This window comes from Candoia aspera, chromosome 1 (genome assembly GCF_035149785.1).
Source record: "Candoia aspera isolate rCanAsp1 chromosome 1, rCanAsp1.hap2, whole genome shotgun sequence".
In the NCBI taxonomy this organism is placed as follows: Eukaryota; Metazoa; Chordata; class Lepidosauria; order Squamata; family Boidae; genus Candoia; species Candoia aspera.
The window spans coordinates 331,529,547-331,601,635 of NC_086153.1; the positions used below are offsets into that span (position 1 = coordinate 331,529,547).

Genomic DNA, 72,089 nt, shown 5'->3' on the forward strand with positions numbered 1-72,089 from the left:
TCAAATATTGGTGAGTTGAAGAACTGATACCTGAAGATTTCCAAAATAAGGAACATATGGTAAAATGTTAATAAAATGACATATTATATGTACCAGAACGTGGACTTGAGAATATCTTGCAGTGCATTAGATTCATTTAATACATATAGTTATATATTGCTTTTCCAAGCAAATTGTTTCTAGAATTCCTATGTAGAGTCTGATTAAGCTAGTCACGACTACGTCCCATTGATGTGGGACTTAGGTTAGATACGATGACTTAGATTTTGAGACTGCTTAATCTGAGTAAATTTTTTTGAACGCTACCCTATGAAAAAAATGCATTCGTTTGAACTGCAAAATTAAAAGAAAGGAGCAGAACTGTGTAATAATATAATCTCAACCAAATTGTACAGGTGACAGGCAAAATAAAAGTTGCTTTTACCCATGTTTGGAGGGGACAGAGGAAAAAAACACAATGCCTTCATTATTCATTTGAAAAAGGTGTTAACTCCTAAAGAAGGAAAAAACTTCTTGAAGTCAGAACAGATGGCAACCCAAGGAACAGATTTCTGCTTTTAGAATCTATTTTGTTTAATAGAACTTGAAAATCTACCAATTATTGGATCCAAAGGCTAGAGATTTATTGGAATGATGAGCTCAGAAATAGGAATGTGCAGGACATTAAAACAATCTGATTTGCTTTACGGTCTATGTTAACAGGGCTTTTCATTACAGAACATTTCAAAAATCCAGAACAAATTTAATAACCTTTAAATCATCAAGGAAACAGTATCTTTGTATACATCTCCCTCAGATCTATTAAATTTTGTTAAGATAACATTTCTGATTTCTTTTTAAAATTCAAATTATCCTGCCCTAATTCCTGGATATCTTCAGCAGTGTTTGCAAGGGCAAGAGTGGGAGAGACTGATGAAAGCCGTGTGGTGGCATGCGAGCCCTGACCATTTTCTATATGCATCCTGATGTCACATACATGCCCAAATGGGGGGAGCTTGCAGTGTGACATTGCAACACTGCTTTTGTGACAAACACAGTGAGAAGTGGCGGATACAGCCGGCAGACTTCTTGGGTAGGCCTGCAGAGCATTTCACATTAAATCTCCAAAAGGACTTCAGTGTGCACAGGAGCATGAAAGTAGCGTTTATAGAGGAATTGGGGCTGGATTGAGCAGCAGGCATATGCCAAGGCTGCAATTTAAAGGGTGGTGCCTCCCGTAGGCCAAGAGGAAAAACAGAACAAAACTTTTAAACAGAGTAAGAGATCTGTGGGTGGATGAGGGAGGAGTGGAATTAAAAAGGCAGCAGGTAATGAAAAATAAGGAAACTGACAAGGCACTGGTCGCAGAGAACTTGGAGCTGCTCCAGGCTTTGCGGGGTTTGAGTGAAACTAGACTAAAACAGTGAATAAGAAGTTTAGTCCCTCTGTAACACTCACTGGGGAGGAGATGCACAACATGCCGAGAGCCAGATATGAAGCAAATCTCTCCACGTGTCCAGCAGTTGAAAAGTGGAGAGGCCTGAGAAATTATGTATAAACGTAACTTTGAACTTGCAGTTCTCCAAGGTCTCCACTCAGATAGTTGCTGCATCCAACTGGCTGGTTACTCTTGTATCACACCTGCATTTTTCATACAAACGTGGCTTCAACACAGCCTTTTCCCAGTTGTGTTGGGGGGTGACAACTGCTTTCCATCCTTCTTTTCATCAGTAAATCTCATGGAAACGTTCCTCCCTCCCTCCACTTTCTTTTTCATTCTTCCCACCAAACTCTTCACTAATTCTGTAGTACTGGGAAATTTTGCAATTCATCTATCAATGGAAATGTGCCCATTGTGTCTCTATGCCTGCCTGTTTACCGCTTGAGGTTAGAAATTCTGAACAACAGAGTGCAATACAATTGTGTTCTGCCAGGAGTACTGTTGTCTATTAGTTTTATTGCTGAGTTGAGACTCCATAGGTTTATGTTGCAAAGCTGGATCCTATGAAGCTTTCAAGCAAGGCCTGCAGTAGAAATGTTTCTTCCAGTCTAGGAGAAGATTGCTAGGAGAGGATCTGGGCTGAAACTTCAATTAATGTATTGATCCTCCTGGATACAAAAGAGTTGCTTTATGGAAAGCATTTTCCTTGGGGCTGAATCAGGTCTCCTGTGCAAACAGTTTTGTTATTTAATGTTTCGACTGGAGTACAGAATAGCACCTCCAAATCTGCCTTGCAATTTCTCAAAGCGGCTTCTACTTCTCAACTATTCTCAGAGTGGTTGAACATTTATTCTGAATTTCTTGGAGGAGTGTTCTTGCGTAGCTTTTCTCTTGCACATTTCCTAGCAAAACCCTCCCAATGCCCACAGCTCCCAGTCAAACTGCTTTTCGAGAGCCCACAGATCTTTCCTGAAGTCTTCTTGTGGGGCTTAATGGAAATATGGGAAACCATGAGGATTGTAGAATGTCAGAGAGATTACTGCATAATTAAAACAGGATATTCACCTCACTGACGAAGTGCGAGAGGAACATACCCTAGCCAGGAGAACTTAATCAACATTTTTTTCTTCCTTTAAAGCAATTGTTAAAAACCTAGTAGAAAAACTGCAGGATACTTTGACACAAAGCAATAGTAAGAATCACAATACAGCTATCTCTGGCCTCAAAGCTATAATTTCAGGGGTAGGGGATAGGGAAATGACCCTGTGGCCCTCCAGATATCTGAATGGCAATTCTAACCCTCTGAGCATAGCCAATGGTCCAGCTACCTCCAGGGGGAGAGGCTTCTGGTTTCTCAGCCCTACCTGAATATTTGGGATCAGATTAACATAGAAGAACTATCTGCAAATCCCAAATCTTGGGATTCTTGCTCAGTCCTTGAGGTCACCCTGCTTTTGGTCCCTTTGATAATAGATACAAGGCAGACAATGGGATGAGGCTTTGGGGGTTTATTTATTTATTTCCCATAAATAACCCCAAATGTTATTTATGGGAAATAACATTTGCGGTTATGCTCCAATAGCTGAATTCTTTCCTGCAAAAGGCTCATTTTTTGTTTTGATTATTGTGCAGTACAGACAGGTCAGTCCATCAAAAGCAGTGTTGCGATGTTGCAGTGTAGGTCCCACCCCTTTTATATAGGCATTGTGATATCACGTGCACATCCCAAAGGGGTGGAGCTTGTGGTGCAACGGCACAATGTTGCTCCAGTTGGCTTGATGAAAGCAGCAGGAGCCTGTGGACACCCATGTTAATATGCTTCTATTTTAATATTTTTTGTTCTTCAGCATAAGCCGCTCAGAACCATTTGGAATTGAGCGGCACACAAGGCACCTTAACTAAATAAATAAATGTATCCCATGAACTGTTCTTTTCTCAGAACCAGATAAAATCCTTTTACCAGAAAAATAGAAAACAGACATTTTAGTTTGGAATTTGAACTAGCTGACTATCTGACTGTCTCTCTGTTCTATTTTACGTCATTATTTGGAAATTTGTAAGCAATGCTAGTACATTTTGCTTATTAAATCTGTTAAGGAAAGAATAACAAAACGTTTATAATGACAGCATTCCCAGTAGCTGGAGGAAACACACAGTCCTTGCCCAGATCAACATAACACAGCAGAGCTGCCTTCCCCAACTTGGTGCCCCCCTTCTACTTTAGGACAACTTCGCAGGAATTCTGGGAAATGTCAAAGCATCACAGCCAGAGAAGACTGCATTACAGTACAGCAACATAAAAGGAGAAGGGTGGGAGAATGCAAGAAAGCAAAACCAGTTTGTATGTGTTAGACTTCAAAAGGGTCTGGTGCAGAGAGAATGGCTTCTGGGGGGAATTTTCAAAGGAATGGGGCTGTTTGTCTCAATAAATATTCATTCTTGATAGTGTGGAATGAAAAGCATGCAGCTGCTGGGGAAGGCCCATTTACTAAAGTGGAGGCCAGAATAAGGGGCAAAAATGTTTTGAGGAGGAAGAGGTTGTAAGAAAAAGGTCTGTGCATATCAGCAGAGGAAGAAAGCTGTTTCCAGACTTCCCAGCCTCTCCCTAAAAAGTTAATGGCTAAGCTTCTTTAAAATGTGGCCAAATAGTAAGTTCTTTCCCCTTGTTTGTCATGGACCTCTTAGCAAGGTCCAGCTACAGGTTTCAGAGTTTTCCAGAAATGACCTTCTCCTGGTCTACCCTTTATGTGTGTGTGTGCGTGTACGTGCACACGTGTATAAATATGGGGCTGCATGGGTGTGATTATGTGCCATCCAGTTGGTGTAAACCCTTACCAATCACACAGGCCTTACCTAGGATTAAAATATATGTGTGTGTATGTGTGTACACACACACACAAATATACATCCCACCCCCATATTATCATCTTTTCTAGACCTGTGGGCTTTCTTGACAGCAACAGCATTCCAGTCAAACTGCCCAGCTGATTTGCCACAATGGTGCTGCGCCATTGTCAAGCAGAACTGGGAAATTAAAACAGAAGAGCCCCTGACCATTAGCCCCAGTGCTGTCCAGAAATGATTGTGGGATTTTTTTTTAAAGACAGCTTCCCAGTGACTGCCCAACTTTGACTGAATCAGGGCCTTGGGGACAGCGGAGGCCTCTGCATGAGCTGCCTAAAGATATGGATATCAACTCACCTTTATTTGGCCACAAACCCTGCAGAATCATAGCTCTAGATTTGGTTTAGCAAATGCTTTGTTAAAATATTGTGACATATAAGTCACCAGCCTCCTTTCCCATGGGAAGGAGAAGGATGTCCTAGGCATGTAAGCTGGTGAATCCATACTGTATCCATAAATCCTAAGGCAGCCCACAAGGCAAGTCCACCACTTCATAGGATGCAGCAGGTGAAACATATTGATACTGTATAGAAGTCAAGGCCACAAAACTTAATAATGTCTCACAGCCTAACTTACCCCACAAAGCTGTTGTTGTAAGAGGAAATGGGAGGAAGGAACGTGGCCTTGAGCTAATGAAACAAAGTCAGGAGGCCCCTCTCTCTGAATCTTATAAAGGAATAATGTGCAGCATCTTAGTAATTTGAAGAAAGGTGGTTTGAATACTTCATCAATAAGAGCTGAAATGATTAATAACATCCTCTGATTTCCCACTTATGAAGAATCCAGCCTGCCTGTATGTCTATTTTTTAAAATTGATCAATTCTAAAACAGCTTTGTAGCAGAGTAAGGCAAGCAGATACCGTTCACCCTTCCCTCACAAGAAATTGAAAATCAGTTCTTCTTAAGTTTTATTCACATTGTTGGAATATATTTTATTGGGTTTATTCAAAAATTTCTGTATTGGCTATTAAGGTATGTATCTGCAGGAGGAACACAGCATTAAAAGCCATTCTATGTAATTTAAAATATAAATCAATGGAAGTATTACAATATATTAAGATGTACAAAATATAGAAACCAATGACCGAGTGTGGTAGAGCAGAACCATCACAAGATGTCATATGCCAGAATGAATAAAAATGCTTGCAGTATGCATCTCAACTGAAAATGGAAGGGGAAAAAATCAAAATTGAGCGCTCACAAATCTCTTGAGAGCTGTTAGATTTCCAATTGCCAGTCCTTGGCAAAGCTGTAATGGTGTACCTGTGCAGTAGTGTTGAAAAGCTGGCTAATTAAATGACAGATTTTCAAAGAAATCAGTAAGAGTTTAATCAGAAATGGAAGACAACATAGAGATTTTTCAAGTTTCTTAGCTCTCTCACTGATAGTGATAAACATAATCCAGGTATTATTTGCTTATCTTCCATTTAATCTCATTTATTGATGCAATCCATTTAGTAATTAGTAGCATACCGGCAACCAATATAGTGACGAACTGTTTGGATAATTTTAACTTTTTGACGTTTTATATTTTCTACATTTGCAGATAAAATGACATTTACAGATAAAATGAAATTTACCTCTGACAAATGGGTCAGAATAAAAAGGATGGCTTTTAATCTGTTCGTAGCAACTTCTGGACCCATCTATTTTGCCAGGAACTTTCCATGACATGCAGAAGGGATGAAAGAAAAGGAGGGCATTTGAGCCCTCGTGCATGAATAAATAATCCAGAAGTTGAATTATTTAGCAGTAGATCTCATGGACTGAGGAGCCACAATGCCCAGCCCCCTCCCCAACCCCATTAGCCAGCTTGTCATTTCTCTCTTCTCCAACATATCTCGATAGTAAAGCAGCAAGAATTCAATAGACTTGAAATATTTTAAGAAAGAAGTGGAACAGGGATTTTAGGTTCAGGGGAAGTTTCTATTCATAGTGGGGAAGGATAAGCTGCCCTTCATATTTATCTTGGAAGAAGGTGGGAGAGTTGCAGTGTGGGAGGTAATGACTAAAGAGTAATTACATGAAATTTTAATCACATTTAGGCAGTGCTCCCACAATAATCTTAAACCAGAAGTAAGTCCCACTGAACGGAATGAGGCTTTTATTGGAAGTATGCTGAAGATCACAGGTCAAATGCTTGCAACTGGAGAATTAGGGATTGGTGAGGGTGAAATGGCTCCTTTGCAAAGATTGCTCTATGTCATTTTACAAGGAGGCAGTCATTGCAGGGAAGTCACAAAGAAAATAATTTTGCGTCTGAAATTCAGTTCTGTCTGAGGGAAGCTGACCAAACTGGACCTTAAACACATACACACATGGACACGCCTTTCGGAAACCCAGGCTTTGTGCTTTGAAGAAAACTCCTTAGCATGGTAGGCAGGAAATGGCTGACTTTTTTTTTTATGGTTTACACAAGGAAATGAGTAATCAGAAGATTCTAGAGGAGTACAGAAAGCAGGAAAGTGTTGAAAATGCATGGAAAGGATAATGGAACAAATCTGCCCATCTACTAAAGTTTAGGAAGGTCAGAGGAAAAAAAATATAATGATTTATATCCGTTATCACATCTGGGAATTTTGCTCAAATTTATCTATTTGGTTACAGTTTCATTTTAAATAACAATACACATAATAAGAAAAGATAGATAAGAAGGGCTAGGAAATCATACAGCCAGTGACTGCATTCATAGATCCCGTTATACATTTTAGCTATGGTTATCTGAATTGGTTGGAAATTACTGCCTGAAGTAATTTCCCTTTGTTTACAATTTGCAATTGCTGAATTCACATAACACACAAAAGCCAAGCAAATAAAATTATAGTTTATCATGATCTGTGAAGTAGGACACAGTCTTTCAAAGATGCCTTTCTCCACTGTGCAATCTAGCATCTTTTCTTAAAATAATTTAATATACATTTTAAGTTCATCTCTATTTTTCCACATAACACTACTTCTTCGAGAGCTACTGTGGTTACCAGCCGGCTTTTGGACTCAGTTCAACGGACTGGTTTTCACCTGTAATGTGCTTCATGGCTCACAACCTGTGTGACTGTCTATTTTCAATAATATCTGCCTGTCTAATACAGTAAAATCTTGCTGGACTATTGCAATGTGCTCTGTACGGGGCTGCCCTTGAAGATCGTCCGGAAGCTACAGCTGGTTCAAAACGCAGCAGTGCAAGCAGTAACAGGCACTTCTCACTACACCCATTTGTCACTGCTGCTGTGTGAGCTGCATTGGCTGTCATTTGGCTTCCAGGTGCAACTTAAAGTGCTGATCGTTATAGAAAGCCCTTCATGGCATAGCGCCTGGTTAGCTCGGAGACCACTGATCTCCAATTGTTTCTGCCTGCCTGGTTCATTCAGGCAGAGTGGGTGTGCTCCAGATCTCCTCAATTAAAGGTTGCCATCTTGTGGGACTGAGGAAGCGTGCCTCCTCTGTTGCTGCTGCTGCCCTCAGGGATAGCATCCCTCCAGAGATATGGAGGGCACCGACTCTTCTGGGATTCCAGAAAGCCCTTTAGACCTAGCTTTTCCTCCCAGGCCTGGGGTTAATGCATTTATGGGGGCCCTGTTGTCTTTTTATTGTTATGGTTATTTTAAGTCTGGGCTGTCACATTCTATTTTATGTTTATCTTTTTAACTGTTTTAATTGCATATTTCAATTTGTAAGCCACCCAGAGTCTAATGGAGTGGGCAGCCATAATAAACTTAATGAAATACATACGTAATACATAAATACAACCCAACTTATGAACGGTAGAACGTATGCCACAGAAACATTTGCAAATGGAGCAGCTTTTAAGTCCAATAAACTGAAATAAAATACATAAATCTTCCTCCATATTCCTTCACTCAAGGAAGGCCATCTTCAAGGATCTCAGCCATCTTAATTGTTGCCTCCCTTTATGGAATAGCATTTCCCCAGATATTCAGACAGCTGCTACCCTGTTGGCTTTCAGAAAAGGAATTAAAATGAGGTTTTCCAGCAGGCCTTGGGGGCAGTATGTTGTAATGTTTTTCCCTCTGACAGTGGAATTTGTCAGCTAAATTGATTATGTTCCCAGTACTGTATGTGTGTGTTATAGGATGTTGTTAATATAGTTTGATGTTGTTATACTTTTATGTTTTAACCCAACTTATGAATGGTAGAATATATGCCACGGAAACATTTGCAAATGGAGCAGCTTATAAGTCCAGTAAACTGAAATAAAAATAATTAAAATGTTTCTCCTTTTAGATTGTAGGGTCACACAGTAAAATTTATGAGCAATTTGCTGCTCATGGAACTCACTGCCACAAGATGTGGTTGTATGCATTGCTTAGCATCTTTTGTAATGGACTGGATAAATTAATGGAACAGGCAAAGGTTTTCAGTACCTATTTTGTCCACATTTGACAAAAATCTCCCTCTGAATACTGGACAATGGGAAGCAGAGGGGTAAAAGGAACAGCTGTTCATTTCCCCCTCTATTCATGAATCTCCTAGAAAGATTGTTCTTACATTCTCAGCAAAATAGACAGCTTTGCAGAATTCACTTTAGTAGCAGAATCTAGATTTCTGCTTCTTGTATCAGTTTAATGCTTGAGGTATAGAGATGGATCCTGATCAAACATTTACTAGTTAACGAGGAAAAGCTATTTAATTTTATCCCAAGTGGTGAGAGTTGGACTGACAGCGAAATGAAATCGCTCAACGAAACTCAATACTGTTAAGTAATATAATAGTGTGTGCTGTTTTGCCCCCACATACAATTTATTGACGGCTGGCAAACTGGAGATAGGACAAGCAAGCTGAAATGAAAGTGCAGAAAACTAACTGCAGGTTTCATTTTCTCTTATTTTTTCCCTATTTAAGGTCACTTTTAAACAATACTGTACTGCAATCTTATTTACATTTACCTGAGAGTAAACCTTGCTCCACGCATTCAGTGGGAAAATTTAACTTTTTTCCCACTGGAATTATTGGCAGGTTCCTTTGCTGTCAATGAGCCCGTTTTGTTTACAGGGGCTGTGCATAGCTTTGCAACTTCAAGGAAGCTGCTCTTTCTTGTCTTCTCTCAGATTAACACTTGGCCCCTACATCTCTCAAGGTTTAGAAAATCTATAACTGCCCAGAGTCCCCTTTTCAGGAGAGATGGGCGGTGATAGAAATTTGAAAAACAAACAAATAAATATATAAAATATATACAGATGCATTCCTTTTGTCTGGCTTTTGACTGTTATATTGTTTAAGTATTTATTTTATTTTCTTCAGCAAAGGATCGTTACCTTGTCGTGGTGCTGGAGCTTGAGCACCTCAATGATGCCATGAGCTAAACCGTGAAGGGCCACCCAAGACGGGAAGGTCATGACAGAGAGGTCAGACTAAATGCGATCCCTGGGGAAGGTAATGGCAACCCACCCCAGTATTCTTGCCGTGAAAACTAAATGGATCAGTACAACCAGAGATATGTCGGTATACCATTGGAAGATGAGACCCCCAGGTTGGAAGATGGTCAAAATGCTACTGGGGAGGAACAGAGGATGAGCTCAACTAGCCCCAGACGTGATGACGCAGCTAGCTCAAAGCCGAAAGGACGGCTAGCGGCCGACGGTGCTGGTGGTGAACGGCGAATCCGATGTTCTAAGGATCAACACACCATTGGAACCTGGAATGTAAGATCTATGAGCCAGGGCAAATTGGATGTGGTTATTGGTGAGATGTCAAGATTAAAGATAGACATTTTGGGCAGCAGTGAACTGAAATGGACTGGAATGGGCCACTTCACATCAAATGACCACCAGATCTACTACTGTGCACAACAGGACCACAGAAGAAATGAAGTAGCCTTCATAATTAATAGTCAAGTGGCTAAAGCAGTGCTTGGATACAATCCAAAAAATGACAGAATGATCTCAATTCGAATTCAGGGCAAGCCATCTAAACATCACAGTGATCCAAATATACGCCCCAACCACAAATGCTGAAGAAGCTGAAGTAGAGCAGTTCTATGAGGGTCTGCAGCACCTACTGGACAACACACCTAAAAGAGATGTTATTTTCATCACAGGAGACTGGAATGCTAAGGTGGGCAGTCAAATGACACCTGGAATTACAGGTAAGCATGGCCTGGGAGAACAAAACAAAGCAGGACATAGGCTGATAGAATTTTGCCAAGACAATTCACTCTGCATAACAAACACTCTCTTCCAACAACCTAAGAGACGGCTTTATACATGGACTTCACCAGATGGACAACACCAAAATCAGATTGACTACATCCTTTGCAGCCAAAGGTGGCAGACATCTATACAGTCGGTAAAAACAAGGCCTGGAGCTGACTGTAGTTCAGATCACGAACTTCTTATTGCACAATTTAGGATCAGACTAAAGAGATTAGGGAAGACCCACAGATCAGCTAGATATGAGCTCACTAATATTCCTAAGGAATATGCAGTGGAGGTGAAGAATCGATTTAAGGGACTGGACTTAGTAGATAGGGTCCCGGAAGAACTCTGGACAGAAGTTCGCAGCATTGTTCAGGAGGCGGCAACAAAATACATCCCAAAGAAAGAGAAAACCAAGAAGGCAAAATGGCTGTCTGCTGAGACACTAGAAGTAGCCCAAGAAAGAAGGAAAGCAAAAGGCAACAGTGATAGGGGGAGATATGCCCAATTAAATGCAAAATTCCAGAGGTTAGCCAGAAGAGATAAGGAATTATTTTTAAACAAGCAATGCGCGGAAGTGGAGGAAGACAATAGAATAGGAAGGACAAGAGACCTCTTCCAGAAAATTAGAAACATCGGAGGTAAATTCCAGGCCAAAATGGGTATGATCAAAAACAAAGATGGCAAGGACCTAACAGAAGAAGAAGAGATCAAGAAAAGGTGGCAAGAATATACAGAAGACCTGTATAGGAAGGATAACAATATCGGGGATAGCTTTGACGGTGTGGTCAGTGAGCTAGAGCCAGACATCCTGAAGAGTGAGGTTGAGTGGGCCTTAAGAAGCATTGCTAATAAGAAGGCAGCAGGAGATGATGGCATCCCAGCTGAACTGTTCAAAATCTTGCAAGATGATGCTGTCAAGGTAATGCATGCTATATGCCAGCAAATTTGGAAAACACAAGAATGGCCATCGGATTGGAAAAAATCAACTTATATCCCCATACCAAAAAAGGGAAACACTAAAGAATGTTCAAACTATCGAACAGTGGCACTCATTTCACATGCCAGTAAGGTAATGCTCAAGATCCTGCAAGGTACACTTCAGCAGTTCATGGAGCAAGAATTGCCAGATGTACAAGCTGGGTTTAGAAAAGGCAGAGGAACTAGAGACCAAATTGCCAATATCCGCTGGATAATGGAAAAAGCCAGGCAGTTTCAGAAAAACATCTATTTCTGCTTTATTGACTATTCGAAAGCCTTTGACTGTGTGGACCATAACAAATTGTGGCAAGTTCTTAGTGGTATGGGGACACCAAGTCATCTTGTATGCCTCCTGAAGAATCTGTATAACGACCAAGTAGCAACAGTAAGGACAGACTATGGAACAACGGACTGGTTTAAGATTGGGAAAGGAGTACGGCAGGGCTGTATACTCTCACCCTACCTATTCAACTTGTATGCAGAACACATCATGTAACAAGCTGGGCTTGAGGAATCCAAGGCTGGAGTTAAAATCTCTGGAAGAAACATTAACAATCTCAGATATGCAGATGATACCACTTTGATGGCTGAAAGCGAAGAGGAACTGAGGAGCCCTATGATGAAGGTGAAAGAAGGAAGTGCAAAAGCTGGTTTGCAGCTAAACCTCAAAAAAACCAAGATTATGGCAACCAGCTTGATTGATAACTGGCAAATAGAGGGAGAAAATGTAGAAGCAGTGAAAGACTTTGTATTTCTAGGTGCGAAGATTACTGCAGATGCTGACTGCAGTCAGGAAATCAGAAGACGCTTAATCCTTGGGAGAAGAGCAATGACAAATCTCGATAAAATAGTTAAGAGCAGAGACATCACACTGACAACAAAGGTCCGCATAGTTAAAGCAATGGTGTTCCCCGTAGTAACATATGGCTGCGAGAGCTGGACCATAAGGAAGGCTGAGAGAAGGAAGATAGATGCTTTGGAGCTGTGGTGTTGGAGGAAAATTCTGAGAGTGCCTTGGACTGCAAGAAGATCAAACCAGTCCATCCTCCAGGAAATAAAGCCAGACTGCTCACTTGAGGGAACAATATTAAAGGCCAAACTGAAATACTTTGGCCACATAATGAGAAGACAGGACACCCTGGAGAAGATGCTGATGCTAGGGAGAGTGGAAGGCAAAAGGAAGAGGGGCCGACCAAGGGCAAGATGGATGGATGACATTCTAGAGGTGACGGACTCGTCCCTGGGGGAGCTGGGGGTGTTGATGACCGACAGGAAGCTTTGGCGTGGGCTGGTCCATGAAGTCACGAAGAGTCGGAAGCGACTAAACGAATAAACAACAACATTTATTTTATTTTAAGTTATATTGATAACTTATCTTCTGTTTTGTTTTTAAATATTGTTAGCCACCTTTGATGCTCACCAGAGCAGAAAGAGAGAATATGAAATAAAGAATTAAGAAAACAATGCGTGTAAAACCCTTACATGTCTAACGTGGGGGAGGGGAGCTCTGAAAAAAGTGCAAAACTGTCACAAAGGACATCTCCCCTATAAAAGAGAACCCAGAGCCTAAGGAGCTAGAACTTTTCAGAGTGGTCCACCTGAACATAGTCCGCCAATCTTTCCTCCTACACTTCTTGGCCAATTTCTCACTTTCAAAGAGTCTACAGAGGAAGGGCTTATGGTCAAGGTGGCTGCTAGGGCCTCTCCAGACTGGCTGGCTACTAAAATGCCTGTGTTCTAAGGATCACTTAATTCAAGGTAATGGAAAAGGTAGTTGTCCTAGAGAGCCCCCGAGAGCCTCAACTATTTTGATACCTTGAAGAAAGCAGAGGCAGACCCGGAAGGCACCTGATCCAGAGAGCTGCATTAGTCCCATGTTCTTGTTCTGAAGAACTCTTAGAATGAGGCATTTGAACTACCAGTGAGTTGGGAACATCCTGGATAAGGGATTGATTCCTTTCTTCACCTTTCTGGTCTGCTGGCTAAGGTATTATGTCATACATGCTGACTGACCCTTGTTGATTTTGACCCAATCACACTGTTTTTGTAGAAATTCTTAGCCGACTAATTCACTTAGGGCACTAGTGAAGAGAATCTGCCTTCTTTTCAGTTTCACTGGAAACCATCCTTTGTCTTTTTGAACAACCTCTCCCAGTACAAAGTAACAAAAAAAGTCCCCAACAGAGCTTGACTGTGCCATTATCTTATTCTACTGAAACAGTGAAGGAAATGACCAGAGTAACTGGGCATGCATGATTCAGAATCCCCCGCTCAAAAGAATTGTGCCCTTTCCAAGTTCTGCAGCTGAACAGTTGCTACAGGATGACTGGACTGTGGACCATATATGTAGGAATGCAAGCTGATGCGACAGTTTTCTTTAACTTTGGTAAGGCCTGCATGAACCAACCAACCAACCAACCAACCAACCAACCTTCCTTCCTTCCTTCCTTCCTTCCTTCCTTCCTTCCTTCCTTCCTTCCTTCCTTTTTTCTATGTACTTCACTTTTTCTGTTTTGATGCTTTGGTCCTACATCTTAACTTTGGTGCTACATCTGTAAACTAATTGTAAGAATTCCCATATTTACTGGTAGCTGGGAATTGAAATCCAACGCATCTGTGAAATCTATAGGTTTGGAGAAGGCTACTGTATATCATCTGCCAGACTTCTGCTGAAACTGGTTTGGCAATAGTAACATAAAACTTTTCTGCATCTACTTTAACCTGGTCATATCTATATATCTCTGTCTCTCTATATACTGTATACACCTGAGCCATACTTTGCTTAAGCATGAAATATTAACCAGAGTTGGCTGGATCTGAACAAATCACTAAACAAATAATGGTTTACAAACCACAATGGCTGGGTTCATAAACATCTATACTAATATTAAACAAACCAGATAATTGCTTAGCATGGCCCATGAACCCATTCACTGTGGGTTGTAAAACAATCTAGCGAAAGAAATAAAAACAAAGCATTGCTATGTTCTTTGGAGGCTATCGAGGAGGAAGAGGAGGAGGAAGGGGGAAGGGCAGGAAAAAGAAACACCCCAGGCTTAATAATTGTTGGTAAGAAAGACAAAAAGTCTGGATGGTAGACATTGCAATACTTGGAGACAGCAGAAAAGAAGAGAAAGAACTGGAGAAAATAAAAAAATATATATGAAGACCTGCAAATAGAAGTAGAATGACTATGGCAAAAGAAAGCAAAGATAGTACTAATAGTAATAGGCGCCTTGGGTGCAATTCCAAAACATCTGGAGCACCACTTGAACACCATCGGCATTGACATAATCACTATCAGTCAATTGCAAAAGGCAGCTTTACTTGGAACTGCTTACATCCTGCAACAATACCTTTAATATTAAACCACAACATTTGCCTATCCCAGGCCCTTGGAAGGACTCGATAGGTGGACAAAAATGCCAAATCCAGTCTAAACATCTGGCTGACTGTGTGATCAACCATAATAATAATGGGGGAAATTGGAAAAGCTGTGGTTCCTCATGAAGTGTTACATTCTTGATTATAAATAAATGAAACAAGGACTAAGAATAGATAGGAAAATATAAATCCTAAAATTTAACAGAAGTCACCATAAGGTCATTTCCCTACTAGCAATTTGTAGTATTTTCTAAAGTCCTTTAAACATTGTTGTGCCAAAATTATATTAATGAGAACAAGCTTTGTATCATTTCACTAATGCTATGAATGGGGATGCTATGAAGACGTGTAAGTCAACTACTGTAGTGGTGAAATGGCAAGAGTAAAATTTCTCTTCATAAACTACTTAGTTCCTCATAGAAATTATGTGATGAAAGTGCTAGGCAGGTCAACTGGACTGCAATAGGAATGGGGAACAATGCTAGCACCCTTTGTTGTTGTTTATTTGTTTAGTCGCTTCTGACTCTTCGTGACTTCATGGACCAGCCCACACCAGAGCTTCCTGTTGGTCGTCAACACCCCCAGCTCCCCCAGGGACGAGTCCGTCACCTCTAGAATATCATCCATCCACCTTGCCCTTGGTCGGCCCCTCTTCCTTTTGCCCTCCACTCTCCCTAGCATCAGCATCTTCTCCAGGGTGTCCTGTCTTCTCATTATGTGGCCAAAGTATTTCAGTTTTGCCTTTAATATCATTCCCTCAAGTGAGCAGTCTGCCTTTATTTCCTGGAGGATGGACTGGTTTGATCTTCTTGCAGTCCAAGGCACTCTCAGAATTTTCCTCCAACACCACAGTTCAAAAGCACCTATCTTCCTTCTCTCAGCCTTCCTTATGGTCCAGCTCTCACAGCCATATGTTACTACAGGGAACACCATTGCTTTAACTATGCAGACCTTTGTTGTCAGTGTGATGTCTCTGCCCTTAACTAGTTTATCGAGATTGGTCATTGCTCTTCTCCCAAGGATTAAGCGTCTTCTGATTTCCTGACTGCAGTCAGCATCTGCAGTAATCTTCGCACCTAGAAATACAAAGTCTTTCACTGCCTCTACATTTTCTCCCTCTATTTGCCAGTTATCAATCAAGCTGGTTGCCATAATCTTGGTTTTTTTGAGGTTTAGCTGCAAGTCAGCTTTTGCACTTTCTTCTTTCACCTTCATCATAAGGCTCCTCAGTTCCTCTTCGCTTTCAGCCATCAAAGTGGTATCATCTGCATATCTGAGATTGTTAATGTTTCTTCCAGAGATTTTAACTCCAGCCTTGGATTCCTCAAGCCCAGCATGTTGCATGATGTGTTCTGCGTACAAGTTGAATAGGTAGGGTGAGAGTATACAGCCCTGCCGTACTCCTTTCCCAATCTTAAACCAGTCCATTGTTCCGTGGTCTGTTCTTACTGTTGCTACTTGGTCGTTATACAGATTCTTCAGGAGGCAGACAAGATGACTTGGTGTCCCCATACCACTAAGAACTTGCCACAATTTGTTATGGTCCACACAGTCAAAGGCTTTCGAATAGTCAATAAAGCAGAAATAGATGTTTTTCTGAAACTGCCTGGCTTTTTCCATTATCCAGCGGATATTGGCAATTTGGTCCCTAGTTCCTCTCCCTTTTCTAAACCCAGCTTGTACATCTGGCAATTCTCGCTCCATGAATTGCTGAAGTGTACCTTGCAGGATCTTGAGCATTACCTTGCTGGCATGTGAAACAACTCTAGACAGTTGTTGAAGGGCCTTGGTTAGGGATGGTGGGAGTTGTGGTTTGGGGCACACTGAGGCTTAAATATTTTTTTTTTCTTCCTAGCGTTTTCCCGCAGGTCCAGGGTCTTTTTCGGATCAATATAACATTAAATAAATTAAAAAAAAACTACCAAGAGTGACTACATATCACCAAGAGTCTTACAAAGCAAAACAAAAAGCTAGATTGTAAGTCCCTTGGGCAAAACGGCTTTGAATTCTCCAGAAAGAGTGTAAAGGGAGGATACATGGTGGTTTCAAATACAAAATATTAGTGTATATACGCTACAAATTCTTATCAAAGAACAGGCAGAAAAAAGAGCTCTAAGAACAATTAACGAGACTAGCAAAGCTGTGCTACAATCACTCTTTCTGTTCTCCTCAACTTGCCCGGCCAACTTTTTAAGGTTCTTGAATGGATCTCCCGGAAGACTATGGTTCTGCCATCTTTCAAAAGAGCCGCCAAAGCTTCAATCCCTGGCTTGCGACGCCACCATCCAATTATGGCCGTTCCGAGAGCAGGCCGCCCTTTGGATTCATTTGCCCGTAGCCACAATGGCGGCCGGGACAGACCGCGTTCAAAGCAGCGGAGGGAACCAAAAAGAAAAAAGAAAAAAACCCTCCACCTCTTTTAAGATGGCCGCTCCCCGTCTTCACTGCCTGCGCTCGATAAGGCCCCGCGAATCACACAGCGGACAATCCAGCCGCGAGCCGGAGCCCAACTTCGCCCCCGTCGCTTAGCTTCCACCAATGAGAAATCCCAGTCGGCTCGCGCTGGGCCGAAACGGCGAGGTTCCGTTGCCTGCCCCGTCAAAGCGACAGCCCAAATAGCCAATGAATTTTCAGCCTCGAGAAGGAGTCGAGGGCGGAGCCTTTCCGCGCCGCCATTTTGTGAGTCTATATAACACGTAGCCGTTGGATCCGCTCCTGCTACTCCGGCGCCTGCACTCCGCTTCCCTTCGGGCCGCCTTCGTGTGCCATGGACGGGTGAGCGATAACGAGAGCGTGGCGGGCGGAGGGAGGGGGTAACTTGTGAGGTGAAATTACTTCAGGACGGCGAGGAGGGGTGGGGCTCGTGGCTTACCTGGCCGTGTCGCATAACTGAAGCGAGGGAGCGGCCTCTCTCCGTCCGGCGTGAGAGAAATCGCCGGATTCCAGGGGACACGGGTGTGGGTGTGCGGGTGAGGCAGAACCTAGGCCATTCTCACATCATCGTGGCGAAAACTTTGGGCGAGTTCTCGGGACAGAATCGAGAAGACCGGGGATATACGCACACCCGTCCTGCGACAGCCCCCTGCTCCCTCTTCCCACTCCCGGGATTTCCCCTCCTTTTTAAAAGTTCTGCGCGGCGCCGCCATCGGCCCCCCCACTTGTTTCCTTCGGGTGCTGCGCGCGCGCCCCCGACCTTCCCTGGACGTTCTAAACCCTCCTCCCGCGCGCCTCTTCCCGCCGCGGCTGACCCGCGCGCGCGCCCTAAATCCGGCTGCCCGCTGCCAGTATTTGTGCCTCGAGTTCTGTCTACAACATTTTCCACCTCCCATTTCCGGCACATGGTTCAGGTTTTCCCCAACCTGCCCCCCCTGTTGCGTCGGACTCCAGCTCTCATCCAGGAATGTGCTAGTTGTGGGAAGCTCGTGGGGTGTGCCGGGTTGGGGTAAAAGTCGAGGCTTTGCTGTCTCCTCCCCTCTTTGCTCTTGCTCAAATCCCGAGTGCGTGACTTGCTCAACATTCCGGATATGAACGCGCCCGTGTGTCCTCGCCCCTTTCCTCCCTTCTCCATTTTTTATTAACTCTCGAAGTGGTTCCTGCGGGGATCGGCTGCCTCGTGCTCGTCTTCTGGCCACGCCCCCTGCCCATATTTCACCACCTTCCGTCCCCCGGATATTAGCTAGCCTAGGGGCTTTCTTTTCTGCTTCCGCCCTACCCCCACTCTTGCTTCTCAGCGATTTAAAGAAAAAAATTATTTTGGAGTGGGGAGACTTAAACACGTACATTAAAGAGAAATAAGGGTATAGTCCTTTATGCGGTTTGTATACTGCCCTATAACAAAACGGGAGGAGTCTAAGAAGAGTTAAAATGGTTGAGTTGGAATAAAGAAAAGTCGTGTGGTGGTGGGAGATTGTCTTCGATCTCCCAATTGTGTCATTTACCCCTAAAGAGTAAGGGTTATGGAGGGAGATACAAAAAACGATAAATGGTGTGGGTGGAGATAAAGGGAAGTCTAATGAGTCTTCCGTTCTAATCATCCTGAATTTTCAGTCGTAAAGTAATGCCTGATGATTTGCTGTACTGTATTCAGAGTAAGTTCTTTTACCTAATTGGTTTTTATTCCATGACACCCTTCTTTTTAAATACAAGTTATATTTGAGTCTTAGATCCCTTTCCTTCAGTTGTCTTGCTTCAAGTACTTTCTAATCAGTGAAACCTAGTATGTATCCTTCTCCCCTTGGTATAATTTCCTATCCTATCTTGATTCAAAGTATTTTATCCTGCTCTTTTGAGGCAAAAGGCTTCTCAGAGCAATTAATGTCCATAATAAGACAGTTCTGCCCTCAAGTTTACAGTTCATTTTGAAAATGAAACCCATGGAACAAAAGCTGGGAAGCAAGTTCACATATCAGTTTGTACTATTAAGACTAGCTCAGGTAGACAGACAGTCACTGTCAAGCAGGTAATGGCTGCAGAATGCCAAAAGCAAATGGAATCAATAAATAGTTCTTAATGTTTAAAAAACTCAAATGTGAAATTCTTGACTCCCTAGGAGAATATTTTAAAAGAGACCTGTGGGACATCTGGAAAACTATAAGCTGGTTAGCTCTAAGCAAACTGTTGGTAAAGGAAAAATAAACACATACTGAACAAGTGTTTCTGAAGGAAAATTAGCATGGATTCCACAAAGATAAACCTTGTTCCATCATTTGAAAGTGTCAGCAATACTTATCAGTATTATGTACTTGCATTTTCAGAAAGTCTTTGATGAAGTTTTTCATCAAAGGCTCTTGAGTAAACATAGTGGTCATGAGATAAAAGAGCCTGTTTTGAGCAGGAATGGCAGTTTTCTCAAAGGAATAAGATGTAGAGGCTCTTGATTGTGGCGGGCAAAAAAATAAAGGGTCAGTGTTGAGACTGGTGCTCTTGAACTTGTTCCTAAATTGTTTTAATAAAGGAGTAAGAGGTGAATTACCCAAATTTGCAAATGATTCTAAACCATCAGGGTGATAAAAACCAATTTTAATTGTAAAGATCTTTTTTAATTCGGTGAATGGTCAACCAAATGGTAGAGGTAGTTTAGGTAATTTAGGTACGGGTAAATAAGATAAATAAAAGGGTATGGGTAAAATGAGATAAAAAAAACTTCACATATATAATGAGCTGTCCGTAAGAAACAAAGGCTTTGGGTTTATAGTAGATAGCTCAGTGAATAAAACTCTGTGGCAGCTATGGAAAAGGCTTGTGCTAGCAACATCAAAGGAATTGAAGATAAAGAACGCCAACATTGTAATGTCCTTATATAAATCTAGTTCTCTATAGTTCTGATCACTACATTTAAAAAAAAACAGGAAAAAGCACAGAAGACAACTAACATGATCAGTGGGTTTGAACATGTTTCCTATAAGAAAAAGAAAAATACTTGAATGCAGGTTGGAGGAAAGGCAACTGAGTAGGAACATGATCCAGGTTTTTAAAATCATGCATGATATGACAGAAGTAGGTAGAGGTTTTTCTTGTCTCAAAAATTAATACTAGGAGATCGTACAGTAAAGCTAATTGGAAGGAGATTTAGAACAGACAAAAGAGAATATGTAACAGTATACTTTGTGGAAATTATCATCACCTGATGGCCATTGCCTTGGAATGGTTTAAAGGTGGATTGAATAAATTATTGGTGAACAGGTTTGTTCAAGGGGTATTGATACTCCATGTTACTTCACTGTTGGATGCACCATACTTCCAAATACAATTTCAGGGAAGCATCAACTGGAGGGGAATATGTCTCAATCTCCTAATTGTGAATATCTCTTTGGCTACACCGCAAAATAAAAGGCCTAAGATGGACCTTGGCCTCATCCATCAAGACTATTCTGATATTCTTGCAACTAGTCCTGCTTTGCTTCTCTTATTTACTGTGAACCTTCTTACTGGTAACTGAGTTCAAAATCTAGACTCAAAATGCATTTAGAAATTATGATCTTCTTTGCTGCTGATCTCTTTAAGCAAGGTCTTTAAAACTATTTCATTGAATAGGAATCCTTTCATTCTTTGTCTCTTTCTTGATTATTTTACTAATTTTATTACATTTGTTCTATATGTGAAATTGTAGCCCTTTGCCTTCCACTTTGTTGGTGTCACCATGAGTAGCTGCAGACATCTATACTCTGCATCCCATCCAATCCCATATATCAGACATCTGTTCTTGGAGACCTATGTGAACCTGGTCAAGTTTTTAACAGGCCTTTTTTTGTTCGGTGACAAGTATACCAGGCAGTCTGGACAAAAGTCAAAACTCTCTAAATGATAGGTACAACTATATCTAGGTAGTTGGTCCAGCAAGTACTTTGTTTCTTAATTTGCAAAACTGAGTTGTACAAAAAAAAAACCCTATAACTTTTTCTCTATCCATTCTTGGAATCAAGTTTGGCTGGTTTTCACTTAGTTTCCTTAAAAAAAAAGTTTAGCATGTAGTTATAATAGCATGGTTAGTGTGTTGTAGCTCTTGCTGTATGCTCCTTTTTTTATGCCAAGAAAGATTTTCACTTTTCAGTGCATTGTAGATATTCTTGATGGGAACTGCATAATTTCTTCCTTCTGCAAACATGGAAAAATAAAAAGCTTCCTGTTACATTTTGCATGAGAATCAAGGCTTTCCCTGCAGGCTTTAATGGGTGGGAGCTTATTAACTGTGTGGAGAGCAGCATATATCTGAGAAGTAGTTTTACTTTGTATCTAAGTTGTCTAAAGGTGACTTTGAACAATAAAAAGTTGTAGAAATTAGCAGGAAGTTAGAATGTTTGCATGGACCTCAGGGGAGGCAAATGATACCCACAATGTGATATCATCATGTATAATGGCATTTGTATAATGATGTCATAGCATGTGAGTTGTCATTTTGGTGTCGCGGTCATTATTGCATATACCACTGTATGTTCAGTGCCAGGTATGTGACATTGCATCCCCTTTATTTTAACCAACCTGTCAGGTAGTCAATATTATTGCCTCTGGAAGTATGGGAAAGAGTTTCTGCCACAATAAACTAGATGGTGACTACACTGCCACATCCACTTCTTATCCAAAGCCAGCTTCTGAAGCTAAGTTCTAAGCTGATAACACACAGTAAACATTTTGGTGACTTAATACATCTTATTTCTCAAGAAAAGCTGCAGAAAAATGCATTGCTGATACTCAGTGGCTTGCAGCTGTCTTTTGGTGGTGTTATTGAAGGGATTCATGAAAAGGCTAGATTTGCCAGGCACCACTGGATATTGGGCTGACAATTTGGTCCATTTCCTGGTATTTTGGACAATCTCATCATCTCCATCTAAGATGAGCAACAGCAGGAACTGTGGGAGTTGAAAGTCAAACATCTACTGTAGAGGGATAACGAACAATTGCGGAGTACAGATTGCTCTGTGTTCAATGTCTGTAATAAGCCAAGCTAATTAAAGCAATTAACCAAACAGCAGTAAGAGAATATGCCATTTCTTGAAAGAATTGAAAGCCTCTTATGCAGCCTTTGTTCTTTTTCCATGCATCTCTTTGTCCTTGTGAATACTACTTCATCACTCACAGAAATTCTTATATGCAGTGCTGATGCTGGGAAAGGGGTGTGTAGGATATGCATGCAGGGACAGTGTCAGCTCCCTTAGGGCTGCCCTGGCTGCCAGGAGAGCATAGGATCTGTTGAAACAGTTGTAGACTCTGTGATGAGGGCTGATGAGTTCATTAAATCAAGGGATTAAAAAAAATACTTGATATGTAAGATTTAAAGCAAGGGGTGCAACCTCGTTATTTAGTCTTGAAAGTCAGGTTTTAGATATGTCTGCAGTGAACAGTCAACCTTGTACTACCTAATTAATTTGCTGTGGGAGGCACTACCATATTCAAAAGCCTACTTCTCTGAACTATATAGAGTTGGGTGGAGTGCCTTTTTTCAAGCTTAATAGAATTTGTTTCATTCAGCTTGTCCTCTAACTTGTTTTGAGCACGTGGAGATAAATGTTTTGGCTTAAAAGTCTGAAGTCTAGCTGTGTCGTATTCTTAGGGAGAGCAGTTTTTTGTGGTATTTGGAATAGTCTTACTGGGAGAGATGCATCTTCCTATGAACTAAATTTCTGATTACTTATTGGTGTCCACCGCCATTTTAAATACATTCTTTTTGCTAAGAATTTCACATTTTAATCTTCATTTTGCTTATTTCACCTGTCCTTGATATGTATGTAAATCAGCTAACTGTGTAATCTTTTTCTTTTTTTACAGCATTGTCCAAGATATAACAGTTGGTACAAAGGTAGGCATTTTATACCTCTCATTGTTTCAGCAACTATATTCTGTAAGCCATTATATTCTCACAAAATCAAGCTGCTTTATGACTTTGGTCTCTGAATGACTTCATTAATGAGATGAGACTTCCATAGTAATTACCACATTGATATTGTGTGGTGCTTTGGTGTTTGTTTTTTTTTTTTTTTTTGCTGTATTCCAGGGGAACAGGTTCCACAGAGACATCTTGGGAAGATTGCTAATACCACACAAACTTCTTTGAAAAACAAATTTCCCCTCTCATATCCAGTCTTTTAGACTGTAAAACTCCAAAAGAAAGTATTAGGTTCTTGCAGTGTGTGCAGAGTAGTGGTGAGATTGTACAGGAACATGCCAGAATTGTGTGAACTCTGGAATGCTTCTGCGATATTTGGTGATAAGCAAGATTTCTTTGACAGTTTTGTGCAAAGAGGGTAACTTGGAACTTGACAGTCTAAACAGTGTTAGTTGAACTCAGTTCTGTTTGTGAGAAAGAATATTTTTTGAGGCTTTCAGGTTTCCTTAATGCACTTGAGAAGTCTTTGTTGAAAGGCTAGTTCTTAATTAAAAACTAGTCAAACAACTTTAAATACAACAAAGCATGACTATTCAGTCTGGATATTTTGGTCCTAGATTTGTCACCATTTATTATAAAAACTGACAATGTTGAGTAAACGCATACCAGCAAACATAATGAGGAATGGGTGTTCTGAGAATGCACCCCACTCTCTTACTTGGAGACATAGTAGTCGTCTTAATGTATTGCTATCTATGATAGATTTCCTTAAAATGTGAATCCTATTCTAGTCAGCAAGATTTCCAGTCAGTTAAAGTTTACCAAAATTGTATTTGCATAGGTGAGCAGGAAGGGTGATGTGATTAAAATCTGAGTTGTGTAGAAAAAACTCTTGATTTTGGAAACTAGGTACACTAATGTTGAGGGCTGCTTGGAGCTGAAGTCTGAAATACTTAAAATATTTGAGATGCCTCAGTTTTTTGCATCTGAGAAAGCTATTTTTAGCTTTTAAAACACTTGTTTTACTAAAGAATTAGAAGTATTTCTCAAGTGCTGTTGTTGCTACAGTATCGATACTCCAAGAAATAAAATAAAATAAATACCTTGGATTCTCAATACTTCAATAAAGTATATTATTATAAAGCTATACCTCATGCAAACTTTAACTGTGGAAAGTATAATTCACTGGCTTGGCATGAAATTGATACCTAACTCCCTCATCACATAAACAGACTGGGATATCTGCATATTACTACAGAAGTAGTGCAGGCTCTGTAATGTGCTTCATTATACTCTGCTTTGACCTTGTTAGAGAGCAGTTCACTCCACCAGGCTAGATAGACCTGCTTTTGTAGGGAGACCAGGATGTTTGCCATGGAAACGGCGATTATGGCTTCAGGCCACAAGCCAAGAATGTCAGTGAAGAAATTCCAGCCCTCTGTGCATCTTCAGTTCAAGGGCTGTTACAGGCTGGCTCTTGGTGGGCTTGCTGTAACAGGCTTTATCACATATGTGAGCCATATGTGTTGACATAAAGAAATATTAACTAATGCTTCTCAGTCTGAAAATATGGAAAGCATGTAGAGTATGCAGATTTGTGAGTTTTCTGCAAAATTTACCCTTCAATTCAGGAAATTCTTGTAGGGAGTAAATTGCTGTCTTTAATGTTGCTAAAAGTTTCTGTTGTTTAATTCTGAATTGGGAGATGAGGTGGTACGGGAAAGACAACAAGAAAACATGATTAATTTAAACTTACGTGAATACAGTAATCAAACATTTAAACCTAATACAACTGGTGAATGGTGTTTTTGGCAGCCACTTTGTGTTAGTTGGCTGGTGTGTGTGTGAGAGTTTTAGTTCTTGTTAGCCACCCAGAGTTTCATTTGTGAGGTGGGTGGCTCTATCTATCTATCTATGGTATTATGGCTTCATGTGATACAACATAGGTAAAGGTTTCCCTTGACATTAAGTCCAGTCATGTCTGACTCTAGGGGCCAGTGCTCATCTCCGTTTCAAAGCTGAAGAACCAGCGTTTGTCCATAGACATTTCCATGGTCACGTGGCTGGCATGCCTAAACGGAACGCTGTTACCTGCCTGCCGAAGCAGTACCTAGTAGTCTACTCACATCTGCATGTTTTCGAACTGCTAGGTTGGCAGGAGTCATACAACATGCTGAATCATAAACTATTGGGCCTTATTCTAGCCTAGTCCTGTATGTTGTGTGAACCTGGTTCTTGTATTGCAAATTAAGGAGCCTTTAGATGATAGTTCTCATCCAGAATCTGAAGTGTTTTTTTTTCCTGTTGTATCACCTTCCATAGTATATCTTACTGTGTTTTTAGACAGTGTGCATATGTTGTATTAACTTTTTGATTTACTGCAATGCCATACGTGGTGCAACCTTATTATTCTGTCTGGTAATCTTATGAAGCAATTTTAGCATTTTGGTCTCAGAGTAAATCAGAAGGTTTTAAAACAAATTTTGTGTTTTAAATTCGAGAAAATATCATACAGGATAACTATTCTGGTGGAAAATACTGATTTCCCCCTGCCCTCCTATTTATACTCTCTCACTGTGGAAAAAAGTTTCATGAAAGCTGTGCTAATAAGGCTTCACACTGCAAAAGAATCTTTCAAGTAAGCAGTAAATTTTAAAAAAATCAGGTACAGGTAGTGTCGGGATGTAGAGCGAAGAACCCTGCTGAGATCAGAAGCTTTAGCTCTAGTGTTCATTGTTCTACTTACAGTGCAGAATCCTGCTAAACTGAGAAAGTACCAGCAAATTCCCACCAGAAAAGCTCAGAAAGCTAAGGCAGTTCTCTTCTGGATTTCTTGATAGGGAGGTGAAGAGAATCAGTACTGCTTGTGCATTTTTCCCCCTGGAGGGAGCCCCCCTCTCGTTCGCCAACAATATCCATAACAGGTAGTCCTTGCTTTGCGATTGCTTCAGACAGTGACCATTTGCAGTTACAGCAATGAAGAAAAAGTAACTTTGCAACCAATCCTCACAGTTATGACCTTTGCAGGTCTGTCAAGCAAAAGAAAGATGAAATAAGATCGTAAGCACAGTTATGGTTTCACTTAGTGACTGCTTCACTTAATGACTTAGTTGCCAGACCCAGTTGTCCCTAAATAAGGACTACTTGTATCTTGTTTTAAATACAACAGCTAGAAATAAATTTTCTGATAATTTAGCCTTCAAAGCCCTGAGAATTAACAAGGAAATGGCATAGTGTAGAATCACATGGCCTTAACAGATGGCAGCAGTATAGGAGATAGCGGGACTGTAGGCTACTACTTGATGTCAAAACAAAAACCATGGCAAATTGCTATATTGCTGCAAGGAAAACATGCACATGCAGTGCTAATATCTAGGAATCGAGCTTTGCTTGAGGTAGGTCTAGTCTGGAACTAATAGAAAAATAAGTTTCATTTGCAGAATGCAAGATTAGTAGCAGATACAAGCTAGGCCAGTTTCTTAAGCCACACATGTTTTTTGCATCTAGTTTCTTGTGGAGAACTGCAACAAGTAATCCAACTGCAGATTTGATTAAAATGTTGTATTTGCTGGCTATTGATACTTGTCTAATGGTCGAGTTTTTTCATATTACTAACACTTGTAGCAGTATTAAACCTTCTGGCCATTTTAAAAGAAGTGACCAAGTTATCTGTCATTACATTTAGACAATCTTGGTGCCAATTTCATCTGGTTTCTACTAATAGACTATGGCTGAATTGACATAAACACAGATTATTTAGCCACAATTTGTTTGTTGACTATTCTGAAATAATCTGCTGTACATATAATATGAAGCCATAAGTTAGTTTAATTTCAGTGTGTTTAAATGTACACATTGTGGTTAACCTAGGCCAAAAAATCACATTATGGTAGTCATCAGGGGAAAATAGTCTTAATTTACCTAAGATGTCAAACACTTTTTGCTATAGAATGCATCCTTAGAGATGGCTTTTTTTCCTTTTAAAAATAACCATTAGGTGAAATTATTCCCCCACCTTTAAGTCCAAGATGAGCCAATGACAAGAACTGCAGGAAGGCCAGGTCAGTGATAAGCTTATTGAGGTGAAATTGGTATTTGTAGCTGAGTACACTGCTTAAGAGCCAGAAGAACAGCAGGCTAGTTACAAACATCAAGGAGAGACTGAAGGTTTCTTAATCTAATCTTACTAAGTCTGGCTAGGGGTAGATAAACCCCTAGGTATCAAGTAAGGGAATGCTCTAGTTAACTAAGTGGCTGCAAATGTGTTAAAAAACGGAAATACTGTAGTTCTGATACTCCTGAAAAATTTGTTTATTTTAAAATGAAGCAAGTTATAAAACATTTGTAAACATGTTCATATGAATTTCTACGATTAGACCAGGCCAAGTGTTTAAGCTGGGGCCCTGCTGCTCCCTTGGGAGTTTTTTTGGGGGGTGGGGGTGTTTGCCATAATTAAACTAGTTTGAGGCTGCAATTAGTTTTCATAGTTTCATTTGTAACTGCCAGTCATTTGATTCAAAGGTTCAGTGGGATAAGAGTATCTCCACATCTGTCTATCCCATATTATATCAAACAGGCATGCTGTTTGGGCCCACATCTAGCCCAATGCTTTGTTTTCCACCATTATCAAGTGGTGCACTTGTGAAGTGGAACAGCTGGAAATTTCAGCTGAGAGACCTAGACACTAGATGAATTCACATTGTGCTAACAGTTTATTTTGCCACAGTTGGTGTTGACTATTTTGTAGTCAGGTTTATACAAACTAAATAAACCTGAAACTGTGTAAAATGTGCAAGAATATGTAAGCAAACTTAGGCAGAAGGTTCCGTGTTCACTGTAGTGTAATAAATGCATTAAAACTTGGTTTCAATGAGAATCATGCAGCGTCATGCACTTATAAATGCTGGTAGCTGTTAACTTGGGTGTGGAGTACTCTATCAGACAAGAAAGACTGCATAACTTTGATTACTCTGAGTTCAAGAACTCTGAGCCGTTTAGCAGCCACACCCTTCAGATCCATTCAGAGTGGATGTTTATTTTATGACTTGTCTCTATAGTAGCTGGGGGAAGTTTGGACAAGGCTAAGGAGCATATTACAGCAAAACATAGCTGTGCTTTTGAGCAATCATAAAACCTTTTTGAAAGATAGGCAAAAATTGATTAACAGTTTAGGGCCCAAAAATTTGCAGAATTCCCAGGCACCATGGCTAGTGATAAGGGAGTACAGAAATTCTAATATATTACGAAGGGCACCAGTTTTCTATATTGTGTTTAAAATTGGCCTACTTCTTCACTTTCAAGTAATAAATGCTATGCTCCTAAGTTTATTTCCTTCTGTGTATGTTTTATACCTGAACAGCAAAGGTGGAGAAAGTGATCCAACAATAATTAGCCTGTGCATTAGAATTTCAGAAAATGACTTGGCTTCTAAGTTAGTGCAGAGCATAATTGAATCTAATACGACTGGAGCTGAATTTTCTAACCATCTTAAGGAATACTAGAACCATTGATGCATCTAACTCATAACTATCCTGCCTCTTTCAGAGTATAATTTATAACAGTAGTAATAAGTCTACTTTTATAGGAAGAAGAAAAATACTTTATACCTCAGAATTAAAATAGGGACCTGTCATTTCTCTGAATTAAAGCAAAATTTTTACTGATTCACATTCCTAAAGTTTGCTTGACCTACCTAACTTGTTTGTGGCCTCAAAAATACTGAGTGTGTGGGGAATGTGGGAATATATGGCAATAATTATTGGAAATGTCAACTAAATTAAAACAACTTAAAATTAGATATTTCAGTTAACAGGAGAATGTTAATCACATGTTAATTGTGTGGCATGGAAAATAGGATGTTTAATGGGCTGAAAGATACTTGAAAGAAGTATAACTCGCCAGGACTCCTTTTGTGCCCACACTGAAAATCTGAGGCAAGAAAATCATAGTATTGAATAATAAAAGAGGTTCTTTCTGATTTTAAAAACAGTTAAAATATCTTGTTTCTCATAGCCAACTTGGCTGATCTCAAAAAGCTAAGCTTCATTGGGCATGGTTAGTACTCAAATGGGAAACCACCAAGAAATTGCAAAGGTACAGGCTAGACAGGAAAGGTGGGCATGTGGGAGGAAGGCAGTGGTAAATGGCTTCTGTATTTTTACCAAGCTAACAACATGATGTGTCCATGAAGTTACCAGGAGTTGAGTTAAAGGAAGCTTCTTATGTTCTGTCTAAAGTTTGGAAGTTTGCAGAGGAAAGTCATGTAAAAGCATAAAATTAATTCATAATAGGAGTGAAATGTAAGTAAAAGGGGGAAAAAACCAGAAATTAAACTCAGGGAAGTCTAAGTTTATGATATCTTGGTCAACTGTTAAATATGAGTAATTTGTTTTCCAGTTCCCAGAATAATAGACAGTATTCTCTTCTTAGTTTTACAGTTACGTGCACATCAGTACTCTCGCCTAGCTGCTCTGAGTAGAAGGGTGGGCCATTCTAGATATGTAATGATGCTTTGAGATCCCATAATGTCTGTTATAGTAAAAGTCCTCATTTTTTTAATTTTTAGTTTTTGCTTTAATATAAACAAAGAAAAAGACTGCAACGAACATAGTTGTCTATGTAAGAAATAATTTAGCCTAGGGTTTTTTTAAAACTTTAAAGACCCTTTCTCTTTTTCACTGCAGCATGGGCTTGTAATCTCAGGAAAATAAATGGTACCTGCATGGCCAGGTGCTTCTAGCTTATTTGTCCAGCTGTCCTAAAATGTTTTAAACAAACATTTAATAAATGTGTAAACCAGCACTTTTGTCTAATAACTAGGGGTGTTCATGAAATGGAAACATTGTTTTGTTTCAAACTTGGAACAAATCACTGCATTCCAGAAGTTCTGCTGGGGTCAGCTGTAGCTTGGCAGAACTGAAACCTGGATCATTTTCGGGTTTCAAGTGAAACCAAATCCAGACAGGGTGAGTAAGTCAAGGCTGGTGTGCCCTGCACCCTTCCTCACCTGAGCGGCTTAGCCTGCTGGCTTGCCTGTCCCCCAAATCTCCTAGCACTTCCCCTTTGCTCCCTTCTCTCAGCCAGTACTTCAGTGCTGTATATGCCACCGGCCTCACCCTCAGTCTTCCCAGCACCTTCCCTTGCCTGCCTCTCCTCAGCTGCCACCAGTGTACCAGCAAGCATATCCTGTTTTAATCTTTGTTTAGAGATACACAGTATTTGTGGTACCTGTCAGTGGTGGGTTAGATAATGGATGTGGAGCAAACTGGTAGACATAGACTTTTTCAGCAAAACCCTGTGTTTTACAGAGCCTGGTCATACAGGCATCACTAAATGTCACTATTACTGAGAAAGAAAATGGCAGAGTCCTGCCATTTATTCATTCAATATGCTCATCCAAAAATGCTATGATTGGAGAGTTCCAATACATCTATTAACTGATAAGCCCCTGCTATTAGTCAAGAACTTTCCCTAGTTTCCCTTATCTATCTTTTCACTATAGTGTTTTCTCAAATGGAGAACTCCTAGAGAAATAATACTGTTTTTGCAAACATGCCGTGTTTATCCCTCTAAAGCTTGAGCTGCAATTCAGATCTCTCTCTAATCTGTCTGAATATACCCAGTTTTGTCCAAAATTCTGCTAAATCAGATATGTGTTCCTCCTTCTCTGACAATAAAAGGTGAATAATGCCAAGCTTTCTGCCTCAGATAAGTTTGAGCTCAGAAATGTTATCAGACTCATTTGGACTTCAAGATTTTTTCTCAGCCTTCATATCAATAGAGCAAGCAGGTATGATTTGCTAATTTTACAGGGCAGCTTGAGCCATTGCTTTGCAAGTCACTGTGCCCCATAAATGCCTACCTTTCCCCTTTTCTGTCATCTTTGGGCAAAAGATGCTGCTTCTGAAAACTGCATTTTGAGTCAGAGATCAATTTCACATGCCTTAATTGGTCAGCTATCCACTTAGGAATCTGTTTCCCTTTTCAAGTGGGAGTAGTATCCCACTATTTCACTAATATTTCACTCTTACAAAACAAAATTGTTTCAGAGTGGATTGAACTGCAATTCTTGACTTTATCTTGATGTTGCAAAGCCAAGCTATGGTTCTCTGTATTTCCCTTGCATTAAGAGAGGAAGGCTGCAACTGAAACAAGCATTCAAATACATTGTTTCTTTTCTTATATTTTCAGAATATAAATCTTACTCTTGGTTATGGGCACTGTTGGAGTTGCTCTGTTCCTTGCTTGTATGGTTCTTAATGTGTCATTTTTGCTGATTCCATTATATGTATGGTTGAGTTGGAAAATCAAGCTTTCCCCTTACTGTCTCCACCCATCTCAGTTTCTCTACCACTTCAATTCTGGATTGTTCTCTTGTTTTCATAGTACCTGAATAGAAATTAGCGAAGTGCTGTCAACTTACTTTTTTCCCTTTCTGTTTCTCTTCCAGCGGGGATCTGACGAACTTTTCTCTACTTGTGTCACTAACGGACCCTTTATCATGAGCAGCAACTCTGCTTCTGCAGGTAACACTGTTAGCCCCAAGAATTTAGCATTTCTTTAGCATTTACTTGCCAGGGGAGATTGGCCTCCAAGGCACCTTTGAACACTTATTCCAATCAGTTTTGCAAAGTTAAGTAGCAGCTGGCTCCTAAGGAGCTTTTGCTGTCATTTATTGACGGGTTTCAGCAGACTAAGTCCGCTAGTGCTGATACCTGAAATTCTGTCGCAAACTTTATGTAGGTGATTAATGCTGATGAAATATTTTGCATAGCTTAGAAAAGCAGGTAAGGGCCATTTGCAGAAAAAAAAGAATTTATTGCAGGTAAAATGGATTTGTCTTAGTGTAAGGGTTGTTTTCTGAATACATGACACACTAGTAAGATCACTGTAGATAGGCTATTTTCTGATGTCTGCAACTGAATAGCATTTGTTGGAGTGTGCTGGTTTTTCATCTTGGCTTTGTTCTCCTGACACTCACTTTTGTGCCTACAGTCTGATTCATCAGGGTTCCCTCTTAAGGCTAACTTTTGTGCATTCTGCAGCAAATCTGCTGCTACACAATGATTTTCTTCTGAATATGTGACCTAGTATTTTGCAAAACCAGTATTTACTGGTCTAGCACTTTTTCTTATTTATTGGACGTAGAGATTGCCTCATTCTGGGTGGCTTACATTTTAAAAGATAGAAAACAAACAAAAATGTGCAGGCAGTCCTCACTTAATGACCCTTCGTTTAGCGACCAGTTACAACAGCGCTGAAAAAAACCAACATGGATGTTGTGGCATCCCCGTGGTCACGTGATCACGATTAGGGCACTTGGCAACCATCGCGCATTTATGACGGTTGCAGCGTCCCAAGGTCACATGATCACCATTTTTGATGTTCCCAGCCAGCTTCCAGTAAGAGGGATCAGTAGGGAACCGCATGATTCGCTTAATGATGCCACAAAAATGGTCGTAAAATCCCATCTGGAATCGCTTAACGACTGCATCACTTAGTGACCTAAATTTTGGTCCCAATTGTGGTCATTAAGCGAGGACTACCTGTATGTTTGGACACAGCACACCCCAAATATTACAAAACACAACCAATAGGGGCTCTACAACCTCCCTATCCCAAGGCCATATTTTGAAAGACATTTGGAACATCAGGGTGAGAGCTACACAGATTTTGGGAGGGAGTGGAATATTCTTCCAGAAGGCAGGTTTCATGAGAGAAGACACATTTTCTGGATCCTGATGGATGGCATTGTTTGAACGAAGGGACCCGAGGTGCACCAGTTCTGTCTGATCTTGCCAGATAGGCAGAAACCATGGAAGTAGGCAGTCTCTCAAATATTCTGGTGCAGTGTCACGGAGGGCTTTATAGGTGATAACCGGCACCTTGAATTACACCTGGAAGCCCACTGGTAACCAGTGCAGCTTGTGAAGCAGTGGTGTCATATGAGCACACTGGGGCATCCCATCACTGCTAGCATCATTGCATTCTGGATCAGCTAATTAACTTATTAAGTTAATAGCTTATTTTTCCTTGTTTGCATGTATTGTCTTGTATTTTCTATTGCTGGTATTAGTTTTCAGAACAGGATGACTTGTGAATTAAAAGTAAAGTGAAATTGTTTGTGTTAAGTTGCCCTTACCCTCTAGATCATGATATCTTTGGATTGAAACATGTATATTTAAATGCTTTATCTCCAACTCTGTTTAGAGGACAAAAATTGCTGTTAGTAGGGCTATATGACTACCTAGTGAATGTGTTCTTAAGCTGTGTGTAACAATCTTAAAGCACCACTGATTGCCAGTCTTTTTAAATTGCTACCGTCAGTTGCAAGGTGCACTACAGCAAGCAGACATAAACCTATGTAGGAGGTGAAATTATGAGTTGGTAAAGTAATTTTATGATACTAGATATCTCTGTATAAGTTACTATAGTGTACAAGCTACTGCTGCAACTGCTAACTACTGAATACTACTATATTAAGCAGTCTTATTAGAATAAATTAGTCTGTCCCATAAGTAACAGTTTTGCTGATGTGCACATTTGGAAACTTAAGAGCATGTCATAGAAATTTTTACAAAATAGCTCTGATGAGTTGAAGATGTATACACATTTACAAAATGGCTGCCGGAGAGCATAACCTCAGTGATGTCTTAGGTTAAGGTCCATGACTCCATCTAACCGCACAATAACCTGTACCACCCTAATTTTGTCTTTTTATGGCAAAGTAAAACAAAACTACCTGTCATTTTATTTTCTGAAAAGACACCTGTAAACCCCATGACATAATGAAACCCAGAGGAACTTTTAGAAATAGCAGTGGTTTTGGAGAGATGTGTTTATTGGTTGATTTGATGTTTCATACCAGTTTTTTAAATGTAAATATAGGCTTTTTAAAAATAAGGCTTGATCGGAGATGTATGCAGATACACCGGTGGGCATCAGATTGCTTGTTTATGCTATAAGCTAATAAACTGCAAAGTAATTAGAGTTGGTTAATTTGTAATATGGCCAGGCATGCTAGATCTTCATGAAGGAAAGTTGCTATATAGTAGGCTTTTGAGTAGAAGTAGTGAAGTAACTATGCAACTTTTTCTCATGTTGTGTTCAAACTGGTCTGGGATAAGTGCGCTATCTGGCTTGACAACATCAGAAACTACCTTTCTCTGTGTAATCTTTTTTTCTAGCCAATGGAAACGACAGCAAAAAATTCAAAGGTGACAGCAGAAGTGCAGGAGTTCCATCACGAGTAATCCACATCCGTAAACTACCTAGTGACGTTACAGAAGCTGAAGTTATTTCCTTGGGGTTGCCTTTTGGAAAGGTCACAAACCTATTAATGTTAAAAGGAAAAAATCAGGTAAGCAGTTTTCAGATGTGTGATTTTTTTCAAAAAAAATTAGTTTAGATATGCCAAAACTTTGGTTCTGATTATCTTTTATTTAAAGGCTTTGTTTGCCTATGTGATTAGAGAAACAGCTTTTTTGTAAATTGATCTGCAGCATTGTTAGGAATATTTGTGCAAATGCAATATACATTTTTTTGTTCCTTATAATCCTTTACCAGGCTTTTATAGAAATGAACACAGAAGAAGCAGCTAACACTATGGTGAGCTACTATACCACAATCGCTCCTGTCCTCCGGAGTCAGCAGATCTACATTCAATTTTCTAATCACAAAGAGTTGAAGACAGATAATTCTCCAAACCAGGCAGTGAGTCAAAATTCAGAATATTACAGATTCTATTCTTTCAAACACATTACCACAATTTGGACTTGTTGGGAGAGGGAAACAAGTAATAGTCAAATAGGACATGTGGCAGAGGCCATTGGAATTGGGCAGCTATAACGCATTTGAATGAAGGAATAAATTAGTAAAATAATAGTCAAGAAGAATGGTTCACTGGTGAATGTACTTAATTGCTGCATTGGATCAGGTCAGAATCTTTAATGGGTTTGTGCATGAAATGGAAAAAAATGTTTTCTTTTGAGCTGAAAACAAGCCATGCTTCAGCAGTTCTGCTGAATTGTTTCAGGTCAGCCATAGTTTGGCATTAGAGTGCTTTTATTCTGGATTTTGGGCAAAACAAAATAAGAATTGAGGTGAATAAGGCTTCCGGTGAGGATCATGGTGAACTATACGTCTCCAAAGGAGCGGGGACGACATTGCAGTGGAGAATGGCAGCCAGAGGGTGAATGCTGGCCAGCGAAATTTATCCGGACAAAGGAGGGATCGTGAGGTCACCCACTTGTACTCTGGACAGCTGCTCCTTGTGAGTAAACTGCAGGAGCGGAAGTTTTTGCAGTCAGCTTGTGAGTTGAGTGGCTGGGAGTCAAGGGATTCCATCTAAGCTCACAGCTGTAAAGTAGCTTATATGGACATAAAGTTCAGCCAAATCTCATTTCTTAATCACTTTTGGATTTAATTAATTTACAGCTAAACAGAGATTTTCTGAGCGGCAAGATAAGATTCCACTTGGTGAGTTATCATTTTTTCTGGATTACAAAGCAAAAAAAAAAGTTTTTAAAGACTTAAGAACTTCTGGCAAAAAGCTTAACAAGGAGTTGATGTAAGAAAGTTTAAAATGGATAAAGGGGACAGTTATTTTGAAAGATTTTTTAGTGAAAGTGCTTTTGAATAAATTGGAATTAAATTAGACAAACGAACTGGACCTTCGTGGGAATGTTTTTTGTTTAGTATTAGAGTGCAGACAATTGGTGGATTTTACAAAACAAAAGATAAGCGTAATATGAGCTAGACTGATGTTGACCGTAACTATGAAGATGTGGATTGCGATGTGCCATTAGAGATGGAAGTATTAAAGGCACAGGAAGATAAAAGGAAAAAAGTGGGGGGGAGCTTGCCTTTTCTTTTTCCCTTGTTTGAGACACTTTTATTTTTGGATTGTATCGTGATGACAACAACTCATAAATCACTTGATACTAAATTGACAGCTTTTGAAAAATAATGGATGAAAGACTTGTAAAGACGAAAGAGGAGATGAAAGACGAAGTTAAGAAGGTGGAAAACTGTAAAATAAGTGTCTGGAGATGTAAAACAAACTAGTGACAAGGTGGACATTTTGGAGAGCAAGAGAAATTGTAGACACAGAGTTGGAAAGAGAACTAGGTAATCCGGCTCCATTGGAATTGAGAGAGAAGAAGTTTTGTTTGAGACTTAGAGCTACCCCAGAGGTTTCTGGTGAAAAGAAAAAAGATTATTAAAGTCTTTGCAATTTTTTTGGATTGGGAAGAGGAGGACACAGAGACAGAAATTGATGAAGTTTACAGAATCAAGATTTGTGAAAACAAGGAATGTTCCAAGGGATGTTTTGGTATATTTTGTCAGGAAGAAGATAAGGAATCAAGTTTTGCAGCAGAATTTCAATACAAGACTGAAGATTGATAATATGGATATAATTATCCTTAAAGAAATTCCTATCAGAATTTTACATAAGAGAAAAAGAGGCTTTTTTTCCTGAAAGATTAAAGCAGAAATGGATCCTATTTCAATGGGACAAACTGGAACAGTTGGAAACAAGTAATGGAACTTCGTTTTTGTACACGGTAACTGCAGTGAGAATATTATATGAACAAAGATGGAAAGATTCAGTGCTACCCACAATGGGGGAATGGTTGATGAAGATGATGGAACTTGCTGAGATGGCCAAATTAACTTCTTTGATCAGAGAAAAGACAATATCTATGTTTATTGCTGAGTGGTAACCCCTTAGAGGCTTTTTGCATGAAACAGAAAAAAAATGAACTTCTGATTTGTGGTTTTGATAATTAGAAAAAAATAGATTATAGAAAAAAGTTACATTGTAACCATAGAGCAAGAGGTAAATTTATAATTGTACATATAACTGCTGTAAAGAAGATTGGAAGCTACTACTTTGTATCTTCCTTCTTTGCTTTTGCACTTTCAGCTTTTTTATTCTTTTTTTTACTCTATATTAGTTTCTATTTATCTTTTCTTAATTTTTTAAATAAAATTATATATAAAGATATTTAATTTTAATCCCGCCTTTATTATTTTTTTTATAACTAACTCCCTCCTCCTCCTATTTTCCCCACAACAACCCTGTGAGGTGGGTTGGGCTGAGAGAGAGGGACTGGCCCAAGGTCACCCAGCTGGCTGTCATGCCTAAGGCAGACTAGAATTCACAGACTCCTGGTTTCTAGCTCAGCACCTTAACCACTACACCAAACTGGCTCTCAATTTATATTTATATATAATTTATATTTATATATAAATAAAAATTGGGTTAAATAAGATAAGGCTGTTGCCCATTGTTTTCTCTGTCTCTCTTGTTCTCCTCTCAACATTTATCCATTCATTCATTCTGTATAGCTGCCAATCTCTTATCCCTGTTAGCCTGTCTCCCCTGCCACTCGCAACTGATTCTGTCATAGATGTCCCACTACAGCATATCACACCAGCCTATCTGCCCCTCCAGCACCTTCCTTCCCTCTCCTCGGGTGTCGCTCTCCCCAGACAGTGTGTCTCACCAGCTTGGCTGCCCTCATGTTCTCAGCACCTTCCTCCTCATCTCCTCTCAACTACTGTTGCTAATGTCCTTGGACTCCCTCCACCCCTTCTGCCCAGAACAACATTTTGATCTGTGCCTGGATGAAAACATCAGAAAACCTGCATGTTTCAGTTCAGACCCAGACCACGTAAAATCAGCATGTATGTCATGAATACTGCTGATGAGTAGGGGTGGGGCCCTCTCCAGGGGGAGAAACACATGCATAGTTTAGAAGTTTTGAATCTCCCATCAAAGAAACGCAGAGCAGACCTGCCTTAGATTTCTGGGAATTTCTGCCTTTCAGTTTAGCGGGATTTTCTGTCTAGTAGAGCAGAACAGAACAATAAACACTAGAGACTCAGCTAATCGTCTCAGCGTGGTTCTTCGCTCCAAGATAGGACAATGTATGTCCTTAACCCACTGTCAGGATGTTACTTCAACAACCATGTGATGAAAGAGGCTTGCAAAACAACTTGCATAGTATTTTCCTGAAACCAGGAAGTTACGGTCAATATTACTCTTATGTTGCAAATACAAAAGTGACAGACTGGGGGTAGCTTGTATAAGGTAAAGGTAAAGGTTTCCCTTGACGTAAAGTCCAGTCGTGTCCGACTCTAGGGGGCGGTGCTCATCTCCGTTTCAAAGCCTTGGAGCCGGCGTTGTCCATAGGACACTTCCGGGTCATGTGGCCAGCATGACTCACGGAACGCCGTTACCTTCCCGCCAAAGCGGTACCAATTAATCTACTCACATTTGCATGTTTTCGAACTGCTTGGTGTGCAGAAGCTGGGACGAGCAACGGGAGCTCACCCCGCCGCGCAGTTTCGAACCGCCAACCTTCCGATCGACAGCTCAGCGGTTTAACCCGCAGCGCCACCGCGTCCCTTGTATAGGACTATCTAATAAGATAATTCTTGCTGGAGGCAATTTGGATTGGAGTCTTCATGTTTATAGCTACTGTGTTAAATAAGCATTTATATGACTGCAGGTGTTCCTAGGTTTCATGGGATTAATGGGATAGACTTATGCTGCTCATCTATTTATTAACCTTGGAAACATTGTATTGCAGTTAATCTGGTAGTTCTTGTATAAGGTAAGGTACAGGTAGTCCTCTGTTAACGACCACTAGTTCAGCGACTGTTCAGAGTTTCAATGGCACTGAACAAGCGGTACTTACAACTGGTCTTCAAAGTTGCGGCTGTCACAGCACCCCCATGGTCACATCAAGATTTGGGTTCTTGGCAACTAGCTTGCCCTTAACAACGGTTGCAGCGTCATGCAGTCACGGGACAAAGTCAAGCACAGTCAATGGCAAAGGAAGATAAGGTTGCATGTCACTCCTGCTCCCATTACTTTTTCTCCCAAACAGCCCTGCTACAGAGTGTGAGTTCCTGGGGCCCGCATCACCCCTCCGTCTGCACACACACCTGCCTGGCCATGTTTGTGCTGCACTGCAGCATCCACCCCCTGCACTCGTGCTGCAGCGCACGCACGCACCCCGCCCAGATGCCCTCCATAGCACTCGCCCACTGGCCTGCTTGCGAGCCACCTATGGAAAGGCTTGTTGTGACTGGGGCTTACAACTTCTTCAGACACAAAAAAGAAGGGAACACAACCTGAAAAAAAGGTAGCATCAAGCTCAAGTAACAATGTGATGGGCCACAAATTATACTATACAATAAAGTTAATGGTATTAGATGTAGAATTTTAAAGACATACATGAAGTACAATAGTAGCAATAAAAAAAAATGAAAAAGGCCCCAAACAGTCAATATATATAAATACAAAGACAAGGGTAATCAAGCAACCCTACTAGCTGACATCCTGTTAGCTAGTAGGGTTGCTTGATTATCCTTGTCTTTGTATTTATTTATATATATTGACTGGGGCCTTTTTTTTTATTGCTACTATTGTACTTCATGTATGTCATCATAATTCTACATCTAATACCAGTAAATTTTATTGTACAGTATAATTTGTGGCCCATCACATTGTTACTTGACCTTGCTTACAACTTCCTGGCAGCTTCCCCATTGATTCTGAATTAACATTGTTAAGTGAGGACTGTCTGTAGCTGTCTTCCAGTTTCTTCTATATTTTGCATATCTGCACTCATTGAGAAACCCTTTATCTTATACGTAGAGCAGATAGTTCAGCTTCTTATTAATAATTTATCACGCATCATCCTTTAACAGAGGGCAGAATCTCAAGATGTCATGCCTCCAGATTTTTTATTCCTAAAGTTGCAGCTTAATGTTTTATTTGAGAGAGCTTGAAAGAAAAAAAATCTTGCTGTTAATAGGATTGTGGGTATGTGCCTTTTTCTGTATCCTGATTTATTGATGCATTAAAACTTTTGATTTCATAGCGTGCTCAAGCAGCCTTGCAAGCAGTAAATTCTGTCCAATCTGGGAATCTGGCACTGTCTGCTTCTGCTGCAGCTGTGGATGCTGGCATGGCCATGGCTGGTCAGAGTCCAGTCCTAAGGATCATTGTGGAAAACCTCTTCTATCCTGTTACTCTAGATGTCCTACATCAGGTGAGACGTGACTTCCAGCTTTTAGTGGCCAGCATGTGGTAGAAAACTAGCTGTGATAACTTGTGCAACAAGTGACATGCATGTCTCTATGGTATTCTCTTTCATTAATCCTCACAATGTTTTCTCCCTGACATTTGCTTAGATTAGGAGCACTTAACAGTCTTGCTTCTTATACAGCATTATTTTTATCCTTATTACGACCTAATGGAATAGCTTGGATTCTTGGGGGTCCGAAAGCTGAGCTTTTGTTTTAGATCTGGACTGCTCTAACCTTGCCTTCTCAACCAAATTATTTGGACTGCTGCTTCTATTATTTTTACCTTTTGCCATGCTTTACGAGGGCTAATGGGAATTGCATTGCAGACACCTTCAATTTGTGGAACATGTTCTAGTCACCATATTTAATTTGCTTTTATTCACTATGTGTGTCTTAGGGAAAATACGAGAAAACATCTCTTCTGATATGCTCTTTTGACAGTATTCTTTGGCATGTGTCCATATAAAGAACAGAACCTATGTCCTCATCAATAAATATGGTACATGCTTGCTATGTACGTTAGACATTGTTTCGCTAGGGCTGTGGAACACTTTGGATTTGATCTCTGAAACATGTTTTTGAACATAAATGCGCTCAAACATAGCACCTGTCTGCAGTACCTTGAAGCAGCTGTGTTTTTTTGTGTGGATCACATAGAAAACAATCGTCTGAAGTATTGATGTACCTTTTGTAGATTGAATCCAAAGCACTGCATGGCCATATTGCCTACATCTTAAAAACTTCTCCAGCCCTTCTGAAATACTAGCAGAAGGCAAAGCACCGGGGCAGGGGGATGTTCATGTTTCTTTCTGTAGCTGTTTACAAGCAGGCATTGCTCTGGGAAAACTGGGAGAAATGATTGGTTCACTGCAAGCAAGATGAAGGAAATGTTGGAAAGGAGAATATCTGCAAGGTTTTGTTTTTTTTACTGTACCTCTGGTGCCATCTAGAGTTGCTACATTCAAGGTAGAGTAGGCTGGTGGAATTGCAGGGAATGTGATCTGCCCATTAAGACTGGGCAAAGATGTCTTATATAATGTAAATTCTTCCTTACAAAGAATTTGTCAGTAGCTCCTTTATATGTTTGGGTCTTCTGGCTTTCTCCTCTGGAAGTGGAACTTCGTGGTGCAATCCTGTTGTGTAGAGTTGGTGTTAGTCCCCAACCTAATTATACTTGCAGAAAAGGCTTAGAAGCTATTGCTTATGACTTCTTCATTGTGTTTTGTGCGAGCACAGATTTTCTCCAAATTTGGGACAGTGCTGAAAATAATCACATTTACCAAGAACAACCAGTTTCAGGCACTCTTGCAATATGCAGATCCTATGAGTGCCCAGCATGCCAAATTGGTGAGTTCTCTTTGTGTTACTGTTTCCAGTCTGTAATCTTCAAAATATAATAGAAATATTTTAGAAGAAGCAAGCCTATGCAGCAGAACCAAAATGAAACCAGTGTGAATAGATGATTAGCAGGTACTACCTGGGATATTTTGGATGGCTCAGAGGAACGTTGTGAACTTCAGAAAATCAAAGATTGTGCAAGTTTTATGACTTAGGTTTATATTTGAGGCATAGAGTTTTTAAGTAGTTAATTGGAATAGGAACGGGGAAAGAACTACATAAATCTCAAGAATATAATCACCTTGACCACGGAAGGGATAGTATATCTATACCTTGACATTAAACTTACTCCCTTTTGCTGTACAAGTACCTTTAGGAAAAAGGAAATCTCGCTAACACCACATAGCATAGCAGGGAAAGGCATTGCTGGAGAAGGAGAACATGGAGTTCTGCTGCTTTCCATCCTCTCAGACACTGTCTGCTCCTGTGCACTCTTCCTGAGGAACACAGGGTTGCACTAGATTAGTTTTTAGGTCCTGCATCATATTACAATATAATGTATATTAGCACATTACTCAGCTTTAAAAGCTTAACTTCACATCCATCTGAATGTAATCCTCAAGTCTTTGCAAACTATTGCATGGATGCTCTCTTAAGACCGTTTTCTCAGTTTTATGCATTGGATAGTTGTGGCGTGCGTAGAATTTGTTTTTCCTGATGCCCCCTGCTTTGGTTTCCTATAGTCTCTTGATGGGCAGAACATCTACAACGCTTGCTGCACCCTCCGCATTGACTTTTCCAAGCTCACGAGCCTCAATGTAAAATACAACAATGATAAAAGCAGAGACTATACCCGGCCAGACCTGCCTTCTGGAGACAACCAGCCCTCCCTTGATCAGACCATGGCAGCTGCTTTTGGTAAGGGATTGAGTGAGAGAGCTTTGACTGTGTGCTGTAATTCTGGGAGAAACTTTCTGATCTCTCTAGCAATAAATTAACTGGCGAGTGAGGCAGCCCACTCTTGACTTCATCTTGCTGTCCTTCGTTCCAACCATAACGTCAGCCTGCTTTACACAGTGTTTGTAAAAACAGGCAATACAACGTACACAACGTGCTAGTGTTGCCGCAAGCTTCCTCTTTCCATGTTCTGCTAGCTTGTGACTCTTGACATTTGAGGATGGCATTATGTTGTCCCAAACAGAACTGTGTGTGTGGTTTTTTATTTTTCACTTGTCAATGGGTTTCAGAGCTATTCTGACATTTGGATTGTTGAATGTCCAAGAACAGCAAACGGAATATAATGTTTACAGTTATATTATTGTTCAAAAATAGTCTCCCAGTAGAGTTAAATCTTTCATATGTCTTCCTCCTCCACATGCGTAAGGTCTCTTGATATATCAAGGCCTCTTAGAGCCTTGTGTTGAGTGATGTTCTGGAGGCGCCTGAGGCTCTATTGATCAGGAAAGGAAGACCTTGGGGAATTTCCTTCATTTCCTATGAGAGGGCTGTTTATGAAGAGCAAAAAAAAAAATCATGTGGCACATTTAAGGTGAAATTACTGTGCTGAAGCTTTTACTGGCAATACTTGGCAGACTGGACTCTGTATCATTCAAATTTACTTTGCAGATTTAAAATGCCAGAAGATGTTCTAGTATTCTATCCTGCTGTAAAAAGAGTATCGAGAGTTCTCATTTTCTTTTCATTATATTCCTGTCTCACAAAGTAAATTTACTTATTAAATGTGCACCTGTTTATAATAGAGCTTTCCAGGCATTACCCATGGAAATTCTCTTGTTTTTAATTGTATAAATACCTGTGAAGAAAAATTTAGTTAACCTTTATTTATTGTCCTATACCAACCGTTACCAGAATACATAACCCAAAAAAAGAAACAATGAGCAATTTGAACGATTAAACAGTTTAAATTAGTTCACTTGGCTCCAAGAGAATTTGTAAATCTTAAGTTATAAAGGGAACCACCCTGTTAATGAATGAATGATTGGACAGCCTAAACAGTTGCCCTGATGGCAATGACAGTTGCATAAAATGTGGCTTCCCATACCTTCCTGTGAAGGAACAAGCCTGAAGTAATGATCCAAATGAGAATCTTAGTGAGTTAAGGGGAGTGAGACTTGTATGCTTCTTCAAGGAGCGAAGCGGGTGTGTGAGTGGGGGTATAGGTTATTCTTCAGTGGAGTGCCTTGGTGGGAAATGTGGGCTCCAGTACAGATAACTGGAGCTTGTCATGTCTAATGAATTAGCCAGTCTTTTCTGTTTTGTAGGTGCTCCAGGGATCATTTCTGCCTCTCCTTATACAGGGGCTGGCTTCCCTCCTGCTTTTGCAATTCCTCAAGCTGCAGGTACTGTTTCTTTAAACACTGCTCATGCTTCGGCTGTGCCAGTGCCCTCCTTCCTCCCTCCTATTTTGAACTCCTAAATGTTAGCAACAGATTGGGGATAGTAATATGCAACACTTACAAAACCCTTGAGGATAATTGAAAAACTATGACCACAGGCTCATGGGGTTCACATACGCTGCAAGGATCCCTCTCATCATGGGAATTGTACCAACATGCCATTAGTTTCCATAGTGCGTTTTCAGTGTGCCCAAAGGCCATTTACTCACGTGTAACTAGAAATGGAATGGCTTGGATCCTAATAAAAATCTGCATTAAATATCATTTCTGTTTCAACATTTGCTGGATGTTTTGTCCTGGTGAGATAGATACATTCAAGATGATCTATAATATAAACACCAGATTGTTTTCTCATCACCATTGTTATAGCAGCACTGCTTTTAATATTCAGTGTTTCAAATAAAATAAGAATACTGACATTCTGGAGAATGGCAGAATTCCATGCGTGCCCCTTCTGGAATGTCTCATTTCTTTCTAAATCCACTATCTGAATAAATTCAGTTTGGTTACTAGATCGGATTTCAGTTTTGTGGCTGAAATCTGAGGAAAGGAAACAACAGTGTGGGAGGAAAAGTTGAGAACAGGCTTTTTCTGAGGGTCCAACTCCAAGTGTCTGCTGATACACAGATATAAAATGAGTGTGGAGAGCTGTATCTTAAGCCAACTAGCGTAGAAAAGTTATACTTCAAAGCTGTGGGGGAATCATGATCTCTCAGGAATGTTCTGTTCCATTCCCCTTCCCAGTAACTGCTTGGGATGCCATACTCAGTTCTTGTTGAGCTGTTTTTTGGGGGAGAGGGAATAATTCTCTCTCTCTCTCTCCCTCCCCCCCCCCCCCCCCGTACTTTTACAAACCTTAGAACACCCAGCTATGTAAATTCCACCCCCCATCTCATGGTCTTTGTTAGTGCTCATGAGTTGAATTTTTTTTATTAAAAGAGGTAGTACTGAGGCACCTTGAAATATTGTATAGAGCATGGCTTTTATGCAAGTGACTTTTCCCCTGACATCAAGCGGAGACTATAAAGGCAATTGAAGGAGTTTGCCTAGATAGTTTGGCTGTGGTAGCATCTCATTCTGTCTGAACGAAGTATATTTTACTTTGAGTAAAGCACATAGGCATGTTGACTTACAGTTGATAGGGAGGGAGAGGCTGAAAAGCTTTAAAACTTGAGATTGGTACTTTATGTAGGAATTCTAAAAATTCTAAGTCAATTTTTCTGTTAATAACTTTTAATGGAATTTTTATTATTAAATCTTGCTGGATATGGTGGTTGGAAGGGAATATTTGAAACACTTAGACACTGATAATCCTTGAAGGATGAACATAGCTCTCCTCTTCCCGCTCCCTCCTTTTGGGTCTCCAGTATACAATAAATAAGGCAGAACTATTTGTATTCCCACACAGTAACCCCTGCTCTGGGGCATAAAGGAGGGAAATATCTTCTATGTGCCCTTCAGAAGTGTGTGCTTTGGATACAATAGAATGAGCTTGTGTTTAGATGTTTGTACTGGGATGACATTGTTTGCAAATGACTGGAATGTACAGTTATGGTTTAGTATCTGCATGATAAAAGAATGAGGCACTTCCAGCATGCCTTGGTGAAAAAAACGTACAAATGCATTGCTTTGTGTGTCATCTTCCTTCCTGCTCCCCCCCCCCAGTGAATTTGCTTAAATAAGCCTATGAGATTTTGCAGAACTTGTTTAAAAGCAGAGGTCTGATTTGCGCAGCACCCAAGGAGAGCCAAATGCATCCCCACAAGCCTGTTCTGTCTGTCGGAAGTTGAGAGCAGAGTCCTGAGCAACGCCAGAACTGGAGATGCTTCAGCCCATTAATGCTCAAGCATATCTGGTTTCTGGGTCCTTGAGAGAGAACGTGAACACTAAAGCACTCCTTTTAAGAAACATGTTGGTCAAAGGTGCTTATTTCCGCTGCTAGTCCTAGCAGGGAGTGTGCTGTGGACTTCTCTACTGGTTAATACTGTTTAATTTTTTCAGGCCTCTCAGTTCCAAATGTACATGGAGCACTTGCTCCTTTGGCTATCCCATCAGCCGCAGCAGCCGCAGCTGCCGCAGGACGGATTGCTATTCCTGGCCTTACCGGGGCAGGGAACTCCGTTCTGCTGGTTAGCAATTTGAACCCAGAGGTTAGTGGAAGCCTTGTTGTAATCTTTTCTATCCAACTTATCTCATTTTTTGCTTCCTTCCAATTACTTTCTGATCTTGCTTCTCTCTGAACCATTTCTCCCCCAAAAAATCTTGTGCTGAAGCTTCAATGCTGAATCTTTTTTCTCTCTGAAATGGAGTATCCAAAATGAAAGTCCAGCAGCTCATTCAAAAGCAAATAAGGGGTGGGTGGCCTAGTTCCCTTCAGGTGTGTGTGGACTACAATACCTAGCCCTCAACCAACATGGCAGATGTATGTCCAAGAAGTTGTAGTCCAGAATAGCTGTAGGGCACACTGTCACTTGCGTTTGGATATTTGATGGGCTACGGGTGGAAGGCTTAAATTTGTTGCTCCTTCCTTGGTGCAAGCCAAAGTGTTTGCTGGCCTGCTCTCACTCCCCAAAGCGAAATTCTAAGACTATTTCATTGTGAAATTTTCCGCCCTACTTTTACCCCATTGGTTTTGTCTCTACTTGGGTCTTCCTCACCACAGCAAACATCCTGTAGTCCTCCCTTGGCATGTTGTAACTTTCAAACCCTGCAGTTGGAGTGACAGTGTTCATTCTGTCCTCTTTATGGGTGCCTTGATCCTTGCCTCCCCTGCCAGCTTAGCTTCATTTTATCTTTTGCCAAGTATGTATTTCCTTTGACGTGCATTGATACATTTTCCTTTACCAAAATTCTTTAAAGTTGTGTGCCTTATTTCTGTTCTTTAACTTCTTAAATAATTTTACATTTTCAGTTCCATTTAATGTTCTCCCCTTTTTGATTGAAACATTTGGCTGCCTTAAAATAGGCTTTTGAAGGCATGTTAAACCATCTTCTGCACAAAGGATGTAATTCAATAGATCCACTTAGTCTTTGAAGTGGGTTACTGAAGAAGTATAACTTACATTCAGTTTTGACTCTGCAATGAGCTGTTTATATTGCTTGAACCCTGGTGCTTAAAATCATGCCTAAAAGTTAAATTTCTGCTTACATTACTTATGTAAGAAGCTCTACTGCAGAGGCATGGATGAAAGAATCATCCATTTGAAATTTAACAGGAAATTAACCAGTTGTAATCCATTTTGCTATTTTTTCCTATCCACTATAACTATTCTTTTCAGGACATGAGGTTTTGCCAGCAATACTCAGCTCATTCCAGTACGCTCTAGAATCCTATGAATTACTACGGTTCTGACGGCAGAATCTTCTCCTTTTCACTAGGAAAACATGGGCGATCAGTTACAGAGCAGATATCCTCTCGGGATCCTGGAGGAGGCTTGGATAATTGTAATAGTAGAGGGAAGATGCAGTATCAAGTGCCTCAATTCTCCCTGACCGTTTTTTGATTCTCTTTCCAAGTAACATTCAAGCCCCTGATTAAGAGCTACACATTTTCCTGAAGTGAGCAGTTAACGGAGTTTAGCAGAGAGTATACAGCTTCAGTATCAGGCACGCTATATTAATTGTTCAATTCTTTTTCACGTTCAGTAACGTAATAGGAAGAAATGGTTCCTACTTCCTTATTCCTAATGAAATAAATTATTATGGATTTAGGACATATTGGAAAGAGTGGGAGCATATTCTGTGTTTTCCTAGGCAATCAGATTCATGTTGTCTTTCGTTAAATACCTTTTGTAGAGAAATCAGAAAATGAATAAAACTAAAACTTTAAAATTGGAAAAGGGTAGTTGAAGCAGGTGATTCTGAAAATGAAGGGGAAGTAAATGTCCATGGAGCGGAATTCTGAAGAGCAGAATACTAGATGAGTGTCCAGAAAATACAAGTTAATATGAAATTGGTTGGATCTCTTTTTTCCTCTTAAGTTTAGCACTTCTTGTCTCAAATTTGCATGAAAGATATAAATATGTAGCACTTTTCAGTCAGTATATCTTTGATTGAGAAATGTTGCAATCAAAACTCTGGGGCTCTTTTACCCAATAGATCAGTGTTTCTCGACTTCGGCAACTTTAAGATGTGTGGACTTCAAATCCCATGCTGGCTGGGGAATTCTGGGAGTTAAAGTCCACACATTTTAAAGTTGCTGTGTTTGAGAAACGCAGCAGTAGATGATGCCTAAGTGAGTATTGCTGAGCAACTGATTTCATGCCTCTTTATGTGTTTATTTTACTCATTCATCCAGCTTCTCTTTTGGGCTAGAAACTATGATACCTGTAGTGAAGCTGAACTAACGACTTCAACTTTTTATTTTTCATTGCTTGTATAATCAGTGTTATAGAAACTTAATCTGTGCATACAGTTGAAGAGGCAGTATTCTCCAGAGGGACTCCTCCTCTCTTTCTCCTCCTTCCCCAGCACCGAAAACTGGGTAAGAGACAGGTGACTGGTAAACAGCTGTGGCTGAGATGTAGACTAGTACGGATTCTCACATCTTCATTGGTTTTTGTATTGATTACTTTTGACTTAAAAATTTTTGCCTGCAGTCTCAAACTAGAGTGGTACCAAAGTGTACCTGTTAGTTGGCATATGGACACTTGGGGTTTCAGGGCTGCACCTCATTTGCCATGTGCACAATGCTGCTTCACACTTTGGAGAGGTGTTTTGGAAAGGCCACTCAAGGGGCCTTTGGCATCCATTTACTTTATGTAGGGTGTCTGTTCTTGAGCCACTCTTTCTCAGGTAGGGGACACTCTACAGGGAGAAATTGGGCCAGATTTAGCCCAGCAGCAGTGTTGTCATGGCTAGAGCTTGGCCCCTAAATAGCTGGTGGGGGGGAAAAGGATCCAACCCTCATCCAGATTAAAGCTGGACTTTCTTAAATTTGGTGTAAATTTGACCCCAGATTAGTTTGAATTTAACGCCAGATTACCTTGGCTTTCAGCGGATGGAAACTATCTTAAGAATAAGCTGTAGAGCTATGATGATTCCACAGCGCCCTACATTTTTCACAATAGTCAGTTCCCACCAGAGGATTAGATTTTGGAGAGAGCATGTGGAATACAGCTTTAGAACTTTGGCCTTGAAGGGATTGTTTTCACCTATTCAGTATTTTGCTTGAAAATCTCTTCACAGTTGTTGTTTAAAGGTAGAACTAAGTAAGTAAGCTTCTCTTTTAGAAGGCTGATACGAGTCCTTGACAGGTCCCCCCCCCCGAGCTTTAAATGGACCTCTGCCTCAGTTTCTTGGCACAATCGTGGTCAGGATGTGAACCTTGCCATCATGCCCTTTAGTCACTCTGTTGCAATACTGCCTCTGCTCCTTAGATATATCTTACTTAAGTAAAGTGCTCTTCTTTTATTGTTGTGTTCCACTAGGTTAAAAAAAAAAAACCTATTAACTAGTTTTTTTCTGTTAAAAGTGTTGTATGTTTTAGAAATCTATAAATCTTTACTGATGGAACACGACATATTTCTTTTATGTATTTACTGACCTATGTTTTTTGCTACTTTTTTTCTTTTCTCTCCACCCCATCCCTCAATATTTTTTTTCCTTCCCTTCTCCCTGATCCGGAATTTCTTTGCCAACTGACTGCACGGTACTTCTGCTTCCTGTTGTTGCTTGAAACAAATATATATACATATATATAAAAATACCCCCCTCAAACAAACAAAAAACAAACAAACCTTCCTGCTCTTCGGAAACCAACTTGCCCTTCAATATTAACCATCTTGAAAACTTCATCATCCATCAACCAATTTCGCCATTTCCTGCGGGGACTCTACCTTTCCTTCGTTGTCGACGATTTGCGCAACCTTCACTCTCCCCTCCGATTCCTTACCTCTTCCCTGTCCCTCCGCTGCCTTGCTCTGCTGTTCTCTAAAGAGAGTTACACCCCAATGCCTCTTTATTCTTTTCGGTATGTTATCATTCACACTTTTTTTATTACCTGTTTTCATTTTGAGATTTTACTTTGGGGGAAACAAGTGTGGTTGAGGGAGGGTTTGCCGTTGGTTGAATGCTTCAGTTGTGAAGCTGCTATTTTAGTTTCATTTTATCTGTTGTGCATGGTTTTGATTGCTTTGCATGTCTGTTGGGCAGATCAGAAACAGATAGCATGTGAAATGGTTCATCTCAGCAACACTGGCAGTTGGCATTTCGTTGGGTGCTCCCCAGTATGCTTATAAATACTCCAAAGATTTGTTCCAATTTTCTGTTGCTGATCAGATTTATCCTCAGCAGAGTAAAGCAACTTTTAAGTGGAGTGAAAGCAGTCTGGGGTTTGAATGGGTCTTGGATGAATTTGGGATAAGTAAATTTTCTTTCTGAATACCTGCTTTTTTCTTTACTGGCTTCCCCAAGGGGTATATGGTGATGTACAAAGAGTGAAGATTTTGTTCAATAAGAAGGAGAATGCCTTGGTTCAAATGGCAGATGGCAATCAAGCTCAGCTGGGTAAATATGCACCTCCTTATTTTTAAATTTTTCTGGTGAGTGATGTAGATCTATTGTTTTTGCTGAAATTGTCGTTTTATTGAATGCAGCTCAGATTATCATAAATAAAAGTCTGTATGCTTCTCCAACTAAGCATTTTGGTGTTTCCTTAATCAGCATGCTTTCTGCAAGCAATTTCAGAAGTAAAATGCTGTTTTGTTCATACTTCTTCTAGAGAGGATACACTTCTATGCATATTTTTCTTTAATAGAGTAGGCACTTGGTATTTAGTGGTTGGTTGGTTGGTTGGTTATTCTGAAGTCTGTGTTTCTATGTGTGTGCATGTGCTTTTTGAGGTCTGAAATAGAAGTGTGCAATATGCATGTTGAAGGAAGCACAGGTACTGAGGACCAAAGTGGGAAAGTGCTTTGGAGCCCATATCCCTGCCACGTTTGTCAGCTGCATCTGTAAAAAGCCTTGGCTTTTCTTTGTCTTGCAAAGCAGCCACGTGTTCCCAGTGGCAGCCGGGCTTCAACTAGGCTGGATCCGAAGTGTCCTTGCTTTGGATCTACATACCTGTACCTTCTTAAAGATTACTGGTAACATCCCAGATAGGAACTACAGTAATAGCACAGAAAACTTTCTATTAAATCAGTGTATTGACATCATCTGACTGGCAACAATCTTACAGGTTTCAAAAGGGAAGCTTTCCAGGATTATTTCGTGTCCTTTATATGATTGTACTTTGTGGCAATAAGTAGCTGTAACATTGTGTTGACATAAACATTTTTTTAAAAAAATTTCAAGGCTCATTCAACTGTTGATATGATGCATTTTTTTCTTGTTACGGATTGCAGAGCATTAGGAAAGCTGTTAACTGTCCTGATCAGAAATTAGTTTTGTTAACAGACTTTCACAAACCCACATCTTTGAGTTGTGTGATGGAATTGTTTGAAGGGTTTCTCTGCATTCTTCCATGACAGTTTTTGGGCTAGGAATATCATTATATTGATTATTCCACCCCAAGATTCAGGTTAACACTGCAAATAATGACATATGAACAATGTCATCCTTTTAGCCCTGAGCAGTGTACAGTCTAGGCTATGTTCCATCCATACCATTTTTTTTCTCTTGATGACAAACCAAGTAGACTTAGCTCTGAATTTAACAATGAACCTTATTTCTTATCCTTGAGAGAATACCACTTAGATCTTTTCATTACCTAAAATATTTTATTCCATTCTTCATCTAGCATAGGGTCTCAGGATGGCTAAACCATTCTTAAGGTTACTCCCTAAATATCAGGAAAGAGATTGGTATAGAAGAGAAAAATTAAATTAAGCAAATTTTAGATACAGTAGGAGCAGTTAAGTCTTCTGTTCGTAAGTGATCAGCATCCAAATCAGAGTTCAGTAGGCACCAGAAAATAGCTTTATCTTCCTTAAAATGCAGTTTGTTCCATTGTCATGTTGTGAGGGGGCAGAAGTACCCCAATTCATGTGGTAAAAGCAGCAGAAAGTGAAGATGGCATTTCCTATTGCTGTTTCTTTTGTAATTTCATTCATTAAGGAGCATTAATGGTGGACAGACTGCCTTCCCCATTAAAGCCATTTCTCAAATTTTGTATGTATGACTCAGGAGCCTTTGGCAGGCCCATGAGAATGCCAAGGCTAAGAGACCCTACCAATTCAGAAAGGCATTGTTTGAATCAAGATCTTGTACAACAAGGTCTAAACCAGCACAGCTTTATGATGCTCCAGCAGCTCATCTCTTGACAAATTAAGTGCATTGTAGTATTGAAACCGGAACAGTTGCATCTGGCGGCGGAGAGGTTTGTGTAAATCTATTAAATAATGCATCTGAGTATGCTCTGGAAGCCAAACTAGTATAGTTTTTTCTTCCTTCTTTTAACTTTCGGCAGCCATGAGCCATCTCAACGGTCAAAAGCTGCATGGGAAGCCCATCCGCATCACTCTGTCAAAACACCAGACAGTGCAATTGCCACGTGAAGGACAGGAAGACCAAGGGCTGACCAAGGATTATGGCAACTCCCCTCTTCATCGCTTTAAGAAACCAGGTTCCAAGAACTTCCAAAACATCTTTCCCCCTTCTGCCACTCTTCACCTCTCCAATATTCCGTAAGTAGTCTACTTGTGTGCAAGGAGAGCAATCCTAAGGTAACAGTATGCTGGCTACTTGCTTGTTGCTTGCTTGTTGCTTGTTTTCAGGTCTTAGAGTAGCCATTTTGCTCAGACCAGCAGTGCCCACAATTATGTCATAACTGTCATACAATACTTTTTCTTAGGGCTTCAAGTATATAAACTTGGTACATGAATGTGCATCAGCAAGGAAGATCCTACTGTGATCTGTTTATTCACCTGCTTCCGTATCTACTCTTTCATTGACCTCAGACATTCTGAGTCTCAGATGAGATTTTGTGCCCAAACAGTGGATGGCTCACAAGCTAAGTTCAGGAGTGGCTCAGAAATCCATGGCCTCCATGGCAACTGTGAGCTTGCCCCACTTGAAACTGGCTCAACACATACAGATGACCACACTCTGGATTTGCCTTGGAGCAATTGGCATGTGACTTGAAGATGGAGGATACTTTTAATTTAGTCCTTTGGCGCAGTCACTTGGTCGTTGCCTTGTTAGTATGCAGCTTGTCAACCGCATCAACCTTAATCAGAGTGGGAAACTTAATTAGGTGTCTGTTCCTGGCACCACATGGATCCAGCTGGTTTTCAACAGGTGCTTGTGAGATTTTTCCCGTTGGGCAGTTCTGCCACATACCTTGTTGATCTCTAGAATTCAGAGATGACAAGAGCATTGCACATAAGCAGTCCCTCTCTCTTTCAGTCCCAGGGGGGCTCCTTGGTTTACCAAGGTACACTGGGAGATGAACCACCAAAGGTGACAACCAGTTGACCAGTGGCAGGAGATAAGTATTACTGAGCACAGATAAAAGCATAGGTTTGGGCACATGCTGTTGCAGTAAGGGTGGTGCATCATCAGTACTTCACCTCTTTTGTGGTGGTAGGAGGTTGTTTGGTAGCATTAAGTTAGACTATGCACTATTGGGGAAGGACAGTCTCCTGCCGGGCTGCAGTTGCTCATATTCACTCGGGTTTAGATTCTGCATTAGCAGGATCAAATGGTGTGATTGTGCAACAGCTTGTGAAGTTATCTGGGGTTTCATCTTGTCTGAGGGACAAGATTCTTTGTAACTTGAATTCTAACACTTGTTGGGTGGAACTTTATCTTACCCATTTTGGGGGGGTAACTAGGTCTGTGTGTATGGTGGTTGGATTCAAGAAGAAGTTAATGCTGGTTTGAGGGAGCGACCAGCACTTTCCACTTTGAAGGAAGCAGTAGTGCACGGCTTCCTGAAGAAATTTACCTCTCCTGACAGGGTTGGACAACCTATGCCTAGTTTTTCCCTTTTCAGGATAGATTTCAGAGAAAGTTGATTGGATTACAATTGCAGAGAGCCCTGGAAGAAGGGGGTTATCTTGGTCCCCTTCAGTTGGGTTTCATATATGTAGATGGGCTGAAACTGCATTGGTCACAGTAGTGGATGACTTCAACTGAGATCTGGATTCAGTGTACTTTTCTGGTCCTTTTAGATAATTTCAGTAATGTTTGATACCATCAACTGGTAGCTTTCTGGGCTGCCTGCAAGGGTTGTGTGAACTGTTTTACAGTGGTTCTGCTTCTTCCTGAGCAAACCACTCCAGTCAGTAGTGATGAAGATCAACAGTTGCACACTTGGTTACTCCTTCATGAGATGCTGGAAGTCTAAGTCTTCCCTCTCTTTCCCATGCTATTTCTGTATGAAACTGCTGGGGACAGTCATTCTTCCTGTTCATATCTTCACCCTTTGCTTAGCAGGAAATTCAGTGGATACTCCTCAGTGCCTAGAGGCTGGAACTGGATAGGATGAAACAAACAATTGTTAGTATTTGTTCAAACCGTCTGGCCTCTTTTTTGCCACTATACTAGCTTAGTATAGAGTCTCACTCCCCCTAAAGGAACAGGTGTGAAAATTGGACTTCTCCAAGATTCATGGCTTCTGCTGGCTCAGCACGTGGTTACACCTGCCTTTGACAGATGCATCAGTGATAACCTTTTTGAAGTGGAAGGCCTTAATAACAGTTACTCATCCCCTTCATCTCCTTGAGACTGGGTTGCTCTAACGTGCTCTTCTGGGGACTGTATTTGAAGACTACTTGGAAACTTCAGTTGGTGCAGAATGCAGTGGTCCATCTGGTATGATGAGCAAGAGCTGTTGCAGGCCCTGCACTGTTGCCACTTTATTTCTTTATACAATTCAAAGTGCTGATTTTCACTTATAAAGCTGTATATGGTTTGGGTCTTGCATAAATGGAAATTGCGTCAGCCCAGGAGGAAATGCTTCAGATTCCCCCCCTTTGTGATTTTCGGAGGGTGGGAGTGCTTTTTTTGTGGCAGCCTTGTGTCTTTGGAGCAGCTTGCTTTCTGATGACACCCTTCTCCCCACCTTTTTTTTTTTAAGTTCCAGAAGGCAGTGAAAAAAGTTTGTTTTCCATAGAGCATTTTGGGGTCAAAGTAGCTTGGAGGGAGTTGTTTTGGTTTTCAGTTGTTTTATTGCTTTTAGAACATTAAGATTTTATGCAAGCCAGCCAGAATCTGTTGAATTGGAGCAGAATATAAATTGCATAATTAATGCATAAAATCAACTGTTAATGGCTGATAAGTCTGTGGTTATAGAATTGTGGTAAGAAGTAAATGGCGTTGGAATGATATTTCTTGATATTTCATGCAGAAATGAAGCAAGGCTTCTACATTTTAAAAAATCTTCTGAAATCCAGGTCTCTGTTGTTCAACTTGTGCCCAATTCTTCTTCCTCCTCCAGGCCTTCAATAATAGAAGATGACCTCAAGCTGCTCTTCTCGAGTAATGGTGGGATGGTGAAAGGCTTCAAATTCTTCCAGTAAGTGGTCTTCGTTTCTGTAGAAAAGGGAGGACAGTCAGTTGTTTCTTTAGAGAATGCTTTTCTGCTTCATGCCTGTGGAATCCCTATTCCTCTGAAGGTTGCTCTAGCTTCTATAGGCACTATAGAGCAGTGGTTCTTAAACTAGGTGTAATTTGGGGATATTCTGCAAGTAATTGCTTGTTTGTGAGTTGAGGATCCAGTTTGGGGCTGCCACTGCCAAGATGCTCATGGAAAACAACACAGTCTCTCTCTTTTTTCTGGGGGTAATAATATTCAAGACTAAAAAAGGGGATAATTGGGTCAAACAATTTAAGAACGATTGGTTCTGTATAAATTAGTATAGGTATTGGGTTTTGTATCTGGCTTTTAGCATTTCTCTAGTTTAAAGCCTTTGAGAATTGCTGCTAGGCTTATTTTTTCATAAAAGATTCCCCCTGGAATCACCTAACACTGGAACATAAAGGATTCTATCCCTGATAGCTGGCTGATGCTAGATTCTAGTGTTTGATGTGAACTTAATATTGCCCAGGACATGTTTGCTTGTTCCTCCTCTGACCAAAGTTTTGTTTTTGGCAGGAGAGACCGCAAGATGGCTCTCATCCAGATGGGATCCGTGGAAGAAGCCATTCAGTCACTCATTGACCTCCATAATCATGACCTTGGTGAGAACCACCACTTGCGTGTGTCCTTTTCAAAATCCACAATTTAAGTGCTTTGGAAAAGCATGCAGCAAGATGGACCTGACTGAAAAACAAACCACCGCTCTTCTTAACAGGCTCAGCCTTGCATTTTTTTCTAATGGCTGGACCACCAGCTTGGGGTGGGACAACTTCCATCATTCCAGAAACAAAAAAGCCACTTTATAAGAGGGAGAGAGAGAATGCAACTGAAGTGACCTTAAAAGACAACAGATTTTATTTTTTTAAGGAAGAAAACAGTTCACTGTTTTTTTAAAAAAAATAATTAAATCTTAATTCACATTGCTATAATCTTTCTTGCAGAGAATGAGATAACAATCTTTGACCAGGAAAAAAAAAATCACAAGCTTAAACGTTTACATTCTTTGTTGGAAGCCTCTCTGGGAGTCTCTCTTACCTTTTCTCCCACACTTAAACAAAAACAGTCCCCTCCCCTCCCCAAGCAGCTTATCAACTTCACAGTGATGCCTTCCTTTATCCATGAGCTCTGGAAGAGACCCCCAAACTGTGCAGTTAGCTTTAGCATCTCTTTTTATAATTCCCCAAACACAGATGCCTTGGGAAGGGGAGGGGGGCAGGGAGCAGAATCATTGCCTTTTCCCTCAGCCTTTCATTGATTATCCTCTGGTGCCTTAGACCTTTTTTTTACCTAAGGTGGAAGGAACAGCAGATACTGGGGGAAGTTGATGGTTGCTGTCTTGCCCAGAGGAGTAGGCAAGACAGAATAACTTGACTTTCTCAGTTGATCAATCTAGCAATTTCTGCGTAAAATGTCTTAACTTGCAGATTGTTGTGTTAATTTCCGTGCCCACAGCGTTTCTCGCCAAGTGGATGTTGATAAAAATTCCTTCACTAATAGTATATTGAAGCTCAGATTAATGAGGGATGGAGGGAGAGGGAAGATTCCTTATCCCACCCATCAACATTTCATTGTCTGCAATAAGTTTCATTGGGTTCTGCTTGATCCAAGTAGTCCCAGACTTTAGAAATTGAAGCCCAAGAACAGATCTGTATAGGAGTATCAGACTTCATGGACTTGAGTTTCAGATTGTCTATTTTGGGCTCATACTTAAAGGGTTGTTTAAGATGCCTTTATACCCCACTCCTGAATTCACCCCTTACAGCAAGACCTCTCGTAGTAGTAGTAGCTTCAACTTCTTTTTTTAATCCCTTTTATTATATTTTTTTTTTTACATACAGTCTTTGCCTAGCAATATTTCCAGTTGACCAAATATTCTAACGAATTCATATATAAAAAGGCAATAGTATATTTTCTTTTATAGATAAGATGGTATGAATATATCTGACTTGCTCTTCTATTACCCTTGTATCCTGTACTCTTATATTTTTGTTTGTAAGCTGGAAAACTAGTGCAGGAGTTTAGTTTATCAAGGTGATTTCATGGCTGAAAATTAACGTTATACTTTGAAAAATATTTAAAGTAGCAACCTTCACTTGTTTCGAAAAGGAGACCCACATTTAAAGGGTAATCTTAGTTTAATAACATGCTTATTTAAAGAATATAAACTAACATCTTTTTCTGAGTAGCACCTAAAATGCCATCCTTAGTGGCCTCCCACTTTTCCATGCTGATCTACCTTCTTTGTATTCCAGTGTTGCCTTACATTGCGCTCCAACTCATGTAAGATTTTTAAAGATAACCAGAATCTTATACTTAATATCAGGGTTACTTACTCAAATTGTGGACCAAAGTTATTTTTTCAGTGTATGTGGTGTTGTCTCTCAAGTCACTGTGTTCCCTGCTGTTTCACAGGAGCTGTTGATGTGCTTTTGTCATTGCTTTTGGAAAAGTCTTAATTTTTTTTTTAAAAAATCCTCCCCAATATTACGGGGAACCAATCTATGCTGGAGGAATGTGTGATGTTTTGAGTGGGGTTCTGCTTGGATGGCCAGCATAACACGAATTTCAGCTATTTAACAACTGTCCTCTTTTGGCTAAACAGTGCCATCTCGGAAAATTAAAATAACAGTATCTGCTAAACAATTCCCCTGACTATTACAGTTTCTCATCAGAAATATTGATTCACACAATCAGATGGTGCTAACTTGGGGTACAGGGTAGCCTAGTCGAATTTTGGGGGGCAGTCTAGTCACTCGTACAGGGCGGGCTGCTGAGGTTGTGTTCCAGGCCTCTGCAATCACAGGTAGAAATAGCCCATTGCTGGCCCATAGCAAGCGGTTTGCCACTAAAACGTCATTGTGCAGTGCGGTTGGAGGAAGTTACGTCTAAAAAGTATCTTGCCCTGTAAATGAATGTGTTCTTCCCCAATTAAGCAGCAGTTTCTAATGGGTTGTTGGGAATGGGCAGTCAAAGCCTCTGTTTCCCTTATGCACTCTGCAGAAGTGGGCTAGCAAGCAAGATCAGCAGCTGCCATTCAGAGAGGATTTAGAGACTCTTGCAGGCCATGGAGGAACAGAGTCCGGTTCTAAATGCCCAGAACCAAGGGTGAGGGGCATTAGAAGTTTGGGGAGGCAGAAAAGAATTTCCCAGTGGCTGCCAGCTCACAGCCGATACCTTACATTCACTAGCACAAAATTAAAGTTAAAGAGACAAGTTCTAAAGATCTTTGGGATTTAGGCCTTCAGAATGACCCAGCCACCAATGGCACTCGACAATAACACTGGATCCTAGCAGAACCTTGGTTAGAATGGTCTGAAGTTTAACTTCTTAAGTGTTCCATAAGTCTCTCTTGTTCTCGGAACACAGCCTCTCCTTGCTGAGCTCTTTGGTAACTTGAATCAGCGAGACATTAAGGTTTCTCTTTGTGTGTTTGGGTGTGTTTTTCCAAGAGGCACACAGACCTTACTGCAGTTTAATTGGGAAGAGGGGCTTCATCCTTTTTTCGATACCTGTGTTTTTTTGCATGTAAATGTGAGTAATGAGAAAAAAGGTGTAAATATTTATAATTTTTTATACCTGTTGTAAGACATGAGGGGGGTGGCAGAACTCGAGTTTTTACAGCAAAACAAATGTATTGTATATTTTGATAACCAACTATTAAAGGTTCAGTATTGGGGTTGGGATGGGAGGGCTACCATACACACAAGAAATTTGATTGCCTGGCTTAAAAAATGTAATGCAAAAAAAATTGAAATTAAAAGTATTTTATAACAAAATGTAGTACCTTTTTCTGTAGTGTTTAGGTATTTGCTTGTTTGGATTGTAGAAAACAGTCAATGGCCTCTCTGTACTACTTTTTATTTTGGCTTTCAATAAATGTCTTCTGTATTCTTTGCTTCTGTTTTTTTCCTACCTGTATTATTGTGCTATTTTTGTTTTGGCTTAACTCCCCTTCCTTCTAATGTGACTCCAGCTGCCTCCCATTTTATGCAATCTTTTTTCTCCCATGTTTCTCTTGAACTGGTGCACACTGTACATACCTGGCAGCAAATTTATGGCCTGTTGTTGTATAGCACGCAGGTCCGCCTCTGGAATGTGGAAACAAAAATGCCAATAAGATGATGTGAACTAAGCAAGGAGGAAGCCAGTCCCTCCACCTTTTTTCTTTAACTTGGTTTATGAAGTGACATTTTCCTGTTAGAAACACAACTTGCTCTGGGTATTCCTGTCATGGAATTTTGCCTACACATTTCGTGTCTTCTGAATATGTACAGAACCTGATACAGGCCTGCTCCGAAGGGGAGGCAGTCTGGGTGTGGTGGGAAAATGGTGTCTGGTTGCCTGGCAGAACAACAGGAAAGAAACTAGACCAGTGTTGCTCAACCTCAGGAACCTTAAGATGTGTGGACTTCAACTCCCAAAATTCCCCGGCCAGCATGGCTGGCTGGGGAGTTTTGGGAGTTGAAGTCCACACATCTTGCTGAGGTTGAGAAATGCTGAACTAGACATTTGTGGAAAAGAAGGGCTGGGAAGGAAAACTATTCCATCTCTCTTACTGCTGCTCCTGGTATAAATCTTTCAACCTCCACGAGGCTGGGCCTCATTTCTCATCCTAGTCCGAGCAGAATAAGGCTAAATCTTAATAATTGGCCCCTTTTAGTTTTGTCTTGTTTTCTGGTGTGATTTTTTTAAATTGAGAAACTTAAAGGACAAATTCAAAGTACGAGGTATTCTACAACACGTCTAATCCTGATGAGTATTTGTGCTCCCTGGGTTTTTTTTTTGTTGGAAAATAAATGCCACAAGATAAATTTGCTAGGAGATAGATTAATTTTGTTGCAGAATGAATATATATGGATGTACGTAATGTTTGCCAAAATTAGGAAATGTGTTGTAATAGAAAGCTTCAGAAGATAATAAATTCCTTGTTGCATTGTTGACAGTCACTGATACATTGCAGTTGTATCCAGAAATGTAGGCACCCCGGTCAAACTGCTTAAAGAATTCCTAAGTGAGTAGAAGCTGACAGAACCCCTACATGATACAGGGTTAAACACAAAATCTGTCTCCAAATTTGAATATTTATTTCTTCAGTTATATTGACTTACATGGCCACCCATCTCACCAATGCGACTCTGGGGAGCTAATGAGAATTAAAATACAATGCAATACATGTACATTTAATAAACCACTATTCCCAATGTATTAATACAAAGTGGCTCCAGAACACAGCATTCACTAATAGCGTGGGCCTGTAGAGTTGTGGCCAGCCAAACCTCATGTGTGGTATTCCAGAGAGCAGGCATAGCTATGGAAAAGGCTTCCATGGTCCCGCTAGATGAAAACCTCGTTTTCTCCTACCCAGTGCCCTCCAGTTGTGTTTGTTTACTTCTAGGATGTTGTTGGGCATTGTGGGAATGATAGTCCCAAAACATCTGGAAGGGAATCAAATTAAAGATGACTTTTACAGGAAGAAGTTAAGAGCTCTACTTGGGCCATTACAAGCACTGGTTAGTAAGTTATTCCTGCTAAAATTAAGCAAGAGATTCTTCAAAGAAAAAGTATCTGATGTGTTGGCTATCTTGCCTTTGTTGTTCAGATTAACCATGCATGATGATGAATTGTTAATTATCAGCTATTTAAAGTATTTTATTCCTTCAACCTTATAGGGGAGCAGCTTGCCTGTACTAAATAGTGGAAAAGGACAAATGGGATTGCTATTTTCTATTCTTGTCTCCTTTTTCCACATGCTGAGCTCCAGATGTACCTTATTTGCTTGGATCATTAGACAATGATAATTCGAATGGTGTGTTATGGAAAGCCTATTAAATGGGGGGGTGCTATTTTTTGATGGTCTCCAGTGTTGCTTTGTCATACACAAGTAATTTTTCCCTAGCACAAACCAAGATCTGTAACCTCTTCATGTTCATCATTAATACATTTTTCTCCTGTGCCATTTATTAACCTGTTTCCAAAGTCTGGGTGGGTTACATTTATGTTGGTATTTCCTGTTATCTGTTATCCATTATAAAAGCTCCACAGAAGTAGGTGTGTTAAGCTCATGTGCACCTGTATGGCCGCCACAATACACACAATTTATTAAAAGTAGGGGCAAAATTCTGCTCCAGCCTCTGGTGGTGATGCTTCCTGCAAACTTAAGTAGCCAAGAAAAGAAAAGGTTTCCCCTCTCCCTGTTCCTTATAAAGAACCATGAGACAAATGCTCCATTGTAGAACTGGATGTTTTTCCATGTACTTTTTAACCAAACACTCCAGAGCAAGTCTGCAGTTGTAAAATGGTGCAAATCCTCAGGCCTTGAAAATTGCTGAAAACGGCTCCCCTTTTGAGTGCTTGGCATTTAACGTGAGCTTTTGCGGGCCACCAGAGCCTTTCCCTTGGGAAAATGTGTAGCATGTCTGGCTATTACCAATGGGGGTGGGAAGAGGTGCCCAGAACGGGGTAGCTGTTGCTATGGAGACAGCAAGGTCAGTGGTGGAGCAAGGGCAACCCCATAAATCATCCCCATGAGCTGTGAGAATCGCAGTGTCAAATGTGGAAGGAGGGATGTGGCAGTGACCTGAGGCAGGGTCCCCTTGGAACAAATGCTTTCCCCTTCTTCCCCCCTTCTCTTAGGGGGCCTCAACAGGTGGCACAGGCCACAATTTGAGCAAAAGAGGAACATGCACCGAGATACACATCAAGTTTCACAACCGTGGCTTGTTTATGAGCTGCGGGCAGTCTGGCTGCTTCCCCCGCTCAGCTCACTTTTTCTGACTTTTCCATGACAACCTGGTCCCTCCGCCCACCCTCTCTGGATTCCCACACTGAGCGGTTACTGGGAGACCCCTCCCCGGTCTCTTCCCCGGGGGCCTGTTTTGTAGCAGATGAAGACCCGTTAGCCAGCTCTGTCCCTGCGCACTGAACTGGCTCATCTTGGATAAATAGAGCAATTATGGCTTTGTAGGGTTCTTCTCAGTCTCGGCAGGGTGGGGGTGGGGGATGTGACATTTCTTTGCAGAAAGTTTCTCCTGCAGAATATCCAGGAAAAATTTCTTGGTAAATTAATAAGCGAGGCAGAGCCTTTTGTGCACTAAAAGGTGTCACATTCCGGAAAATGATTATGCAGTTGCCCTTTGGGTGTCTTTGAAATGAAATGGGATTTGCCTCTGCATATTTTATGCTTCCCTTTGCCTCTTACTGCCAGAATATTTTTATCTCCTGCTTTAGCACGTTGGATGTTAAAGCTTTCTGCATCAGCTGGAGGAGCGCTAAGTTCTCTCATTGCAGAGGGTGCGCATCTGATACGGAGAGACGTCGCAGGCCAACTTGTCCTGTGCTAATATGATGCCATGTTTGAAATGTGCATGAAGTCCCTTGTGATAGGTAGGGCTTGGGGATTTTGATGTGGTGCTTAAAAGAATTCTACATCTAATTCGTAAGGGCACACAAAAAAATCAACACTGGCCAAAACGCTATTAAAAGGTGGTTGCACAAATGAACTATAGTTCACTGGCAGTGGTGCAGTAGTAGCTTGTAATAGGTAAGTGATATGGCAATATATACATATGCAAACAAACACACCCCAGATAGTACAGTCAAAAGGGGGGGGGGAGGTAACCTGTCCAGAAGATCCCATTTTCTACCTTTGAAACAGATTTAGTTGTGGCTTAGACAACTCTGTGAGAAAAAACGTTTGCTCCAGAAAGGAATGCTCCACCAAATCTGATGCCCTAACACATCCCTCTAACCTCTCCTTAAAGCAGTGTTTCTCAGCCTTGGCAACTTTGCGATGTGTGGACTTCAACTCCCAGAATTCCCCAGCCAGCATGCTGGCTGGGGAATTCTGGGAGTTGAAGTCCACACATCGCAAAGTTGCCAAGGCTGAGAAACACTGCTATAGAGTGAGTCTTCCAAAGTTGCCATTTAAATTTCTCCCAAGAGAAAATCTAAGTGAAATCTGAATTCAAAGGGTACAACTGGGTGGGGAGTGGGAGCCTGGGTGGATCATCTCTAAAGAGGCTTTCTTCCTCCGTGCTTCTGGATTCCATGTTTTCAGGCTGCTTCTGTGCAACATTCTCCACCATCATCCAAAGAGACGTGTTTACCTGCCCTCTCAGAAGCTGGACCAAATTCTTCTTTTCCATGCCATCTCACTCACCAATCCCCAGGCTAAATGTCTCTGTCTCGGGTGTAAGAAAATACTGAACACTTTTAAGACTTAAAAGACTTATAAAAAAATGAGTGGGCGAGACTTAAATTCTGGGCTTTTGTTCAAGATGGTTTCACTACAATGGTTCCTTCTACCGAAAGGCAGCCGAGCTTGTTAAGCCATAGCGTATCCCTGTCACAATTGGTTTGATTGGGGTGTGCCCAGAGAGGTGGCATTAGATAAGATGCAATTTGGTCAGCAAAAAACCTTGGGAGGGAGATGGGCGGTGATAAAATTTGATAAATAAAATAAAACAGCAGCTTTGCAAACCGAGCCTTGAAAGGGAGACCAGCCTCATGTTGTGAAGCATCTTTCCTGCCGGCTGCTCGCAGCGGGGTTCAAACGGACTATGTCTTGGCCTGAGAACAATCGATTTCTCACAGCCATGCTTAGCCATGGTATAACATTTGCAGAACCTCTCTCCAGAAGCACTTCAATTTATTCCAGTTCCCAGGGGTTGAGGATTTACCCAGTTATCACCCATACCACAGAGCTGTGTGCTATTCTTTTAAGCTTGTGTGCTGACATTAATGGCCCAACCTTAAGCGCACTTGAAACTTAAGAGTGAATTGCAGTGCATTTGGTGATGCTTACTCCTTGCTTAGTATGTCTTCAAATGTAGCCTCGGACAGACTGCTGTTATTTGTGGGGTGGAGGGGACCTACCCGGTTCTACTGCTGGTTATCACTTTGATTTTGTTTCTCTTTCCCTACCTGCTATTCGAATTATTGGCTGGCTATCTTAATCTGAATGGATAGAACAAAAAGCATTGCCCCAATGAGACGCAGGTGGAACTGAGTTCACACATTCCACTTCCCACTAAGCCATGGCTTGCATAATCTTGAATGGATTCTTACCACATTCTAAGAATACCAACATAGTCCACAGATCAGGTCCCAATGGCTGTGTTCATACAATATGTTGGGCCAAAATCAGAGAAATCACCTTGTGATTCCATGTGATATATGAAGTCAGCCACCACCCACCCCCCTTTTGATCTGCCCTGTATAATATTGGTGAACGAGTAGGCTAGAAGAGGATGTACAGATGTTTTAATTCCTCGCTTTCCGAAGGTCCCCTGAGATTTCTCACCTCCCCCCAAAACAGAACAAAATTCCTGGACTAATATATTTTGTGGTCCATGTGTACAAGTGAGCTATCTGGCCTTTGCAGCTTCCATCCTGAAAACATCGTTTCATGCACAATATAATATTCACATCTGTTTCTAGGTGTGTGTGTGTGTGTGTGTGTTTTTGTGTACATGCACACAAACCTAGGGATGCTTTGTCGCAATTACATTTTTTGAAATATCAGATATTGGATGCTGAGTAGGGCGATGGAATGCTTCAGATTTAAAGGTGCTTTGGAGCATGCACACAACTCCAGTTTGCAACCGCTGAAACCAGCTGGGATATCGGAAGTTCCTATGCCAGTATTCTTAGCTTGTAGGTTTCCTAATGGTGCTTAGCTGGCCACATCTGGAGACAGGGCAGTAACCTGGATTGACATTTAATCTGATCCCATAAACCCAATCTTAGATTGTTTTCATTAGAATTGCATAGCAATCTGCAGGATTGCAAAAATTTATTCCATTCAAATCGTGAAGAGCCAAAATGTGTGTCCTGAAGATAAAGGATTAATAAAGATGAAAATCTAGCAGGCGCAGTTTTTGATTTCAGTGGGGCTGTAGCTTATGTTTCTTTTAAAACCCTTTGGAGAGTGAATTATAGGAGAAAACAGGAAGGACCCCACACATAAATATATGTTGCTTTTTATTAGCAGCACCCACCCCCAAAAATCTTGGACTTGCAGTTTTTAGAGCTGGTTGTCAGTCATCTAGGAGCACATGGGAAGTTTGTTCTCAGCCTCATCCCAAAGGAAAATTCCAAAAAGATCAATATTCCAAACTCTAGGAATGAGTAGAAATAAATACTCTACCCATGGGGGATGTAGCTTTGATCCTTGTATTTCTTGGAAGGATTCAGTCCCCTTCTGTTTCATTTGTGTTCTTGTAATAACCTGTGAACTTCAGGTCCCCCTCCTGAACAAAATTGAACAAACACATATTCCACAATAATTAAAAGAGTGAGAAGGGACAGTCACACAATTTTTATCAGAGAAGTCCAAATATGAGAATCAAGGGCAGAAATGCATCAGCATCGCTAGTGTTTTAGTGCCAGCCTAAGTATCTGTGTTCTTGCAGATGGGCAAAGCACATACGGGCAACCTTTTGGGTGATGTTCACTTCTCTTTGGCATCAGTGCTGTAGTGGGCAGGGTCCTGATGCAAAGTGGGTAGGGCCAAACCACACGCTGATGAGTCTGGAAGTGAGCATATCGCACCCCCTCTTTTTTAACCACGTTAAGCTTATTTTAACGGTCTCCTCTGCAGCTGTTGGCATTGTACATAATTATGTAGTTATTTTGTATGTCGCCTGACTCCCAATGACTCTGGGAGGCTCATAAGTAAAAACATTAGAAAATATAAGAAGCAAAAATAAAGAATAAAAGATGGCAAAGATGACAGGAACAGCAACAACAACAATGCCCCATACAATCCAAGGGGGGCTTCACCCACCCTCGCTAAAGAGCCAGGTCTTCAAGCCCCTTCAAAACACCAGTATTAGTCCATGGCAGCAAAACATCAGGAGGAGTCTGGCAGCCCCTTTTCTGACTAACAGATTTTATTAAAAGGCATAAGCTTTCGGAACCTGCTGCTCCCTTCAGTTCCCTCTGCATCTCTCCACTTCCTCAAAAGGTTCTACAACTGTTCTAAATTTCCTGCTTTTGAATATTCAGAAAGTGCAATGCTAATTTTTGGGTTAGAAGAGGAGGTTCTACCGGCCGCCAGCGCCCAGACCTTGCATTAAAATAATGTTTTTTTACAATATTTTTTTAAACCTTTATTCTTAATCTGCTTTCTGTTCGTTCAGACTCTGCATTTCTCGACAAGTTGTTCAGTCTTCACTTGGGCCAAAAACTTGGGACAAAAGAATAACTAGCAAAACAAGCATTGCAATCTGTAACATAAACATAACTGCCATGTTCAAGAAGCCAAGAAATAGCACCCATTAGATCACTTTTTAAGATGTTAAAACCTCTCACGCTTCCCAAATGCACATGAGTGCAGAGGCAATTCTTTAGATGATTTGTCAGCTAAAGATGAACCTGTCAACATTGCTTCCATCTGTCAAAACTGGTGTGGATGCCAAACATGGTTGGGGCACTGAATTCTTCAGCCTGACCATCCCAGCCTACTCTATTATTTGCTCATGTTTCACAGAGATGCACAATCCCCAAATACCAACTGCTGGTCTAAAACTAGGTGTGCCCTGTTGCAAAGTTGTAAAACCAAAAATGAGAGAAATGGGGAAGGATACTCATTGTGGGCAGAAGTTACGTTCATAGTCCTGCTGCAGGCTGCTTAAGAAAAGATTTTGCTCTTTAGGGCTGGGCCCGAAGTAGCTTTCTGCAGTGTGTGTGTAGGGAGAGAGAGTATTGCAGAGTAGATATTTATGTCTCTGCAACTCTGAGTAAATAGGAAACAGTGTGAGCTGGTTGCTTGTTAGTGACTGCGGAAACAGGAAAGGGAGGGTTAGAGTGACATATAATTATCCACCAGACTGATGTAACTTAGCTTGTGAGTTGCCTGCTGTATTTGCACACAGATCTACTTTGCGCACAGTGTGATATGAGCAATATATTGTGCATAACAAGGACATGATATGAAAATAGTTTGCAGCAGGCTATGTCTTTTAAACAAGGAACTTCTTTTATAGCCTGGGTCTGCAATTGTCAGTGTTTTGTTTCTGAAATGACAGAGTCTTCCCCCATAGAAGTCATTACTGGGGCCCAGCTGTGTGGAAAACATTTTAGACAACTCAAGTCTCCAACCTTTGACAAGTCCCTTTGGATGAACACACACACGGGTTGCAGAAGAACTCAAGTTCCACCTTTGTCAATCCGTTTGGATATGAGCAATCATTCCCAAGCATGTGCCTTGAGAAATAATGTAGACAAATAATTTTGGAATACTTAAGTTTAAGAGACATTCCCCTTGGGGGACAACAAATCAAGAGTCTGGTAGCACCATTTTCTATTAACGTATCTTATTGAAAGGTGTAACTCTCATGAGCTGCAGATCTCAGCCTGTGAGACCTGGTGTATGCCTTTTAATAAAATTTGTTAGTTGGGGAAGGTGCTAACGGACTCCTGATTTTTTGCCACCCTGCACCAAAATGGCTGTCCTCCTACAATGCCCACTTGAGGCAGTCTACTTGAAGCTTCTTTGTGTGATTTACAGCTCTGGATGGGCTTCCCTCCCATCAGATTTTTCAACTGGATAGCTGGATCAGCCTGTGGCATTTCTAGCCCTAGATATGCGGCTGAGTGAGTCCATTGCTTCCAAAGCAGATCAGATACCCCACTGGAAAAAATGTATATCTCAGGCCAGCGTATTGGATACCTCTTCCCTCTGTCCAAGACGTCATCTGCTTTCACTATGATGGGTCAGTTCTGCAGGCTCTCTGTAGGAAGGGTGATAGAGTCGGTCGATCATGTTGTGATGAAGACGCCAAAAGGGCCTTCCTGTTGCGTCACAGTATGAATGGCTGCACCAGATCTGCTCCGCCCATCTGGGACTCCTGCAGAATTTGATGGAGTTCACTGAGAGACTAAGGACGAATGTAGTCCTTTTTCTACCGTTAGAGCTTTGCCTCTTGATCAGGAGGTTTGGGCATTTTTTTAACTTACAGGTTCCACAGCCTGAAACAGTTTGAAAAACCCCTGACAAAAGAGAAGATGGCTTGGCCTTGTTTCCTTCCTTGCTTCATTGTGGACATTGGTTTGGTTTCCAGGCTCCTATCCCAAGTCCCAAAGCCTGGCATCTCTCATAAACAACTGCCAGAGACAGAAGTAGCAGATGCCAAGATTGGTGGTGGCAGGAACCAGCTGCAGGGTCAGCACCCAACATTGTCTGCCAGATCCAATGGGACTACATTCATCCTTTCTTTCTTTTCTAATATTTAGTCAGGTGGATCAAACTGCACAGCAGTGCCCGCTACAAAGCTCCAGCTATGTCTATCATTTTCACTTCTGTTCATATTTCCAAAGGAAAAAAGCTGTATTCCATCACTACCTGGTGAGCCAAGAAGGATGCCAAGGAGAAGCCAATAAAGCACAGCAGCAACAAAGCTTGGAGTAAGTAACAGAAAATAAGATGCCATAGAGCAGCGTTTATCAACCTGGGCAACTTTAAGAGGTGTGGACTTCAACTACTAGAATTCCTCAGCCAGCATGTTTTGACAACTTTAAGAAGTTGTCAAAAGTTAAGAAACACTGCCATAGAAGGTGGAAGTTGATTGATTTGTGCTGAACTGCCCTTATTAGCTTCTTGATCCTACAAACACATTGGAGAATAACGCTTCAACATAAGATCTCTACGGGGACCTGAAAAGAAATCCATGACATATGAGCACTGTTCCTTCACAAAACTCTTGGAAAAAAGCAACAATTTTGGGCACAGGCCTTCCCATGCTTTTGCCTGTGTTAAGAATTACCCTCACCAAAAGGAGTTCACTTGTTGCATCGCTGCACCCCAGGACTGACTTCTGCTGTTCACCTCTGCAGGGCTGTGTTTGTTTTAGCTGATGATGTGTAAGCCAGTATTTATCCCTTATGAAGAGCTCGTGTATCTTACATGTATTGATAGAAGAAATTGAAAACAAAGGAATTAAGTTTATATTTTTTGTATTTATGTTCAGTGTTTTAAGATTGGCTATGTTGTTTTAATTGTTGCTGTGTTTGCATGCCACCCAGAGTCACGTTATGAGACAGGCAGCCATATAAATTTGCTAAATAAGTAAGTAAGTAAGTAAGTACGTAAGTACGTAAGTACGTAAGTAAGTAAGTACGTAAGTACGTAAGTAAGTAAGTAAGTAAATAAATAAATAAGGAGATGCCAAAGGTGGAAGATTAGCTGATGCTGATTGCCTGGTGAATTTAACCCTTTTCATACACCCTACATGGGATCCCTCTCCTCTCCTCTTTCCTCCCAGTTACCTCTTTCCCTCTCCAAAATGTCCCTCCAGTTTTGGTCCTTCCTTTCTCAGTTACTCCTTTTTCTCACCAATCTCCCTGTTGCTTTTTAATTTCTCTCTTGCTGTTTCTGATGGAAGGAAGGAGAGGAATGTGTGTGTGTGTCAGAGTGATTTATGTAGGAGAAAGAATGACTGGTATAGGTGATTGTAAATGAAGTACCTTATTTTACAAGCAATTTAAATGAGTATTTATCCATTCAATCAATATTTTTTCTGGCCTATTCTTTGTTTTAGTTTAGACACATATTTACATGCACAGCACATCATTTGCCCACATTTAACCAGTGGGAGGTTCAAAACCTCCAGGTTTGGTTTTGGTTGGAATTGGCAGCCCTAAGTTGACCAAATAAGGGAGATGGACATTCTGCAAGAATTTTGCCTAAGTTTATTTTTTTTTTCCTGATTATTTTTCCTTTTGAGACAATTGACTTAATTGAAGGATCACCTTCTGTTCAGGTAAACAAGTATTATCTCTTCTTCTTCCTCTTCCTCTTCCTTTTCCTCTTCCTCATTGATTTATAGATTATGTAGTATTGCTCTGATTCGAAGCCATCTTTTATATAAAAGGATGAATTGATCTATTATCTTTATCCTGGTAAGAACATCCAGTATTGCCCAGATCCTTCATAACTCAGGATCAGAGATACTGCCATGTCAGTTCTTTATTCCCTTTTTCCATTCCCAAGTGCACACTTACATCAACTCTGGAGGGGAATCATAGTAACAAATTTTAATTGAGATAACAGGGTTTCCAAACATATTTCACTGACATCAACCATTTGGTACCTGGCTTACAGCTAGCTTTTCTAATATCTCAGTAGCTTCTGGCATGGAGAAACCAATGATTTGTATTGGTGGAGCCCCAAAACACTATGAATGTCCAACTCAACCCTGTTCCCTCATGCTTCCCCTTTCACTAATGAACACCACTATCTAAGCATTCTTCTTATGTCCTCAATGGAAGGCTTATTCCCCACGACCCACCCACCAAACCATACAGTTATATATGCCTTCCTTCTAGATAAACCCTTTTATTCATGCCAACATTCCCCTAAAAGAACCTTTACCTGTCACAGTTGCAATGGAGAGAGACTTAGAATTCCATCAAGGCATCATTGCACAAAAGGAAAACTTGAGCAAAATCCCCAATAAGGTAGAAGTTGCCATCTTGGATCTTGGTTTGGGTCGACTCTTCTACTGAGAGTCATGGAAAACAGAAAACCTGTATCTGTGAGGGGGGTGATTAGGCAAACTGTATCCCACTGCCCCCCCCTTCAGTATAGTGTGCCTGTAGTTAACTACAGGGATTAGTCCTGCTAAATGTACCTAGATAATGGGACACCATCTTTTCTCATCCGTCTGTGATTTTGTGATTGCAAGACACACTCTCAAAAGTGGCTTGCATGGAAGGCTATTTCAACATCTCAGTAATACTCAGGCTGAAAGAAGCCATCATCCCACATGTGGTTAGATCTTTAAACTGCATTAAATACAGAAAGTTGGGACCCAGAACTCTTATCAAATTTCTTGCATTAATAAATTCATTTCACTCTAACAAGGGACACTTCCCATCAAACATTTCCTGCAAGGAAAGCTCCCTCACCTTGTAAGGCAGGCTGTTTTACTGCTGAACAGTTCCTACTGTTAGGAAGTTTCTCTGATATTTCGCTGACACCTGCTCATTAGTTTTCATTCTGCCCTCAAAGCTGTGGAGAAAAGGGTTGCCCTATACTCTAGGTCACAGCTTTTTAGGAATTGGAAAACTGCTACTTTATATTGTCTCCATCCCTACTTTAAAGAAACCCTGATCCTATTCCTCACTGCACCCTCAAATCAATGGAGATGCAGTAAGAAGGATCCATAATTCCCCACTAAATTTTGTGACTCACAGCTGCCATTTTTGAGAAATACCTCCTCAAGGGTAGGCAGGGCCTAAAATTTCATGGCTGTCCAACAAGGTTTCTATTTGTCTATAACCTTGATGAAAATCATGGGCCATTAGATCCTTCAGTTTAAGTGCCTGTAAGGCTTTGAGCAAAGAACGCAGTCTCTTGACAGTTACACTCCAAGTTAAATGTATAAACTTTATGACTATACTCAACATCTAAATGGGCTCAATACAGATATCTTTGATAGCAATGGACAATATCCTTGAACTCATTTAGGATCTTCTAAGAGTTGTCTAATATACCATGACTGTACTTACAGAATATTTCTACTGCCTGGTGTATGACCTATTC

At 40.7% G+C, this 72,089-nt stretch overlaps 1 protein-coding gene across 2 annotated transcripts; it reads left to right on the forward strand.

Moving 5' to 3' along the window:
* The first annotated feature begins 17,497 nt into the window (after positions 1 to 17,497).
* On the forward strand, positions 17,498 to 59,436 carry PTBP1 (polypyrimidine tract binding protein 1). 2 transcript variants are annotated; one of them, XM_063290702.1, is made up of 15 exons: positions 17,498 to 17,616; positions 23,104 to 23,134; positions 31,611 to 31,686; positions 34,348 to 34,520; positions 34,727 to 34,873; positions 40,060 to 40,230; positions 41,504 to 41,614; positions 42,349 to 42,523; positions 43,888 to 43,965; positions 46,024 to 46,172; positions 49,960 to 49,993; positions 50,437 to 50,529; positions 52,430 to 52,646; positions 55,403 to 55,480; positions 56,060 to 59,436. In XM_063290702.1, exons 1-15 carry the CDS (start codon positions 17,609 to 17,611, stop codon positions 56,190 to 56,192), a joined length of 1,674 nt encoding a protein of 557 aa, XP_063146772.1. In that variant the 5' UTR covers positions 17,498 to 17,608; the 3' UTR covers positions 56,193 to 59,436. The 2 variants fall into 2 exon arrangements, with proteins under 2 accessions (XP_063146772.1, XP_063146773.1); XM_063290703.1 differs by lacking the exons at positions 17,498 to 17,616; positions 31,611 to 31,686.
* Positions 59,437 to 72,089: the final 12,653 nt, after the last annotated feature.

Coding starts and splice junctions, on each gene's coding strand:
- PTBP1 (XM_063290702.1), top strand. Junction 34,874..40,059: donor ATAATTCTCCAAACCAGGCA/GTGAGTCAAAAT, acceptor TTGATTTCATAG/CGTGCTCAAGCAGCCTTGCA. Junction 43,966..46,023: donor TGCAATTCCTCAAGCTGCAG/GTACTGTTTCTT, acceptor TAATTTTTTCAG/GCCTCTCAGTTCCAAATGTA.